Below are 66,724 nucleotides of genomic sequence, written 5' to 3' on the forward strand. Positions count from 1 at the left end.
CGGTTCCTCCTCATCTTCGTCTTCAGAAACGGGAGGCACATCAGGGGTCTCGGAAACGACTTTTGAATTCTGCAGTTAAAATGATATAAATACAGTTAAACTTTTATCGAACTTTGGCGGGGAATCGCACAGAGCAATGGGACTTTACGCATCATTAGGTCGTCAGTCAAAAAAAACAATATATATAATAATAATAATTGACCACTATTGGTCGACAGTCAAAAAGCCGACATATTAGGTCAACACAAACCAAAGGTCGTCGCGAGTACATGATTTAACCGACAAATGGATGTGAATGACTGCCAGTCACTTCATTGGTTACCTGTATTCTACACAAAATTATTTTACTTCCACACAAAGCCATAAACCAAACTACACCAACATACATCTCTTCTCTTATCTCAAAATATCATCCAACACGACCTCTACGCTCCTCCCAAGATCTGCGTCTCTCATCCACACTCATTACTCGCTCCCATTCCCGACTGCAGGACTTTCTTCGGGCTGCACCCACTCTGTGGAATGCCCTCCCAAGCACAATAAGGCTCTCCTCCAGTCTCCAAACCTATAAGCGTTCCCTAAAAACGCATCTCTTCAGGCAAGCTTATCAAATTCCAGAACCAGTCATAGAACCTTGTATTCTGGTGGAATTGATGCAATAAAGAATACAGTATCTATCCTTATGTATCAATGCCTATTTCCCTGTAGATTGTAAGCTTGCGAGCAGGGCCCTCCTACATTTTGACTGTCTGTAAATACCCTGTTTATTGTATCACTGTCTCCTTTGTAAAGCGCAACGGAATCTGCTGCGCTATATAAGACACTGTTAATAAATAAATAAAACCTTCTGATGTATTTTTAGATCTCGCCGGCTCCTTAAGCACTTCCAGATCTGTCTGTCGCTGGTTTTACTAGATCCGTTTTACAGACTAACTTGTAGTAAACATCAGCAATTATTTTGTGCACACTTGTAATTTCTTAGACACCAAGCGCTATACAGTATATTAAATTTACATTTTTTTTTTAATAAATGTAATTAGGAAGATTCCATTAACATTATTTCCTGAGTGAGAAATCCCCTAACACACACACACACACACACACACACACACACACACAGAGCGTTACAGACAGACATCACTGGGGCTGCCAAGTTCCTGTTGGAAGAGACGTGAAGCCTCTGCCAATTCCTGACACATAAAAAGAGTTAACGTGAAATGGTTTCCAAATGTGCCAATACCAGTTACCCCTCCAATTTGATAGACAATTTAGTGGTAAAATTATTTTCCGTGCTTAGAGATGGGGATTGATCGTAATAATTATGGTCACCATTAAGGCTAAGGGGCCGTGACATGTGTTACTGCCGCACAGCACAGAAGTCATTGTGGCTGCCCGGTCTAGAAAGGCTCTTGGGTCACTAGAGGTCCATCCATTCTACAGCGATAAAGGGGCCTATATCGGATGGGGTGTGAATTTGCACTCCGTCCGATGATTGAACAATGATAATGAAACTTACCAAGTTCACGGATGATCCGTAGACATCGAGCGAGTTATCTGCGGACATAGGAGTATTGTTAATGAAGGACAAGGACATGAGTCATGGTGACAGTATGATAAAAACATATATGAATTATTAAATAACGTATGACTATGTGTCTAATTGGAGGTAGCAATGTTAATAATTTGCATTTCCCATGTATACTCACTCATAAGGGACACTGGTGTAAAGGTGCCCACACACTAGAACGATTTTTTGGCCGATTTCAGATAAATCGGCCGATGTTTACAGATAATCGGATGATATCGGTCCGATGCGCGCTCCCGTGGATCTTTTGCTGAATCTTCTGATCTTACGTGCTGCACGAAAGATCAGAAGATTTAACAAAAGATCCATAGGAACGCACACGGGATCTTAAGAAAAATGGGGCAGATGTATTAAACCTTGCGAAGAGATAAACTGGAGAAAAAGTGGTAGGAGATAACGCACCAGCCAATCAACTTCCAACTGTCATATTTCAAACACTGCTGATTGGCTGGTGTGTTAACTCCTTCCACTTTTTCTCCACTTTATCTCCAGTTTATCTCTTCGCCAGGCTTAATACATCTGCCCCTATCTTTGGTAAAGATGCCTGAAATCTTTTGTCCAGGATGAACAAAAGATTTTAAGGCTAATTTATGCACACATCTTACGATCGTAGATCTTTCTAGTGTGTGGGCTCCTTAAGAGTATGAATCTTGGAGAATATCCCCATAAAGATTGTTATGTGCAAGATGATAATGCTCCAACCAATCAGCCCCAATATGTAAATTGACAGAGGAGCTGATTGGCTGGAGTATTATCTCCTTGCACATAATGTTCTATCATTCCAGATACCGGCCTTCACATCACATGGAAAGTTGAGACATAGAAGAATTATTTTTTTTTTAAGAAATTAAAAAAAGTTCCCCTTATTGTGTTATAATGGGATTTCCATGTCCCCGTCGTCTAGGCCCAGGGGGATGGGCAGGAGTCCGGCTATTACATCTGTGGCTGAGGACTGTGTGGCTGGACGGCCAGATCTCACTACACTGCACTGCTGCTGCTGAGCAATCACAGTAGCAGAGTCAGCACCAGAGCGTCTCGCCAAGCCAAACAATGCAGACGCATCTGAGGTCGGGCAGAGAGCAGCGCGGGGACAGATCCGATGCGAGGGAAAGGAGGGCGCTCATGACTCATATCGGAAACAATTACAGTCTATTGCTTGGCTTGTAGAACATCCCAGAGAGCGGGCAGCTTATCAGCAACGTCTGGCTGAGGGAGGAAAGTGCTGACAAGGATAGGGGATAGCCTGAGTGTACGTAATGGGGGAGATGGTCATTTAGATGCATTACAATGCATGCAGAGGAGGAGAACAAGCATTTATTGCAGGACTGGACACCGCACTAAATGACACCGCTGAGGTACTCTGCACCTCGTGCCTCAGTGGCATCACCTAGACAGACAGGCTGAGAAGAGCACATGGCTGTCCAGGGTACCTTAGATTGATTGCAGATGATTATCTAGCTATTACTGACGCCATTCAGGCATGAGGCACTGAGCTCCGTGCCTCAGTGAGGTCACTAGTTAACAGAGAGGCTGCACACTCGTCAATATTGGTTCATCTGCTGCCGGAAGCCCCTCCCACCCCAGGTTACCTGTGAAGCTCATGTACTTCTGACTGTTGGAGGTTTTCTTGGAGTTGTAGAACTCGAGAACGTCCAGAACAGCCTGAGGATTCTTCTTCTGCTCCGACTTGGTGATGTTGGAGGTCTGCAGCAGTCGCGCCCATTGCTCCGGCATTCCCTGCATAGATATAGAGTAGGGTGGGTTATTGGAGGAGACCCGAAACACAGGAGGTGTCCGCAATGGTCAGCGTCCACGCACACTGCCAGGCTAAACGGCCAACACTAGATGCCTCGCTATACAGGAGAGCCAAGTGTCTTCAGAACCGACCTCCCTCTCATAGGTCGGCTGTTCCACTGGCTCTTCCTTCTCGGCAGACCAGAGACTGGACGTGGGAAGGCCCCGGGACAGTCCAGAGGTTCTAGTTACCCTATTGGCTGAAGACGCACTTTGCTAAGGGCTATAAAATAAAAGCAATTCTCTTTTAAAACCGGTAACGTCCCCATCGTTTGACGGTTATGGGCCATAGGGACGACTGCATAAAAGGATGATATGCGAAAGGTCGACAGGGCTTAAGTCGGCACCTGAAATAGTTTGACATGGCTAAGGCCGACACAAGCATTATGGGAAGGTCGACAGTCAAAAGGTTGATATGAGGTGGTCACTTTTTTGTCCCATATGTCGACTTAGTCGACATGGACACAGCCTAAGCGTACCGCATCCCCTCGCATGTACTGTTGCGCTCACCATGCTGCCGGAACACTATTTTATTCTCCCACCCCCGCCGTAGTGGATGGTAGCGCATGAAATACCGCCAGTTGGCATAAAAAAAAAAAAAAACAACAACATGAAATGCGCATGTGCCTTGTGTCGACCTTCTGTTTGTCGAACTTAGCCATGTCGACATGATGACCATATCCTGTTCTGACTGCCCGGATGGGTCAGGTTTGCATTTAACATAGGGGAGAGTGAAGTTTCAGCAAGTTTGCTGCGGATAAGCCAGAGCACAGCAGTTGTCACAGATATATATAACTCCTTAATGCACAGGATTAGATGTATAGGTGGCCTCCTGCCATCCCAGAATCAGCCAGTAAGAGGACAGTAGCACAGCACCGGTGCCGCCTCCTGTCCAGGACACTTCCACTTGTAACCAGAGGCCGATTTAATGGATCAGTCCAGCACAAAGATTAAGGGATTTATAAACGTGACATCACAGTGTCCACAGCCAACATGCCCATAGTAAGCTTTCACAGTGGATTTTCCCTACTTGGAGAGGAAGATCTAGCATTATGATCATTGGACCGAGTCCATTCGGGGTTTGAACTTTCCTTTTTTAAAAAGTTTAAATAAAAACATTTATGCGACCTATAAAAATCGCTCACCACCTGCATTTTTCGATAACCATTTGCGTGGGATAAAGGTGACTGGTGTAAGGCGACTAAACTGTGATGTGCTGCAATATGGAGAAGCCATAAATGGGGTCTAATGCACCATCGTACAAGCTGCTGTATCAGAACTGAATGAAGCGGTGATTGGGGGTAGAATTTCTGCCTATGGAACCCGGATACTGCTAAAGGAGACTCATCAGCTGAGTGGGCCAATGAGCAGGGTTCCGGGAAGTTGTGGCAAGAGAGGAATACAGGGAGGTCAGAGGGGCCATAGTGCAGCATGATACATTTTCCCAGGAATGCAGTATGTAGGGATAACGGGGTTTTCATAAGTTATGGACAGAGGAATAGAAATGGTTATCTTTGGAATCACAAAAGAAGCAGAGACTAAAGCACTGTACACAGTGGGATATAGAATGGGCCAGATGTATCAAGCTTCAAAAAGTGATAAGGTGAAGAGTGACAAAGAACAGATCCCAACTGCCATTGTTCAGACACTGTGTGTAACATGACAGTTAGGAGCCAATTGGCTGGCTGTCAGATTCTGGGGGGTAGTCAATGTTTCCAGTTATTTACGATCCGTGGAAATAACGGGAAAAAAATATAAATTCGCATTCCATCTATTTAATGTTTGGCATTTTTTTTCCCGATTCTTCAGAAACAATCCGACAAAGACGTGAATCCGCAAATCCATGCCTTTTTTCCCAGCAAAAAAACGGTGGCTAATTCGCAAATTTAGCGGCCATTTACGTAAAGGCAGATTTGCCTTTTCAAAGAAACGAATCTGCAGCTGCGAAAACGGCCCGGGATTGAATGCCCAAGTCCCGTTATTTCCGCAAATCGGAATGAACAGAAAACATTGAACACTTCCCCCACGTTTGTCTTTAATTTTCTAGGATGCAATACAGAACAGATAGACAGAATCTTCATATTTAGAAGCTTTAGTACAATTACAAGTTTTGCTATTCCGGCCTGGCAGGTGGAATTATATTTAGCACTGCCCAACGATGCCCATATGAGCTGTCATGTAAACTGGTCCGATACTCGTTGCTGCCAGTGTGTTTAGCCCATCGGACAGGGCAGACCGTGACGTGCACCCAGAAGAGGATTAATGTTTGCACTCTGGAGCTGGCAGCAAATGGACCATGCTGGTAAATGGTGAGATCATGACCTTGTGAAACAGACGCGGCGTTAAATGGGGTGGACAGCGGAGCGGCAAAGGTGTCAGGGCCATTTTCAGGTTGAAAAGAGCCACAACATATGTCCTTTGTTTCCAACACAAAGGAGCGTGTTCCGTCAGGCGGAGAGGGGGCGGACGCACTGACACTGGACACAGGAGTCACCCAACCACAGCTTATTCCTCTAGAGTCTAGAACATCCTCTCCGAATCAACTACTTATTATTCCATTATCTGTGCTATAGCAAGGCCAAAGAGGGGGGGCAACTGTTCAAAAATAAAACCACAAAATTATTTAAATTGTGTTTTCTTTTTTTTTTTAAAGGTGCTATAAAAATAAAAAACGCCACATGTCCAGTAGTGACAGGTTTTCCCCGATTGGGAACATTTAACCCATTTATGTCCACCAGCTTTTCAGGGTTAATGCCGCCGCTGCTATGCTTTGCAATTTGAGCCTTTTGTATCATGTTCACTTAAGCTGGGTACACACTGGTAGATATATCTGCAGATCAATTGTCCACAGACGGATCAGTCAGGGTGTTCTTCATACACGCTGCCTGACCCGTCGGGACTGACATCAGAAATGGGCAGATGCAACTCCATGAACCCATCCATTGAGCTGTCAATCACCTAGTCTTTATTCTAGCACCCTGCTCCTTGAAAAATCCTTGCAGTTCCTCCTTCCTGCCTGGGGTGTCGCTCTATGCTGTGGTGTTTCTACAACAGTCTGGTTTGTACCTCAACTTTGAGATACAAACCAGACTGTTCTTGGATTACCACAGCAGACAGCGACACCCCAGGAACTACAAGGGTTTTACAAGGAGCAGGGTGCTAGAATGAACACTAATCTCCGGAGGCTCTGACGTGGCTGTACTGGTGGTTGGCGGATCTCCCATACACACAGAACGATGCACCGATAAATTTTTACTTATATCAGTCATCGGCTGTGTTGCACAGTCGACTAAATATATCTGTGAATATAATGCTGTTCACAAATATATCGATGGTACACACTGACCGATGGTGCATCGATATATCTGCCGTTCAATCGAACGGCTGATATAAAATTGGACAGTGTGTACACACCTTTACCGTGACCTAAAGATAAGGGACGTGGAATGGTCCAATTAAGAAATTACCTACACCAGAGGTTCCGAACGTAGCCCTTGAGCCTAATTGTCCAGGGACTGAGTGTATCCATGGATGACCATGCGTGACAATTAGTACTTCCGTCAATATTTAACCATCTGTGTTGAGCCATAATCTTAAACTCTGGACCGTAAAGGCGGGTACCCACTGGCCGATATATCGGCCATTCAACTGAATGGCCGATTTCTATTGATGCACCATCGGTCAGTGTGTACTACTGATATTTCTGTGGCTGTCGCACTGTAATAAAAGGACAGCAAAGTATGAATTGCGTCGAAGCTACAGGGCGACCATGTAACAAACATTACATATACTGAGGTCTCCCCAGGTAAGGAGAAGGCAATCAATGTACTAGTTACCGCACAGGTAAAGGGGCTGCGTCACAGATGACCCACAATTTTGTAGCAAGCTCTGGACTTACCGTGAACTCGCCGGTTCCCGCATCGAAGCCAACGTGAATGGTGTGCTCAAAGTCGGAGGGGAGGGAGATTTCCGGCCTTTCTTTCTCTTTCTTTTTGTTATCTGGAACAGAGAGCAGCGGTAAGGCATGGTACCCCACCCGATGGATGTGCTGGCATGGTGGGCAATGTTAGAGTTGCACATAATAACTTGGGTCCACGCACAGGCAACACCAGAGGAAGCAGGTGAGAGCCAAGAGAAAAGTAGGGGGCCCGCTGTAAAGACCGAGCAATGCGCCCCAGGTAACTAACTAATGGGGCCAGAAATTACTAACGATAACAAGGTGTAAGAGGGAATTATTCCAATGGGAATTTTCTTTATTGCTACACAAGTAAGTTTTTGGTGCAATAACAACATCCATTGTGTTTACATTCCACACTGCCATTTTCCTGTATCATTACTTGTGGGTGGTTGTGACACTTGGAGGTGACCACTCTCCCAAGACAAGCTACCTGCTGCGGATAAGATCATCAGTAATACATTTGTCCATATAGGTGTATATTAGATATGGAGCGGTACTATAACTGGCCAACTCATTCTGACGACGGGACTGGCCACAGATATTACAATCCCAGTCCACTTCAAAGCTGGGCACCCTAGGAATGAGCAGGAGGTGGGTACAGGACACCGTCTATTTCTACTTTCGATTCTGATGCTGCAAATTGGGATCAAATCGCGTTCAGATACAATGGGATTTTGACTATTTGCTATGTTATTTTGACTATATAGTCAAATTCGCACCATGCATACACAGCATACAAGTAAATAGAGGGGAACTAGCTTGGCCCCCGTGTAATAATGTCATATAATACTGCCAAATATTGTACAGATCATGAATAAAAAGCACTCTCTACACAGGGCTCTTGCGCAGTAGACACACGAAGACAGCTGCCAACTAATGAGTAATGTTTACTCATTCACATAAACTTACAGAGAGTTCCTGAAATCGGATCCCCAGTGCCACAATTCAGTGAGAGCACCCTGGGAGTATGAGGCAGGAGGCCAAGCCAGGATTCAGAAACAGGATCTCGTGGGATCCATGGGAGTTCTCAATGGAGGTAGCAGTGGTGATCCCAGCCCTACTTTACTATCATACAGCAAAGGGGAACATCCAAATAATTTGAGGGGGGGTTTACAAAGAATGGGAAAATCCCATTTAAATGAAACCATATTTTGATTCTCAGATTTTTCAGAGACACTAGGTTAAAATAGTAGTTGGCCCTCTAACAATAAATGAACCTTCGTGTGTACATGTGATAGGTGATATAGGGGCAGATGTATTAAGCCTGGTAAAGTCCAAAAGTGGAAGGTGATAACACACCGGCCAATAAACTCCTAACTCAATTTTTAAACACAGCTGATTGGCTGCTGCGTTATAACCTTCCATTTTACCAGACTTCATACATCTGCTCCGTAGAGTGTAAGCTCCACTGAGGCGAGAGTCTAAAAACATTCTGTACAGCGCTATGGAAGTTGTGTGCACCATATAAATAACTGGTCATAAATAAATGAAAAAAAAAAGAACAAGGTGTACTTTTTTCTCCGGTTCCAGGAATCTTAAACCTGATGGGGCGGTCGCCTTTCTTTTTCTTCTCCGGGTTTGGAGGCAGCGGTTTTGAGCCATGGTTTAAAGTGTTACCGTCCTTCGCATTAGCCCCAATTAACGTGCTGGTGTTCCTCAGGGGCGGAGCTGGGGGCCGGTCGTCGATGTCTGGGGCATTGTCCGACATCTTCAGCGGTCCCAGCTTTGCTGCTGCATCAGAGAAGAGCGGTTTCCGTAAGAAACATAATCAAGTGCAATATACAAACAAGGGGAACAGAAGTCAGGTTTAAAATTCGGTTTATATTTAGAGAGGGATAAAAAAAAAAAAAAAAGTCCAACCATTCTAAGGATAATTCTCATAAAGGACTGTAGGATAATGTTAATTTATGACCAAAGGATAATCAGAAATAAACGGTATCCGGATGGTAAACCGTACATACAGTCAAAAGGCCAACACCTGGTCGCCAAAAGGTCGATGTCGTTTTCCATGACTTATATGGCAACGCTAGTTATTTATCGGGGCAATTTAAAAATCAGGATTAATAGGAATGTTTAATATCCCTGATCCCCTGGCCATCGCACCGAGGGATCGGGGATATTAAACATTCTTAAAAATCCCAATTCCCCAATCCCAGAAGGAATCCCGGAATTGGATTTATTTTCTTTTTTTATTTTAAACATGCTTAATATCCCCGATCCCCTGACTGATCAGTGCATCCGGTGGGCAGTGCCGGTGAAATATGGGCCCTAAAATCCACTTGGAGGATGGTTATGACTAAGAAAAAAAAAAAAACACATTCTATGTTGACATTCCATACCACAAGAATAGACCGCTGTATACAACCCTTCACCAATATTCATTGCAAGTCCAGCTATGACCACCCACCACATGCAACACACAATGTTACTTCTTTACTTTCACGGCGCCAGCACGGCGCCCACGCTGCGGGCTCGGTGGCTCGCCACGCTATTTAAAATCAACTCCATGCCATCATGGATAGTGGAGGTATGAACTATCCATGTTGGCATGGCGTTAAGTTCCTTTATTTTACATAGTTTGTGGCGAGCGTAGAAGCCGGATGTAGCACGGCGCCATGCTGGCGCTGTGAAAGTAAAGAAGTACCCACACAACAAATACAGAGTCCATGTAAGCTACACACAGGGACACCAAGAGTGGGTACCGATTCCCCGGGCCCAGATTCAGTCAGGCCCTACTTGCAGTACCCCGGCCCAGTTGATCTCTCAACAGCCTGACAGATCCACAATTTAAATATTTTACCTGACAGACAGTAGTCAGGCAAGAACACGGTCAATGAATTATCACCAGGCCCCATTTCCCCAAGAATATACTAATGAGGTTTGTGAATGACTGGCACAGACCTAAGCACCTCCCGTACTGCAGCTTTCCTGGACTTCTAGTCCTTTCCAACAGCACAAGATCTGAAGAACGCGTCTCGGAGGCAGACAACTCAGGACAGTCAAGCAACAGACTTAATAAATGCAGCAGCTCTGGGTGATTTGTAGCTTATAAAATATTTAGTGCACAAATGCCCTTATTGAAGAGACCCCAGGGAATCCCCCTCACCTGCCGGCCTCTTCTTGTGCTGCAGCCCCTGGGACAGCAGATGGCAGATGCAGGGAGTTCCACACAGAAGACACCAATTTGCATCTAAAAAGGTGACCAGGTGGCAGGGCGATCACCTGCCTCATAGTCCCGGGGGAAAGAGGGAGCCTCAGCTGTCTGCACTGAGCCGCACAGGCTGATAGACCAGGCTGCAGGACTATGGAGGACTCAGCTACTGATCCCAGGATCTATGCACTTCCTTATACAGGACTGATTTATCATTAGAGGTTCTGATCATCCCTGGAATTCGGCCAACTTCTGTAGCAGTGTTACACCTGTATCCTAAACAAGAAGGGACTGTATATGCCCTGTTCTGATCCTGGTAATAGGATAGGCAGGCAGATAGTCCTCTTGGCAGTGTCTGGTACTTTATCACCGGCCAATCAGCTCCTAACTGTCCCTTTTAAACCCAGTCTGTAACTTTAGAGTCAGGAGCTGATTGGCCGGTGATAAAGTACCAGGCACTTCATCACTGCTCCATACATCGACCCCTGTGTGTTACCCTGCTAAGCTCTAAGCAGGAGGAATGTCACACATGCACGCCAGGCCTTTCATATACTGTATGCCCAGCAGCACTTTATTTACACTCTGGTAAGTCCACACTGTCAGTAGGGTTACGCGGTTTGTAGAGGAAGATACTGCCTGCATCTCTGCTGTATTTACGCAGTTTCGATATCTCCCTGTCTCCTGCCCAACAAGATCTGTGTCAACAGGTCGACGGATAAACGTCAACAGGTTAAAATGGTTGACATGACAGCTGTCGACAATTTTTCTTTTTTTTTTTTCAATGCGGTCATAAACTTCGCATCAGTTACAACGCAGGCTACGACTAGGAATAGTCTGCTCTGTAGAATTTGAAATTATGCAAATTATAGATGTTTCTTCGCTGCTGATTGGCTGCCATGTGAACCTTCTACACTGGACCACTTCTCCTCCTTTATCACTGCTTCAGACATCTGCCCCCTTTTTCGAAGCGTGGTGCGCAGTGAGCCCGCATGGGTACATGTTTTTTCATGTCGACCAGTTGAGCATGTCGATCTTATGGGAACGGTTTACCTATCTCGGATTAATCCATGCCTATATGATATAGGGGTGTGATAGTATTGGTTTTATCTGCTCATAAGTAGTATTGGTTTTATCTGCTCATAAGTAGATATAACGGAAAATGAATGTACCTTCTTTGGAGCTGTATATTAGGCAGGCATTAGAACTGAATATCTAAGCATCAGCCCAATAACGGCAGCGACATCAGATTATTGGGAACGTAACCAAAATCAGCCGGAATAGGATCACCGTCAGCCTGCGCTTGGCTTTGGTCACCTCCCAAATGCACAGATAAGTGCTCGTGACCCAGAGCCAATAGAAGGATCTCTCCAACGATGTCATACGTGTGTGAGGCGACACTGAGCAGAGGCTTCACATTTTCAGTGTTCTAAAAACAATTGCTTTTATTAAAAGGAAACGTAATTCACAAATGAACAGGAGGAGACGGAGGCTTCTCTTAGCCAAAGTGCTGAAAAGAACCCCAAATCTTGCCATGCACCCTCATCAAGTAATATGAGGTGGAGTCGGTGTCTTATCCCCACCTATGGTAGCCTTCTGCTGAGCAACAACATTCTCACAAGCGATGGCGCTGTCCTAAGTTAGCAAGACTTGGGTCAATGATATATTGTGTTCCCCCTTCTCCAGAACAATATCAGTGGTCCCCCTTCTCCAGAAAAGCTTTACACTCTATAGACCTAAAGGGCATTTTGGGGTAAACAAGGCACTTTGGGGCGATTGCCAGATTGGCGTGCCAAACAAGACATTTTCTTGTGGAGTCTCCTTCAGGTTAGATGTACTGTTAGAATATCTCCGTGATTTCGAGCGCTGAGCCGCCCTTGTGAAGGAATGGGGGCTGCGCACAAAGTCTTTGACGTGTAGGTAAAATTAATTCTAGGAAGCAGAATAAAAACACAAACACCTACAGCCCTGCTGTGACGTTACACGAGGCAGAGATCAGTCCTTCTGTGCGAGTAACCCTTCCAGCTGATACAGGGAACACAGGATCCGTACTAAGCAAATGCCAGGATTCTTATATTACAGAACCACAGACTCCTAATACATGTTCAGCAAGATGCTCCTGATTCAACCAATCAGAAATCTAGATTCCTGTTGTCTCTGTAGTTCTCAGGAGCAAAGATAATTAGAGATAAAATGATCCATTCAAGCAGTTTCATTTGAATTGTGCAGATTAGAGCTTAGATTGGGTACGGGGCGAGGAGTCAGTTTAGTGCATCATATTCAACAATCATTTAAACCAATCACCGATGCTGAGCAGGAAATGACTAGATAGAGGTAGCAGTACACACAGAACAGAAGATGTTCCTTCATAATCACCTCTGCAAAACAGGGAATTCATTATAGAGAGGTGTGTATGAAACATTGAGCCCGAACCCTACCCATAACCACAGGTTAACCCCCTCAGCAGTACAGCCAACATGTACTGGCTGTGTCAACATTCGGAATGTTGACATAATAACTACATTCCATAGAGAGGCAGATCCGTATATATATATATATATATATATATATATATATATATATATATATATATATATATATATATATATATATATATATATATATATATATATATATATATATATATATACACACACACACACACACACACACACACACACACACACAACCCTATATACACACACACAACCCTATATACAGACAACCCTATATACAGATAAAATGCCGCCGCTGTGACGCAAGCGCCCTACACCAGCGTCTGCCCACAAATACAGTCTCCGGATAAGTAACTATGACGCGCGTTCCATTTTACACAAGGGTTAAATAAAATTCAGAAATAAAACTAGGTTGTTTTCTTCCCAACAAGCCGCTGTGCTAAATATATCAGCTGTCTAACGCCGTCATTAGAAAAGGTGTTTTACATCCCGCACCAGGCAGAGCGGCGGCGGCAGCTTCTGGTTCACAGCTGAGAATATTTCTATTTCAGGGCACGGCAGATAAAAGTCACTATGCACAAATGCCCTACAAAAACCAACACGGGCACATTTATAGTGCGGGCATGGGGGCAGAGTTAGATGCACTAAGCGCCAGGAACACAGACCCGCCTGCAGCAAGGAGAGCTGGTATACGTACACACCGCCTGCTATGAAGCCACACTAGTTCAGACTTGGCCACGCCTCCTGCGGCTGAATAAGGCTGCGCATTCGCAGCCTTGCAAGTCCACCAAAGCCTGGTGAAGTCATAAAAAACGGCCGGTGATAACGTAACCGCCAATAAGCTCATAACTGCCAAGTTACAGGGTGGTTTGAAAATGACATTTAGAGGCCAGTTGACTGGTGCACTATCATCTGCCACTTTATAACTTCACCAGGCATAATAAAACTGCCTCTGCACAGTGCGCCCCAATCAGTCCTGTGCAACTCTGTAGCGACTTACGGTGGCCATACGCTAGAGCGATTTGACACTTTTCCACGCATCCGGCCGATAAATCGTGTGAAAAGTGTCACATCGTACGTCATTTACTTCTGATATCGATCGAGTGCGCGGCCCCGTGTGCCGTCTGTCGAATCCACAGATTGCGACTGCTGCAGAAAGGATTTATCGTACCTGGATCGGGGAAAGGGATCGCATCATGTGATACATCGAACACGGTCATTTCGAATACGATGTATTGCATGATGCGATCCCAGTCACCACTCCAGATACGATAAATCCTTACTGTATCGCATGCGGCACCTTGCAGTAGTGTACGGCACGGCTCAGTATCAGCCCAATGAAGGCAGGAAGATCTGGCTGAGATTTAAGAATGCAGGTATGATCACGGTAGATCGGTCACATCCTCACATCCCCAAATCCAGGCTCCAGCCATCCTCTCGCTCCCGTGGGCACATGCAGACTTGGCACTCTTCCTGCAGTCAGATGTGAGAGCGGGTGTCCAGAGAAGATGTGAAACACGGCAAGGAAAAGCAGCACTAGAACACAAGCCATGTGTGCGAGCTAGCCCTACCAGAGAGGAGAAGGAAGACTCATCTGCTGGCTGCTCTCCCTGTGGGTTACGGGTAGCTCGGCGCACAATAAAGGACGTTCTCTGGATTTGTATGTGTTTGGTTAGGGGCTAAGCACATTATCGCATGCATGTTTGGCCGTATGTCTGCAGCTTCTAAGTGGATGGGGATAAAGCAACCTGTAGCCAATCAGATCATCTGCATGTTTGTAGCAGCGTAGACTAGTTTAGATGAATGAGCTAATCTTGTGGGAGAGCGTGACCTGCGTACCTGTTATGTGCAAAGGGCAGGGCTGCATGTGACAGTGACATGATATGAGGAGAGGAATGGAGGCAGCAGGAAGCCACAGACTGAGAGTTATATAGTGGGAGGAGCATGGTCCCCAGCAGCACAGAGTATATCAGCAGATTAGTGATGTATCAGTGAGGACAGGGCTGCATGTGACAGTGACATGATATGAGGAGGGGAATGGAGGCAGCAGGAAGCCATAGACTGAGAGTTATATAGTGGGAGGAGCAGGGTCCCCAGCAGCACAGAGTATATCAGGAGATGAGTGATGTGTCAGTGAGGACAGGGCTGCATGTGACAGGGGCAGTGACACAATATGAGGGGGGGAATGGAGGCAGCAGGAAGCCACAGAAAAAGTTATATAGTGGGAGGAGCAGGGTCCCCAGCAGCACAGAGTATATCAGGAGATGAGTGAGGTGTATTGATCACAGAAAATATACAGGATCTGAAAATAAAAACAAACGCTAGGTGATCGCTTTGAGGAATGGAGATGAATCCTGCACTATATTACCAGGAAACAAACAATCTGTGTCTTCCCCTAGCTGCACCGTGTCGCTATTAGCTGCCCAATTCCCTAGAATGTATATTTCTGCTGGAATATGGCTCCATGCAATACTGTAGGTGAATACATGAAACCAATTTAACGGATAAGGTCGGCCTCGGTGTTAGGGGACTGGGTAATGGAGAGGAGTAAATTGAGGCTATGCAGACACAGCGGTTCCCAAGTCTAGGACTAACATTCACCGTCACTGTCCTTGACCCCTGGGTCACCCCCAAATCACCGCGCTGCATATGAAAATATACATGGGGATGGCAGCCTTTTACTAGCAGTGCGCCGGCTAGTGCCAGATCTAGCTAATATAAGTACATTTAATTCATTTTCATATTTTATAATGCCAATAAATAATGGGATGTTTGCTGATGGCTTCATTCATTCAGGGGGGTTAGTAAAGGTTGCCTCGTGTTTTGTTTGATAAAGTATTTGGCTAGTTGTGTACGACACACATTGCAGCCCAATCACAGTAACTGTAGCACAAGGCACCACACCTCAGCCACTTCGCGATGTTGTCATGAAACAGCCTCACCAACAGCTACCGAGCAGATTACAGAAGAGGCGCAGGTTGGGGGGTGAGGGTGAGGGGGCGGGGGGGGGGGGGGTGTATTAAAGAAAGTATGGTCAGAGATGATGGCAGACTAGACTATAGTATAATACATTTATTTATATATAGTGCTGTTCAGTGCCTAGAGTTGCTTTATGTAGAAGCATAATACAGATAATTAGAGTCGCAGTAAATACTGAAAAACACGAACATAATGCCAAACTAAGGAAACCATGCGTCGACCATTGGTCGACGCATGAAAAAAATGTTGACATTCGTTAGGTCAACATGATAAAAAAAAAAAAAAAAAAAATCGACAGAAGGAATAGGTTGACATGCGTTTTTCATGTTTTTATGTGTCAATGTCAATCATGTTGATCTTTTTCACGTGTCGACCTTCTGTCTGCCGACCAACAGTGGTCGACTTTTGACCATCGACCTAATGACCGCATAATGGGTTCATAATTTCCAAGGATTTTGCATTCTGCTCATACAGAGAAAAAAAAAAGGACGAGGTAGCCATATTGGGTGCACTACATGGGTCGCACTTGGTGGAACAAACAATGCCTGGACTAGATTACACGTAATTGATCATTAACAATGTGCGCCCCCCCCACCACCACCCCCTTCATCTGAAGACAGTCAAAATTACACTGCATGTTCAAAGACAGAATGTTCTGAGCGGGCCGGGTGATGTCACTGGACAATACGGTTAACGATTGTGTTCAGTGTGTATGCGCTAGATGGTTTGAGCAATAGCATTAATGACATCATAAAGACCTACAGTGAGCAGAACTTTGCGGATGGCGATAGTTGGAAAATGACTGTGCTCAGAACCTCGCTATAAGGCGCAGTCTCTATGCCGTCCAGAATTTGCCAATACTAAGCACTTGAAAATGTATTACGCCCAACTCTTCCAGAATGTAACGGTTGAGCGTCATGTGTCCGACATGTCCACCTGGAACGGAGTCGATGGAACAGACGAGGCTAATGAGCGCTCACTTAGGGAGAGATCAGCCTTTTACGGGATACCTAATGTTTAGGGATTTAAGTGGCCCTGAAAGCACAGAATGAATTATTGCTAAGCTAATAAATAGGTCATTTTTACTCATCCGCTCCAATGGATCCTCTCTTAAAGCATTAATTATTGATAGTCACTTTTTGGATTAGGAGAGATGACCATTGTATGGGAAGAGGAGTAATTACTATTACTATTAGAAATAAATAAATAAAATGCCATATCATCATCATCATAATAAACAATAGTAATTAAATAGTAAGTTTACAGATACAATACAGCTGGGTGCAACAGGGCAAACACATCTGTACTAAAACTCTAATAATGTAACCATGACACACTAAGGCCAATCCCATCATACACATACAAAGTCATTTTAGGTTTGGACAAAAAGACACCCATTTCTCCTGACGCTGCTCTAATATATATAACGGTCCAGGTCATTTCCAATATTACCAATCAGCCTGACAGTCCAGTGACAGGACAAACACTATTGGATAGGTGCTAGGTAAGAAGTGGTGTCCATTTGAAACTTGGATCACATTATGGGTGAAATTGATATGTTTATACGTCCCTGGCTAAGTTATCAGCGTAGGCTGCCGCCGTGAAACTACACAAGTAACTACCGTACAGTTGCCGGGAACTGCATCTCTGTCCCTGGCAAGCCTACTAAGCGCCTCTCTCACCGCAGACGCCAGCATGATCCCCTCTCTTTGGCGGAGAGGGGATCATGCTGGTGCCGGCGGAGAACCGCTCCATCTGTTTGACAAGCAGGACTATCCACATCTGCGTGGAGTTGATTTTATATAGTGTGGTGAGCGAAGCGAGCCACTGAGCCCCGCAAGGGGACGAGGATTACCTTACATGTAATCCGCATGCGCTCGCCACACTATATAAAATCAATCCCCACGCCGACGTGGATAGTGGGGGTATGAAAAGGTCATGTGGACGCGTAACGCGTGCAATCGCCACACTTCGGGCTGCCGTGGATAGTGGGGGTTTCAGAAGACTCTACAGAACCCCTAACCCTGTAGGCAGGGTTGCTGTACCCTGCCGCAATAGCTACTCAGACGCAGGAGCGTCTCATTGCTGGAGCGGCTGAGACGCTCCCTTGTCAAACAGATGGAGCGCCTCTCCGCCGGCACCAGCATGATCCCCTCTCCACCAAAAAGAGAGGGGATCATGCTGGCGCCGGTGGTGTGAGAGAGGCGATGACTAGGTTGCCAGGGACGGCAGGGACAGAGCTGCAGTTCCCAGCAACAGTACGGTAGTTTCACAACACAAGTACCCACTTTTTTTTTTTTAAGAGGTGGGCATGAAAAAAATTTGTGTCTGGTTTCCTTTCGCTCCAATGCATTCAATAAAAATCTTAGTGTATTGAACATAGTGACAGCATAATATTAGGACGGCTTGTATTCAAGCAATATTGAACGCTTCGGATCATCTACGTCAGCGATGGGCAACCTTTGGCCCTTCAGCTGTTGTTAAACTACACATCCCAGCATGCCCTGCTACAGATTTGCTATTTGGTCATGCTAAAACTGATGCAGGGCATTTTGGGATGCATAGTTTAACAACAGCTGGAGGGCCATAGGTTCCCCATCCCTGACCTACGTGAACGTCTGCGTAACCCTCAGGATGTCCAGAGAAATGGTATTCAATGATGCCGGCACTGGCGAATATCTAGTTTGCTAGCCGCAGACTAGTCACAAAAGAAGAACGCAGATGACAGCAAATATCTAAAAACAGACGGACAAAGGTATAGAAGCAGCGATGTATGGAGCCGGCAGCTTGGCCAGAGAGCTAACATCTCACTGTGCAAATTTCACAGGTCCCTCAGAAATGATCAGTCATCAAGTCGGCATTAAATGCTGGTTCTAGGAGGAGGGAGAGCGGTGTCCGTGTGAAAGACAAACATTCCAGCCTGAAACGGGAGGACCTGAGCAGCTTCCACCACCCAGGGCCCAAGAACATAGGAGATAGATATATTCTATAACAGAAGAACATCTTCCCAAACCAACTACTGCTCACATGCAACACATCAGTCATCCCACGAAGAGGGATCCCCTGGGAATGATTCAGGCTCCTCCCTAATTATAGATCTCTATTGCTCAGACACCTGGACAGGTGCTGACGTCAGCCTGAAACATAGCTGAAGGAAGTACATGAGAACCAAGATAGCGGCCAGCAAACCTGGGGCTCTGTGCCAATGTTAGAGAAGAGGCACGGCCGGGACAAGGGGCAGAGTTTCACTCCCTACATGCCGAAAATACCAGCTCTTCCAATACAGCCCTACACGTGTTGAAAAAGGCGATATTTATCCCCTACGTTGAGACTACGAAACTTTTACAGAAATTACCCGAGTCTGACATAATAGGGACAGGACTGATAACAATTTGTGTAAACATCGAAAGGTATCCACTGAAGCTGGGCACAAACTAGTGCGACCCAGTGATGTACTGTAACTGACATCTTCCATGCTGTACAACCGACACAATGTATCGACGCATGCTGACACAGCCGTGGGATTGGGAATACACACAATACAATGAATGTATCACATGATATGCTGTATAGTGTGTATCCAGCTTTAGGGAATGACAAATACAGTATTAGAGACACTTTATTCAGTATCCACAGGAGAAGAGTACAGCGAGCCCCCCCTCCTGCCCCCGCTCCTGCCCCCAGTCTTTGCACAGCAAGCCCCCACTCCCCAGTCTTTGCACAGCAAGCCCCCGCTCCAGCCCCCCAGTCTTTGCACAGCAAGCCCCCGCTCCAGCCCCCCAGTCTTTGCACAGCAAGCCCCCGCTCCAGCCCCCCAGTCTTTGCACAGCAAGCCCCCGCTCCAGCCCCCCAGTCTTTGCACAGCAAGCCCCCGCTCCAGCCCCCCAGTCCTTGCACAGTCAGCTCATGTCTAGGTCAGCATTGTGTTTGCACTGACCTGTGAGGCTGACACACCTGCTCGCCACCTACTGAGACACGTACAGTCATGGGAACCGCAATGGTGCAAGGTCCACTCACACTCACCTATGGCACACCTATACCCACATACACATCACCAGGTTACTCAGGGCCCACACTGGGGGTGGCAATCCTGGGCCTCTCCCTCCAATATCAGGGTCATATTGATACAATATATAGTGCATATGAGGCAGGTAAGACAGAAAGACGTATGAGTAGGCACCGTCGCAGGGGGCACACGCATAAGTAGGCACACGCACAAGGCGGCACCGTCACAGGGAACATGTGAAGGTACAGTCATAGGGAACACGTGAGGTGGGCAGTACATGTATGAGGCGTCACAGTCATAGAGAACATGTATGTGGAAGTACAGTGACAGGGAACACATGAGGCGGGTAGTACATGTATGAGGCGGTACAGTCACAGAGAACACATATGTGGTGCATGTATGAGGCGGCACAGTCACAGAGAACACATATGTGGTACATGTATGCGGAGGCACAGTCACAGAGAACACATATGTGGTACATGTATGTGGAGGCACAGTCACAGAGAACACATATGTGGTACATGTATGTGTAGGCACAGTCACAGGAAACACATGAGGCAGATAGTACATGTATGTGGAGGTACAGTCACAGGGAACACATTTGGTACATGTATGAGGCAGCACAGTAACAGAGAAACATATGTGGTACATGTATGAGGCGACAATCACAGAGAACACATATGTGGTACATGTATGAGGCGGCACAGTAACAGAGAAACATATGTGGTACATGTATGAGGCGACAATCACAGAGAACACATATGTGGTACATGTATGAGGTGGTACAGTCACAGGGAACACATGTGGTACATGTATGAGGCAGCACAGTAACATAGAACACATATGTGGTACATGTATGAGGTGGTACAGTCACAGTGAACACATATGTGGTACATGTATGAGGCGGCACAGTCACAGAGAACATGTATGAGGGGTAACCATGCCTATCCTATTCCATAGAACACATGATCATCCCATGTGTCACGCATGTAGCTGCCCAGCACCCCGGTCTCACCTCACACTGGGATCCAGCAGGTGTCACCGGTGCCCGGGCTCTGGCGCTGCTCACACTCCGGTCCCCGGCTCTGCTCACACACCCACCCCGCTCCCGGCTCTCCCCACACTGCCTGCTAGGGATGGGTAATCATATGATGTTTCATCGGTAACATCGGATTTGTGGTTCCAATGTTCGATGTTTAACCCTGCAATGTTGAGGATCCAATGTTTCATCTACATCGCTAGATTTCTCCCCCGATGTTTTTCTCAATCTTCCAATGTTTTTTCTTTTGTGTGTCAATGTGTGCTGCTTTCAATGCTTTGCAGCCAGCTCACTCTCTCCTTGATTTATATTCATTAAAAACTTAAGAGACTGATAAAAAAAACATTAACAAACATGGCAGTATCACTGCTGGCTGGGCTTTCATATGTGTGTGTGGCTGTGTGCTGCTGCTGCTGTGGGTGGTAGCTGACAGTGAAAGACAGTCTGGCCAGCCATTCAGCAGCAGCACACAGGACAGCCCCACCCCTGCCTCACTGCAACTGGTGCTGTTAGAGAGTCACTGCGCACAGGTCTGGTTTGCATATCAGTGCTGATATACAGACCACACTGTGCTAGAAGCACTACAGCAGACAGCGACACTCCAGGCAGGGAAGAGGAACTGCATGGGTTTTCAAAGATAGCGGGTGCTAGAATGAACAGTATAATACGATAGTCACTAGTAGCATACCCTCCAACTGTACCGATTTAGCCGGTACAGTACCGTTTTTTAACAGTCTGTACCGGCTAAATCAGAATGTACCGATTGTACCGTTTTTTTAAAATTCAGACGGCTCCTCTTCTCCAGGAAAAGCCCGAAAGGTCATTCTGTGCGCGGTGCACTTTGGGGGCTGTAGTTCAGTAGAGGCAAGCAGCAGGGACTGGGAGCGGACCAGTGAGAAAACTAGCGCGGCCAGGGTCTCGCTCGCAGGTATGTGGCGGCAGGGTGAGGCTGTGATTGGCGAAAGCTCCCCGCCGTGGGAGAGGCGCAGCAGCACATGCTCCCTGTGTGCAGTTAGTTGTGTACCAGCAGCAGGAGGCGGAACAGCTTGGGCAGCGCGGCGGGCTGGCATGGGGCATTCGGCACTGATCACTCTCCTGCTGGCATATCACACCGGCCGCCCAGCACTGCGCTGCCGCCTTCCATCTGTGGACAATGACTTCACCCTCACCATCCCGGCCGGGCAGCGCTTCTTCCAGCCCATGAGGAAGGGGGCCAGCCGGGAGATAGAGTACCAAGTATGTGTTACCCCCTGCCATGCTATAGGTGGGTACGTGCCGGACACAGAGATAGATAGATTATATATATATATATATATATATATATATATATATATATATAATTGCCCAGTGCGCATTCGGAAAGGGGGGTACCAACAGACACGCCCCTTTATTATTAGCATAGTCACGCCTCTTTATTACTGGCCACGCCCCTTTCCGAATGTGTACCGATTTCAAACTTTCATATGTTGGAGGGTATGTAGTAGTGACATTGTGGTGAACTCCCTTCATATTTATTTATTTATTAATAGTTTCTTATATAGCGCAGCATATTCACTTGCGCTTTACTATAGGAGACAGTGATACAACAAACTGGGTATTTACAGTCAGTCAAAGGTATGAGGGCCCTGCTCGCAAGCTTACAATCTATCAATTGATTTATTATTATTCAGCAAGCATATCACAGCACCTTACAAAGGGCCTGATTCAGTTGTGGATGCAGACATTTGCACAGTTTATTTCTTTGAAATGCAATGTCAGTCACACTGCACATGTGCAGTGATTTATTAGTAACAGCGGACGCAGATACTGAGTGACAGGTACAGTAGTTTCTATTTGAGGGAGGGGATGGGGGCTGGTTTGTCAAATGCAGACATGTTTCAAACCTTAATTTGCAGTTGCACTGGCTCCAGCGTCTTTGTTCTGATGGTTATTCTAAGCAACAATGTAGTATGTTCTATGTTGCACTGTGTGTACAGTTTTTTGCTATTTTCTATGATCAACATAAGTTATTAGCCTGTTGCTACAGTTAAAAATCTAGGTAAAAATAGCAGATTGTGAGTTCTTGCAATAAAGGTTTGATAGTTAATGCTTCATGTTTTTTTCCTTCCGTAACAAATTTGATTTACCACAAAACATGAACCATATATCCATTGTGTGTGTAAGCCTCCAACAAGATAAACTTAATAGAGGGATTATTTATCATTTCAGAAGCTTATTAGTGTATTATATGCTTTGATAACCAAATTATTTTTAAAAATATCGAAACATCGGTTAACATCGGGTTCACAGTACCAATGTTTAGGTCTAAATGATGTTTTGCAACCAATGTTGAAAAACATCATTTGACCGATGTTTTCTTTCGATGTCCCATCCCTACTGCCTGCTGCTCTCACCGCCCAGCCACGCCCTCTCCACCCGGTAACCAATCACACCCACCTATCCCCTCGGCCCCGCCCTCGTCCTATGGGCACTGAGCTCACCACCACGTGGGTGGCAGGTAACCCCTTCTTGCCCAGCAGGTACCTATATACCAGGCTATAGGATATGTATGTGTAGTGTGTGTAATGTATGCTGATGTTTATGTATCTATCAGCCCGTCGTCGATAGATAGATAGATAGATAGATAGATAGATAGATAGATAGATAGATAATTAGATAGATAGATAGATAGATAGAGAGAGAGAGAGAGAGAGAGAGAGAGAGATAGATAGATAGATAGATAGATAGATAGATAATTAAAAAGATAGATAAATAGATCGATCGATCGATCGTTCGACACACAAAAAAGTTCAACATGTAAATGGTTGACATGAGAAAGGGTGTTTTTGTGGGTGTCTATGTTGATATGGGCACTGAATAATAAGTGTGCTGTGCTCGCAATGCTTCAGGCACGGTGCCCCGCTGCGCTAGGCACACTATTATGTTCTCCCTCTGTGCCCACTGGGATGGTAATTCAGTAAAAAAAAAAAAAACATAAAAAATGTACGTCAGCCTTTTTCCATGTCGACCTTATGTGAATGTCAACCTAAACTTAAGTAGGTTGACATTTTAATGTGTCAACCAGTAGTGGTCAAACTATTGAGTGTCACCACTGGCTCAGCTATAGGGTCACTGGCTCAGCTATAGGGTCACTGGCTCAGTTATAGGGTCACGGGCTCAGCTGTAGAGTCACAGACTCCGCTATAGGGTCTTTGGCTCAGTTATAGGGTCACAGGCTCAGCTATAGGGTCACTGGCTCAGTTATAGGGCCACTGGCTCAGCTATAGGGTCACAGACTCCGCTATAGGGTCTTCGGCTCAGTTATAGGGTCACAGACTCAGCTATAGGGTCACTGGCTCAGCTATAGGGTCGCTGTCTCAGCTATAGGGTCACAGGCTCCGCTATAGGGTCTGTGGCTCAGCTATAGGGTCACAGGCTCAGCTATAGGGTCACTGGCTCAGCTATAGGGTCACTGACTCAGTTATAGGGTCACTGACACAGTTATAGGGTCGCAGACTCAGCTATAGGGTCACTGACTCAGTTAAAGGGTCACAGGCTCAGCTATAGGGTAACTGGCTCAGCTATATGTTTACAGGCTCAGCTATAGTTTCACATGTTCGGATATAGGATCACAGGCTCAGCTATAGGGTCACAGGCTCAGCTATAGGGTCACAGGCTCAGCTATAGGGTCACTGGCTCAGCTATAGATTCACAGGATCAGCTATAGGTTCAGTGGCTCAGCTATAGGGTCACAGGCTCAGCTATGGGGTCACTGGCTCAGCTATAGGGTCACAGGCTCAGCTATAGGGTCACAGGCTCAGCTATAGGGTCACTGGCTCAGCTGTAGGGTCACAGGTTCAGCTGTAGGGTCACAGGCTCAGCTCTAGGGTCACAGGCTCGGCTATAGGGTCACAGACTCAGATATAGGGTATTTGGCTCAGTTATAGAGTCACAGGCTCCGCTATAGGGTCACTGGCTCAGCTATAGGGCCGGTGTCTCAGCTATAGGGTCTTTGGCTCAGTTATAGGGTCACAGGCTCAGCTATAGTGTCACTGACTCAGCTATAGGGCCACAGGCTCAGCTATAGGGTCTGTGTCTCAGCTATAGGGTCACAGGCTCAGCTATAGGGTCGTAGACTCAGCTATAGGGTCACTGGCTCAGCTATAGGGTCACTGACTCAGTTATAGGGTCACAGGCTCAGCTATAGGGCCACTGGCTCAGCTATAGGGTCACTGACTCAGTTATAGGGTCACAGGCTCAGCTATAGGGTCACTGGCTCAGCTATAGGGTCACTGACTCAGTTATAGGGTCACAGGCTCAGCTATAGTGTCACTGGCTCAGCTATAGGGTCGCATGTTTGGATATAGGATCACAGGCTCAGCTATAGGGTCACAGGCTCAGCTATAGGGTCACTGGCTCAGCTATAGGGTCACTGGCTCAGCTATAGGTTCGGTGGCTCAGCTATAGGGTCGCAGACTCAGCTATAGGGTCACTGGCTCAGCTATAGGGTCACTGACTCAGTTAAAGGGTCACAGGCTCAGCTATAGGGCCACTGGTTCAGCTATAGGGCCGGTGGCTCAGCTATAGGGTAACTGGCTCAGCTATAGGGTCACAGGTTCAGCTATAGGGTCACTGGCTCAGCTATAGGGTCACAGGTTTAGCTATAGGGTCGCTGGCTCAGCTATAGGGTCGCTGGCTCAGCTATAGGGTCGCTGGCTCAGCTATAGGGTCGCTGGCTCAGCTGTTGGGTCGCTGGCTCAGCTATAGGGTCACAGGCTCAGTTGGTGGGTTGCTGTCTCTGGTTCAGCTATGGGGTTGCTGGCTCAGCTATGGGATAGATAGCTCAGCTATAGTGTCCCGTATAATAACGCAGGCGTTTCCTGGACGTTGGGAGGGAGGACCAGTGATGTCACCAGTGGCCTCATTCTCCCCACGGCCATCGCAACGTTGAGTAAGTCAAGCCTTACTAGTCGCTGCAACGAGAGGGGAAGACCATTCCACGGCGAGTGGATTTGAATGCTTTCCCCCTCATGTGCACGGATTGTGGATGCAGCGGCGGCAGGGCAGCGTTTGTCTGACCGCTGAGCTCCGAATTCTCACAGCCTGGTGATCAGGTCTGAATTACCCCCTTTGTACTGCACTGTAAGATTTCTTCTACGGGACTTCGAGCCGTTATTGAATCTTTTTCTTTTTTTTAATACTATTACATTTTCCTAATTTCCTTTGAAATCATTGTTCCAGCTGCTCGCTGATAATCCAGCCATATCCGGGGGCCCCGTTCCACATCGCCCCACGCTGAGTGCCTACATTCCCAGCAGCAATATGCCAGCTGCCTCATTGTTTGGGGTTTCTCTGTGTGTCCCCCATGAGACCTGTGATGCAGCGAGAGGGGATCATTCAGAGCTTAGAGCTGTGGACGACTTGTGATATATTACAGAACTACACTTTCTTACATAGATCCATATGCAAAGATCTCTATCCCTCAGTCCTGCAGCCATGTGACCACTTCCTAGCAAATTGAAAGGCTGCGTTCTCATTTCCTGGCTCCGCCTGCAACATGGCTTCTGTGTATATGGTCAATGCACTGCTAGTAGCATAGCTAACTGCATGGGTGTAACTATAGTGGAGCGAGGGGAGCCATTACTATGGGGCCCAGAGGCTTTTGGGGCCTGGACCTAGCATATATATATACTCCTTCTCCATGGGGAGAAGGAGGCCACTGTGATGACATCAGTGTCCCTCCCTCCCAATGGCCTGGGAACACCTGCTTTTGGGGAACACCCAGAAAACGCTGCGTTTCTAAACGCCCACAGGCTGTCAATCACCCTGTAAGCAGTGAGCTGCCTTCGGACGGATGCTTATCTTTTGCATGCACAGTCATTTGATAATCGCTCTGGCTATGAATTTGCAGCCTGGCTATGAATTTGCAGCCCAGCTGAATCTGTGTGGCATAATGTGAATTGGGGGTTCTGTGTGGCATAATGTGAATTGGGGGTTCTGTTTGGCATAATGTGAATTGGGGGTTCTGTGTGGCATAATGTGAAGTGGGGGGTTCTGTTTGGCATAATGTGAATTGGGGGTTCTGTGTGGCATAATGTGAACTGAGGGTTCTGTGTGGCATAATGTGAACTGTAATGTGAACTGAGGGTTCTGTGTGGCATAATGTGAACTGGGGGTTCTGTTTGGCATAATGTGAATTGGGGGTTCTGTGTGGCATAATGTGAACTGAGGGTTCTGTGTGGCATAATGTGAACTGTAATGTGAACTGAGGGTTCTGTGTGGCATAATGTGAACTGGGGGTTCTGTGTGGCATAATGTGAACTGGGGGTTCTGTGTGGCATAATGTGAACTGAGGGTTCTGTGTGGCATAATGTGAACTGGGGGTTCTGTGTGGCATAATGTGAAGTGGGGGGTTCTGTTTGGCATAATGTGAAGTAGGGGGTTCTGTGTGGCATAATGTGAATTGGGGGTTCTGTGTGGCATAATGTGAATTGGGGGTTCTGTGTGGCATAATGTGAAGTAGGGGGTTCTGTGTGGCATAATGTGAATTGGGGGTTCTGTGTGGCATAATGTGAAGTAGGGGGTTCTGTGTGGCATAATGTGAATTGGGGGTTCTGTGTTGCATTATGTATACTGCCAGACCTACACTGGGACATCATGTAAACTAGAGAACTACAATGGTTCATAAAATACACTCGGACACTACTTGGGGCATAACAATAGCAACTGCTGCGGAGAGGTCCCTCAAAGGTTCGACAGTGTCTATGTCGACTGTGAATAGGTCGACCGCACATGGTCCACTTGGACACAAACAAAGGGTCAGCAGAAAAAAGGTAGAGGGTTTCTATCAGGACGAGTGTGTGCGGGGCGTTAAACTGGGAAATAAATAAGCGAATGCCGCTCGCGCTGGTTTCTAACCTCACATTATACAGGTTTCTTCCCAGGGAGATGTCAGCTCTTCATGATGAATCCCGGCCCGATGCCAGGAGAGTGAAGGTCAGATAGGCCGGCTCTGACGATGGTAATGTATTCGCAGTTACTGACAAGCTGCTGCGCTGCTCAGTATATTACTTGTGTCAGCACATTTCTGGCAGGACACGATATTGGGATTCGCGGGTGGATAGCGATAATATGCAAATTCTAGTTTCACCCTTCCCCCTGTACTCTGGAACTGAGCCCCCCCATGTCTGCGCACTCACATGCAGAAGCACCACCGATGGTGGATTGTCTGGATCCATCGATGGTACTTCCGCGTGCAGCATCGTGTCCAGCATCGACACTGACAGGTTGACTGGCTCCGTCTGTAACTGACCCCTGTGGAAGCGCCTATGCATCTGAGAACAAAATAATCGTTTAACTGAGCAAACATCACCCTCAGATTCCTACTTCCTGTCAATCATCTTGCGCACGGCGTGCGTATAGAAATAATAGCAGGATTTAATCGCAGGACAGCCTCGTGCATGCGTAGTATGGGCCATACGCATGCACAGTGTACCGATAATTGTCCTCTGTGTAAATCTGCTGCTGTGCCAACAGGTCTGAATTACCCCATCAACACGGCAATACACAATGCGCGTGCATCGGTATAAAAGGGCGCATGGCCATCTCTGTTGTGGCGCACAGCAGACTGTGGTCTATTCAGGCGTGGGGTGCGGGACTAGCGGACTTGTTGTCACGGACTTTAGTCCACGCCCCCTCCCCCTCCGTTAGGAACAAAAGCCCCAAAACCATCACTGACAGACAGCCATCGATGGCAACGGATCACCACAAAAATCAGTAATGGCTATCCTTTACCGCAGAGAAATCACTGATCATGTCATTTCACACAGCACTGCGTCACCATAGTCTGTCAGCGCATAAAAACACATCAAAATAATGAACACATAGACCTGTGTGTGTTATATTGAAATGTATTTATATATTTCTATACAACAACATCGGCAGCAGTGCTGCGGAAATGACTGAGAAATGACTGCCGCCATTTTTCCAGAGATCTGTGCATGAGCATCTGATCCCTCTAGTGTTCAGACTCTATAGCAATGTGCTGAGGGGATGCGGTCATTTGGTCTACAGCATGATGGTCGACAGTCATTAGGTCAACACCATTAGGTTGACATGGGAAAAATGTCGACATGTGTCTAGGTCAACATAGGAAAAGGTTGACATGTTTCTAGGTCGAAAGGTCATTAGTTCGACAGGTCGTTAGTTCGACAGGTCATTAGTTCGACAATGTCTAGGTCGACACTCAAAAGGTCGACATTGTTTTTTTTTACAGTTTTTTGAGCCGACATGCGCTGACAGGCGGTATTTCATGCCCTACCATCCACTAGGGCGTGGTGGGAAAATAAAATAGTGCCAGCAAGCGATGCGAGGGGGTGCGGTGCACTTGAAACTGTGTCCATGTCGACTGTGTTGACATTCAGGTAAAAAAACAGTGAAAAACCCCATGTCGACCTTTTGACTGTCGACATAGACATTGTCGAACTAACGACCTGTCGAACTAATGACCTTTCGCCCTAGACCCATGTCGACCTAATGGTGTCGACCTAATGACTGTCGACCATCAGACTGTATACCAAATGATCCTAACCCGGCAGAGAGGAGGGGGCCGGGGTGGAGGAGGTTGCACATGTACTTTCTCCTTCCTTAAAATGCCCCTTTTTCTATGGACCTTATACAGGTCCGTTCGCAGCAGCCGTTCATTCGCAGCGGGGTCTGATGTTGTGTCACTGCGCACGTGCATTTCTGTGCAAATCAACCAGAATAACCCCCTTTCTGTGTACTTACCAGCCGCACGTGCACATCGGTGCACACCTACACCTGCTTTGTGGTGAGCGCTCCCATGGAAACGCTCTGTGAGCAGGAATGAGCAGTATCACCACTGTAGAGCCCTGACTACTATAATTAAGGACATCTCCTTTAATCTCTTCCACTTTCACATCGTTCTGCTGCTGTACTGCTCGTTAAAGCCTCATTTATGTTTTACAAGACAGAGGGAGTCCGGGCGGTTTTATTGCAGGTCTCACATTTGTGTCAGATGTACGCACATTTAAAAAAAGCACTTTCCCACATAAAGGGCCCTGAAAGGTGCAGAATTTTAGGACAACGGGTCCGAATTCAGCCCCTCCAGCGATGGTGGGCCACTGCACAGGGCCGGTCTGCGGGCGCCTTCGTTGGTAATTTAGCATTTTTCTGGGAGTGCTCCAGAAAACATCTCTGGGAGGGAGGGCCGCTGATGTCATCAACAGCCTTCTTCTCTCCACCGCCTTCCCAGCGCTGAGTGAGTCCACAATTTCCCATGACCCACTGCACATGCGCACATGATTGAGTTGGATTGAGTGGAAGCGCTGGCCTGAACAGAGCATTGGGTTTGTTAGATTAGGGTCAGATCCCCTACACTCACCACAGTCCCATAACACGCCCACTGAGCAGACCATGTATGTGTGCGCTAGGGATGGCCATCGACTATCGATTTTTCCAAAACATCAATGTTTGGGACCTAGTGCTCGATATTTTGGACATCGATAGGTGAGGGTCAAATAGTTTTATGCCATCAATGGACAGCATCCGATTTAGCTGGTACAGTACCGTTTTTAAACGGTCTGTACCGGCAAAATTCAAGAGTACCGAATGTACCGCTTTTTTGGCTGCCAAGCACCCGTTCCCAAGGGTGCATTGCGGTTCCCGGGCCAGCGTCATGCGTCATGTGCCGGCACCGCGGACCCGCCTCACTGCACTCAGGGAACAGGTCTCTGTGTCGGCTAGCCCTCTCTAGCATGTGCAGTGGTGTTTTCTGGACACCAAGCGCTGCAGAGAGAGGAGAGCTAGCACAGAATGGGGATGCAGCGGCTGCGGGAGTGACATGGGGGGAATGACTACAGCGGTGCACCCAAGGTAAGGGACGGCATCCTGCGGTGCACCCAAGCCTGACTGAAATCGCCCCCCCCCCCCTCTTTCCCTAACACCGGACACGTCCTCCCATCACTTGCAGTAGTCACCACTTCACAGATGTGTGTACATATATCAGGGTTGCCGACCCTCCCGGAATTTCCTGGAGTCTCCCGAAAATTGGGTCCTCCTCCCGGCCCCCCGGAAGGGTGGGCAACCCTCCCGGATTCAGGGGGGACCCCCGCTGTCCCCGGGGCGGGGCTAAAATGACACAATCGTGTCATTTTAGCCCCGCCCCCTCCTCGGAGATCCCTGAATTTGCTGATTTACCAGCATGGGGGCGGGGCTTAGTGATGTCATGCTTAAGCCCCGCCCCCTGAGAGGCTACTGAAACTCTCCTCTCCGGGCTTCTCCCGGAGAGGAGAAAAGGAAAGTCGACAACCCTGATATACATACTGTATATATATATATATATATATATATATATATATATATATACTAGGTGATTCATCACGCCCTACGGGCGCTCTTCACACCGTCGTAAGGGGCTGCGCCCCCTTAATTTGTGAACATTTGTATATGAGAAAGATAGTTAGAATTGTATGAAAGATGGCCTGTATTGCAACTTGAGTTATAGGTGAAATGTGTTAAATAGAGAGCATATGATTTGGAAGGGGTGTGTATTGTTTTGTTTAATTAAAAAGCGGTTACAGAGTAAGATGTACATTTATAGTGTGGATGGTACAGTGACATTTGTGGGTGTGGGGCTGTGTGTGCATGTTGTTTAGGTGTGTGTGTGTGCAATAGTATAGTAGGGTGTTTTTGAGTCAGCGATTCCCCACTGGCGGAGGTCACGACACAGGAAAACAGGAGGCTGGGTAGTGATAGGGGTGTGTGGACATAAGGGGGACTAAAGAGGAGGGTGGGAGATACTGTGCAGCTTCTGCCAGTGGGTGAGGGTCCAGTGTAGCAGTACAGGAGTACAGGATGGTGGCCCTGAGTCAGTGTCTCCTCCTACTGGGTGGGAGTTAGGGTACATGAGAGCAGGAGGCTGGGCTATGAGGCATGATAGGGGCATGTGGGCAAAACAGCGTCAGCGACTCCCCAGTGGTGGAAGTTACGGTTCAGGAGAGCAGGAAGCTGGGTAGTGATAGGGGTGTGTGAGTATACGGGGGACTAAATAGGAGCTTAGGGGTGCCGTGAATTGTGGGAGGGGCGTGGGGGGTGCCGTGAATCAAGGGAGGGAGGGGGCGCAGGTGTCCGCGAATCGCGGGAGAGGGCGGGGGTCCGCAAAGCGTGGGAGGGGGCGTGAATTGCGGGAGGGGGGGGGTTGCGAATTGCGGGAGGGGGGGTGTGCGGGGGGTAACGTGAATCGTGGTAGGGGGCGTGAATCGTGGGAGGGGGGTGCGCGGGGGGTCCGTGAATTGCGGGAGGGGGGGGCGCGGGGCGCGATAAATCACCTAGTTGGTTATATATTCTTGTAGAAGGATGGTAGGATGTTGCTGTCATTCAGAATGCATTTACATAAACAGTAATAGTAGCAGTAAAAGATCTGACTTAAAACACCTACAGTAAAACAGAACAGGTGTTATATATTATACAAAGAATTGGTTGATGATGTGTAGGTTGACGTGCACATAGTTGTCACTGTAAAAAAATTGCTACAAGAAAAAATCAACACAGAAAGGTCAACACATGTAAATGTTGACAGAAGTGTGGCACTTCATTGGTGTCCATGTCGACATATGAGAATGAATATGAAAACATTCAAAAAAGAAAAATAAATCTTCAAAAACTCATGTCAACCTTTTTCATTGTCGACCAAAGCCGTGTCAGTGTTTTGCATGTGCCATTTAATCCTGGGGTTGCCGTGAATCGCGAGCAGGGGTGGGGGGGGGTGGGGAGGAGGTGAGGTGTGTCCGCGAATCACGGGAGGAGGGGTCGTGGGTGGATGCCGTGAATTGCGGGAGGGGGGTCGCAGGGGGGGTGTGGGTGCCGCGAATCGTGGGAGAGGGGGACGCGGGGGGTTGCAGTGAATCGTGGGAGGGTGGGTCGCAGGGGCGGGGGGTTGCCGCAATGACAGGGGGTGGAATCGCGGTAGGGGGGGTCGCGGGGGTGGGGGGTACCGCGAGGAAGGGGGGGCCTGGGGGGTTGGCACAAATAGTGGGAGGGGGGGTCGCAGGGTGCCACGAATCGCAGGAGGGGGTGTGTCACGGGGTGGGGCCGCAAATCGCGGGAGTCGCCGCGAATTGGGGGGGGGTGCTGTGAATCGCAGGAGGGGGGTCGCCGGGGGGTGCCGCGAATCGCCACAAGAAAAAATCAACACAGAAAGGTCAACACATGTAAATGTTGACATAAGTGTGGCACTTCATTGGTGTCCATGTCGACACATGAGAATGAATATGAAAACATTGAAAAAGTGAAAAATAAATCTTCAAAAACTCATGTCAACCTTTTTCATTGTCGACCATAGCCATGCCAGTGTTTTGCATGTGCCATTTAATCGTGGGGTTGCCGTGAATGGGGGGGGGGGGGGAGGGACACATTGCTTTGTTTCTGGACTTTCTTCTTAATTTATGGATTACCATCACCTGTGCTTAAACACCTTTCTTATCAATTACCCTGTTTAAAATGACAGGTGATGACAATCATAAATTAAGATGGAAGTCCACAAACAGAGCATTCTGTCCCTCCTGGAGAGGGTCATGTTGAGAGTTATGGAGGTATGGAGGTGTGGGGCGCTCACCTGGTGTGTCTGGTGAGTAGCTGTGTCTTTGCTGTGTAACATGGAGAGGCAGAGGGTGTCTGGCACTGTGGGCTCACTGGGCTGGTTCTCTGTCGTGTGAGTCAGTCATGTGAGTCAGAGGCTCCACCCAGCGTTACAGCTTCAGACACACTTTGAGTGACAGATGTAGCCAAATATATAAGAGATATATAGATTAGCGCTCACTTTTTATTGTATTTTAAATACACATTCGGAAAGGGGTGGGCACGCCCACTCTACCAGTAACCATGCCCACTTTACCGATAGCCACGCCCCTTTCTAGATGTGTACCGAATTCTGACTTGCAGATGTTGGAGGGTATGCCTCTGTTCACATCCGTCTGCCCCCCACGCCCCGCTGAAGCACTTCCCCTTCCCCAATTGTACATACTGCTCCGTGTGTATTGCAGAATAACGTGACACAACTTGCTGGGAAGCTCGAGCTTCCAGTGCAGCGGCAGCCACTGCTGAGGGGACGCAGTCAAAATCCCGACGGTCAAAATCCCGACGGTCAAAATCCCGACAGGGTCAAAATCCCGAATGGGTCATAATACCGACAAGGACAACATCCCGACAAGGTCAAAATCCTGACATTTAATCCTGACAAGGACAAATCCCGATATTTAAAATCCCGACAAGGTCAAAATACCAATATATATAGAATGTACAGGTGAAACAGTCAACATGACTTTGTGTCATCAGGTCGCGAGGTTGACATGGTTTTTTTCACTGTTTTTTGACCCGACATGTGCCGACAGGCGGTATTTCATGCCCTACCATCCACTAGGGCGTGGCGGGAGAATAAAATAGTGTGCCGAGCGCAGCGAGGCACCGTGCCCGAAGCATCGCGAGTGGCTGCGGTTCACTTCCAACTGTGTCCATGTCAACCGTGTCGACATTCTTGTAAAAAAACAGTGAAAAAACCTTGCGACCTGATGACACAAAGTCATGTTGACTGTTTCACCTGTACATTCTAAATGTCGGTATTTTGACCTTGTCGGGATATTAAATGTCGGGATTTTGACCTTGTCGGGATTTTAAATGTCGGGATTTTGACCTTGTCGGGATTTTGACCTTGTCGGGATTTTGTCCTTGTCGGTATTGTGACTCATTCGGGATTTTGACCGTCGGGATTTCATACCGAATCCCTGCTGAGGACGGCTGATCCTGGCTGAACTACGTACACGGTACTGTACAACTACGGTTGGTCCGGCGGCCCGGGTGGGTGCGATCTAGGTAAAGTCTCTACCGCGCATGCGAACACCTCCCAGCGGGACAGCTCTCCCCATTCTTCTGCGCATGGCGGGATCCATCGATGGCTGGTGATAGAATGTTTTATAGCCATCGATGGTTCCTGTCTTAAATGCCACCGATGGCAACCATCGATGGGGTAGGTGTCGATGGCCATCCCTAGTCTGTGCTACTAGCCATCAACCAATCGCTGCCCAGTACTCTCCCATCACTTCTGATTCCATCTGTTCTTAGCGCAACAGTGCCTTTGTGTGGACACTCTGGGCACTGCATGCACCGTGGGAAAGTCTCAGTAATCGCCACTCATGTGCAATCAGTGAAGTATGTGAACATCGGTATTTCATGCAGATTGCGCACAGCTCTGAAGCCGGCCCTATGTATGGAAACATAATCACTTACTCAGAGAGAGGCAGCTGTTCATACATCGGAGGATCTCCAGGGTTCTGCTTGTCCCCGGCGGACACGAAGCACATTAATAACCATGGCCAGTCCTGATGCACCGAGATGTTATTCACTGTGTTCTCATGTAAATTAGAAATGAGTAATGATAAGCTCACCTGGGGGCGTGTCCATGATAATAAGACGACACACAGGTAACTATGGCAATGTGACCAGTTACATTGCCATAGTTACCTGTGTGTGACAGGGCAATTATGATAGCTGGAGGTAGACTCAAGGCATACTGCCTGCTCCTGAATGTCCGGGAGACTCCTGAATCTCTTGTGGGTATCCCGGACGCCTGGAGAAGGCCTGTGAGGTTTCATGTCTCAACCTAAGATCTGTTGACCTTTAGTTGTCGACCTTATGTCAGGCTTGCCTACTCTCCCAGAATGGTCGGGAGGCTCCTGAAAATCAGGTCCGCCTCCCGGCCCCCCAGGAAGGTGGACAAGTCCCCCGCTTGCTGGCCAAAGCCCCCACACCCACTTCCCCGCTGATTCAAATCCCGCAAATCCTGGGTCCGCGGAGAGGGGGCGGAGCTAAAATGACGCAGTAGCGACATTTAAGTGATGTCCCCACCCCCCTGACGTGTTGCCTCTTGGGCTTCTCCCGGAGAGGTGAAGATAAAAGTAGGCAAGTATGCCTAATATATGTCAACCTTAATAGTGTCGACCAAGCGGGTATCCGGACTATTTGTCTACAGCAAAAAGATAGACAACCATTAGGTCGACACCAATAGTTCGACAAGCAAATAGGTCGACATGCAAAAAGGTCGAGATGCCAAAAGGTCGACATGCCAAAATGTCGACATGCAAAAAGGTCGACACTGCCATTAGGTAGACAGTGTCTAGGTCGACAGTCAAAAGGTTAACATAGGGTTTTCCACTGTCTTTTTTAGCCTACAGGCGGTATTTCATGCCCTACCATCCACTAGGGCGAGGTGTGAGAAAAAAATAGTGTGTTGAGCGCAGCGAGGCACCGTGCCCGAAGCATTGCGAGCAAAGGGAGCAATGCGAGGGTCTGCGGTTCACTTCAAACTGTGTCCATGTCGACTGTGTCGACATTTGGGGGTAAAAAAACTGTGAAAAACCCCATGTCAACATGTTGACCTAGACACTGTCGACATAATGGCAGTGTCGACCTTTTTGCATGTCGACATTTTGCCATGGCAACATTTTTTGCATGTCGACCTTTTGGTATGTCAACCTTTTTGCATGTCGACCTATTTGCTTGTCGAACTAATGGTGTCGACCTAATGGTTGTCTATCTTTTTGCTGTAGACAAATGGTCCCGCTTCCGAGCTAGCGACCTTATCCCCTTGCGTATGTCTAGCGACCAGAAAATTAGCTGGATTTTGTCGCTGTTTGGCCTCGCGCATGCCCGCTATAATCCGTATGCATGTACCATCCTTCGATAATCAGCCGCCTGGCAGAGTCCCACAGAAGCGATCGGGTCTGAATCACCCCAGTAGTTTGCTGAGAGCGGAGAGTCAACGCTTCCTTGCACAATGCTACCTGCACCGTCCTTTGCAATCCTAAGTGTTCTACCGTGCGAGTCCGCAACCTGACTGTAGTGAGTCACAGAATGCTGCTCTACCAGCACAGACAAGACGTTCACTGTCCTCCACAAGGAAGCTGAATCATAGGGTGATAGCGCGCTGACCCCCAGACACAACAGGTTATGTGACGGAACCCTGCTGAGTCACCTCCAGTCTGTACACAGCTAGTGAGGCGTCTGAGTCACCCCGGGCCTGGTTACTGTACCATGTGCTGAGCAGCGCTGCTCCTGTTCCGGCATCTGTGTGGGGCCTCCTGTGTATGACAGTCATTGCCCGAGTAACACTTTCACTGCTGGAGTCTGCAGACTTCGTACACCTGTATATGACCCAGGTGGCATCAGATACCCTGTATATATATATCTGCGCGGGTCACTACCGAGAAACTAAACGTACCCAGGCAGTAAATTCTACTTATCCAAGCTTGTGAGAGATAAAGTAGCAATCAGCCAGCTTCTGTCATTTTTGGGGCGAAGATCATTGCTTCGACAATAATTAAGTCGACGGTGTATTGGTCGATCCCAAAAAAATCGACATGCACAAGGTAGACATGGGAAAAAGGTCAACACTTGAAAAGGACGACATGAGTTTTTCACATTTTTTTTTTGGTGTCATTTTGTACATTTGTGCACGCAGACCCCCAATTAGTGAACCACGTACCCCTGCGTGTCTTGCTCTGCTTGCCTTGCTTTATTCCCAATTGTAGTCGATGTGGATGGTAAAGTATGAAAAGTTCCAAAAATGTTAATAACAATCACGAAAAACTCATGTTGACAGTTTGATGTGTCAACCATTCCCATATCAACCTTTTTCTTGTGTTGTCCTATAGTCCATGTTGATCCGATGCAGGGCAACCAATAGTGGTCGACCCAGGCCCTTATTCTGGTTGACTCACAAGGTTGCGATTACGCCGCCCGCATGGCCGCTCCCCCACCCTGAATGATTTCTATTCTGTTCGCTAATAAAAGTCAGTAAAGACTTACTTTTATTGTAGTCTGAGACGTCCGAATTCGTAGGTGTTTGACAGCAAATCAGACACGATGCGTGTTCCCGTGCACATCGGATCTGGGCCCTTATTCTGGTTCACTAGCAAAGGCAAATTCTTTCTCAAATAAACAAAACCATGTGCACTGCAGAGGGGGCAGATGTAACTGGTGCAGAGAGAGTTAGATTAGCTGAGAATGTTGCAATAGCTTCGGTGGGAGTCTGTGGACCAGAGAGGTGTCTAAGATCTGCGAGCGATGTAGAAATCGGCAACCATCGAATGATTACGCCCCCGGGCCACGCACACAAGGCAGCAAATGGTTTATGCTAAGCATCCATTTGCATGCATGCGGGTTGGGGGGGGGGAGGCGGCGTTTGGGCAAGTGGCGTTTAAATGACAACCAGAATAAGGTCCTATATTCGCTTGTGGATGACACTGGCGTTACCTCGCGGTTCCGTCAGTGAAAGGGATCACTGCTGTGTCGGCATTGCAGCTGTATCTGAATCGTGCCAAATGCCCAATGCACAGAGAAGGTAACTTCTATATAAGACCGATAATAGTCACAAATCGCGCGTGCGTCTCAGTCTGAATAAGCCCCCTGTGGATAACAGCAGGCGATCTCAACATGAGGGAGATATGCTAAGCCTTGGAGAGTGATAAAGTAGACAAAGATAAACAACCACATAATTGGCTCCTAACTGTCATGTTACAGGCTGTGTTTGAATGATGACAATTTGAAGCTGATTGGTTGTACTTTATCTCTCGCCACTTTCTCATTTTCAAGGCTTAACACATAGGAGAGTTTAGAACTGTCCCTCGGGGTGAGATCTCCAGACGCTGAATATGAATCACCCCACAGCGAGTGTTGTCCATAATCCCATAACACCAGCGCACAGCGCTGAGTACCGAGGCTCACCATGTACTCTGTGCACAGCCCAAGGCTGTGGATTCCACCAACAGATGGGGTAACAATGCTTAGAGACAGGATTATCATCATATAAATCCCCAATTATCAGATAATCTGAGCGTAGCTGAGCCCGCACAGGGCTATAAAGCAGACAATACATAGGTAATAACACCACCACTGCCATTTGCATTCTAAATAGCTTCCAGAACAAAGACTGTGACCAATGCAGCTGCGGCGGCTCTATAAATCCTGGGGTTCATGAGAACATTTCATTGAAAGAGACACTGAGGGGCCGCGCGCAGCCACAACGTGGGCACAGCCAGCCCTGGGGCACAAGTGTCGCTCTGCTTAATGTGAGAATGTAGATGTGAGATCTGAGCCTGGGGGATGGGGGGAGGGGAGTGGGGGGGGGGGGGGGGGAATAACTGGGGGACTATATACCTCACTATGGTACAACATCTGAGTCTGTAATGTGTAATACACTCAGCAACATCAGACAGGTAGGGGTCATAGGGTCAGCTCAATTGATGTCAACATACATTGGGTCGACTACTGAAGGCCGTCAAGGCTTACTGTAGGTTGACACCTGAAATAGGTTGACATTGCTATGATCGACAGGGTTGAATGGTCAACACAAGCATTAGGTCGACAATGGGTAGGTTTTTCACTTTTTTTTTGGCCTGAATGTCGACATAGTCGACACGGACAACGTCTGTGTGTACTGCGGCCCCTTGCATGGCTCGCCATGCTTTGGGCACGGTGCCTCCCTGCGCTCGGCACACTATTTTGTTCTCCCACCACGCCGTAGGGTATGAAATACCGCCTGTCGGCACATGTCGGCTCCAAAAAAAAAAAAGTGAAAAGCTCATGTCGACCTATTGACCTTCCCATTGTTGACCTGATGCTTGAGTCGACCTTCCAACCGTGTTGACATTAGCCATGTCAACCTATTTCAGGTGTACCAGAAAACGCTAGGTCACCTCCCCCAAACAGTCGCAGGCTGTCAATCACTCTGCTTATGGCTAGCCTAATGTACACATGCGCGGTCTGAATCAGGCTCTATGTATCATTCAGCCATCAGTGATTGGAGACTGAAACTGGCCTATCCCGGCCTACACTAATTGCACAAATGAATATAAATATTGGAATCAGTGTATTCTCTGCTGGACCAGATAACGGCAGGAAATTGTATTCCAGGCAGATATCGGGCCTCATTTAGCAGGGATCGCTAATCAGAGGATTCACAGCAGACTGGAGTAGGTAGCCACTGCCCAGTCTGAAACAGAAAACGCCTGCGCAAATCTGCAATTTAAATGCAAGTGGATCGCAGATCGCTATCCATTCGCAAATCCCAGAACATCGAAGAGTCTTTTGTCGTCTATGCAAATGTGAGCAGCTCTGAGGCCGCCACTAATCTGCATCAGACAGGCTGAGCGATGCCGGTGCTGGCGTCTGAGACCCTCCCCTGAAAACATCTGGGCACGCCTACATTTTTTCTGACACTCACAGAAAATGGGCGGGTTTAACCACCAAGCGCCGGCTTCCTGTCAGTCAACCTCCGGCCACATTTGCGTTTACGATCGGTACACATTTTCTGTCACCACTTCCCCTCGCGCATGCGCAATATGTACAGTATCAGATAACTGAGCCTCCATTTGCAAATTCTTTCATCAGTGATCGATGCTGAATTAGACCCATTGCGTGGTGTGTACGCAGCGCCACATATAAAGGAAAACGGAACTATTCTGATTCCTCTGCATCCGGGGGACCGATGTTGGGTGCATGCGCAGGCGCATTTCTTTGCATGTGCATGTGCAGGGTATGTGCGGCCACGGCGAACAGACTGGTCGGCGGATGCACGCACCCAAGACTGTGGGTGTGGGGCGTGGGTGGGGGAAGCGGTCATCTATTAGAATGAACTTAGGTCTACAGTCATTAGGTCGACCCCACTAGGTCGACTGGCAGGAAGGTCGACCTGACTTAAGGTCGACATGGGCCAAGGTCGACATGACTTAAGGTCGAATTTGCATAAAGGTCGACATGAGGAAGGTCGACTGGTCATAATGTCGACATGGGTTTTTCACTGTTTTTTTAGCCGACATGTGCCGACAGGCGGTATTTCATGCCCTACCATCCACTAGGGCGTGGAGGAGGTTATTAAAGCTGTGGCGAGCGAAGCGAGGGTCCGATTCTCATTGCCAACTGTGTCCATGTCGACTGTGTCGACATTCGGGTAAAAAAACTGTGAAAAACCCATGTCGACCTTATGACCAGCCGACCTTCCTCATGTCGACCTTTATGCAAATTCGACCTTAAGTCATGTCGACCTTGGCCCATGTCGACCTTAAGTCAGGTCGACCTTCCTGCCAGTCGACCTAGTGGGGTCGCCCTAATGACTGTAGACCTAAGTGTGGTCTGACAGATGTACCGATTCCGTGGGCGGATATTTGCACCAATGGGAACACCCAGCATTTCAGGGGTGTTCCCATGGTCATTGGCCAGTGATGTGGGTGGCGGGGGCGGGCAGCTGACATCACTGGATGTCACATGTCGACCTAAATGCATGTCGACCTAATGACTGTCTTACAACTTGCTGGTGACCAACTGATCCACACCCGTTTAAGAGAGGAAGGGGTCCCCTACTCTCTCTCCGGACCAATTGCAGATGTGCAGGTATTCAGGAAAATGGCGCACACACAATTCTCCTGGTATTTTCTCCGCAGCACGTGTGCAAATTGTCAGAGAAATGACTGCCAAACCTGTTCTGCCCACATTAAGCCATACCTGCCTGTGGCCGCCCACTTCTCGCAGAGTCATGTTATCGCAACCCCACTACACAATACGGTGGGCCAACTGCTCCCTTGTTTCGCCTTTGTTTGATTTGCTCCTGTCATTGGACCCTATTTGTGCAGAAGATGATCGGAGTTAAAACAATTAATAATGGAAATAACTGTACATGGGCAAATAGCTCCCTCTTGTGGTAAGTAAGCATTGCCACATTCAGTCCTGCATAGTGCTGTGTACTCTACTATATTGTAGCCTTGTATTAAATTGTTTACATGTCAAACTTTAAAACATTGCTGCCATTATTTGGATAATTGTATTTAGGGGTTAATTCCCGCTGGATCCATTCTAAGCATGCAGATGAGCCATTCTGCACTCAAACGCCTCCTCCTGATTGACAGGGAGTGGCCAGACCAAGGACTGCGCCACAAGGTGCAGGTTCCTTGGCCACACAAGCTGGCCTGCGACAGGCAGTCTGAGTATGTTTACACCGATAGTCACGATGTTCCTATAAACGGTGATCGCATTGCAGTTTGATGTGATCACAAATGCAGGCCGGGGTGATATGCAGACAGGAGGTGGCATGCAGGCAGGGGGTGCTTTGCAGACAGGAGGTGGTGTGCAGGCAGGGGGTGGTGTGCAGGCAGGGGGTGGTGTGAAGGCAGGGGTTAGTGTGCAGGCAGGGGGTGGTGTGCATGCAGGGGGTGGTGTGCATGCAGGGGGTGGTTTGCAGGCAGGGGGTGGTTTGCATGCAGGCATACCTCCCAACTTGTGTCCGGATGAAATAGGGACCCGAAAAGGGGGCGGGGCGTATGTAAATGAGGGTGCGGCTTATGCTAATTAGCCGCGACCTCATTTTCATACGAGAATAGACGCTGTGCGCATGCGCACAGCGTCTATTCTATTAGATTGGGGGGTCTCCCAACTGCCACCCCCCGCAGCGGGACAATGCCTGCCGCGGGTGGGACGTCGGGACAGGACCCGAAAATCGGGACTGTCCCGACGGAATCGTGACAGTTGGGAGGTATGTGCAGGGGGTGGTTTGCAGGCAGGGGGTGGTTTGCAGGCAGGGGGTGGTATGCAGGCAGGGGGTGGTTTGCAGGCAGGGGGTGGTATGCAGGCAGGGGGTGGTATGCAGGCAGGGGGGGGTGTGAAGGCAGGGGTTAGTGTGCAGGCAGGGGGTGGTGTGCATGCAGGGGGTGGTATGCAGGCAGGGGGGTGGTATGCAGGTAGGAGGTGGTATGCAGGTAGGAGGTGGTATGCAGGCGGGGGATGGTGTGCAGGCGGGGGATGGTGTGCAGGCAGGGGGTGGTGTGCAGGCAGGGGGTGGTATACAGGCAGGAGGTGGTATGCAGGCGGGGGATGGTGTGCAGGCAGGGGATGGTGTGCAGGCAGGGGGTGGTGTGCAGGCAGGGGTCGTATGCAGGCAGGTGGTGGTATGCAGGCAGGGGATGGTGTGCAGGCAGGGGGTGGTGTGCAGGCAGGAGGTGGTGTGCAGGTAGGAGGTGGTATGCAGGCAGGTGGTGGTATGCAGGCAGGGGGTGGTATGCAGGCAGTGGGTGGTATGCAGGCAGGGGGTGGTATGCAGGCAGGGGGTGTTATGCAGGTAGGGGAAGGTATGCAGGTAAGGGGTGGTATGCAGGCAGGGGGTGGTATGCAGGTAGGAGGTGGTATGCAGGTAGGAGGTGGTATGCAGGCAGGGGGTGGTATGCAGACAGGAGGTGATATGCAGGCAGGGGGTGGTGTGCAGGCAGGAGGTGGTGTGCAGGCAGGAGGTGGTATGCAGGCAGGGGGTGGTATGCAGACAGGAGGTGGTATGCAGGCAGGATGTGGTATGCAGGTAGGAGGTGGTATGCAGGTAGGGGGGTGGTATGCAGGCTGGAGGTGGTATGCAGGCAGGGGGTGGTATGCAGGCAGGGGGTGGTATGCAGACAGGAGGTGGTATGCAGGCAGGGGGGTGGTGTGCAGACAGGAGGTGGTATGCAGGCAGGGGGTGGTATGCAGGCAGGGGGTGGTATGCAGGCAGGGGGTGGTATGCAGGTAGGAGGTGGTATGCAGGCAGGGGGTGGTATGCAGGCAGGGGGTGGTATGCAGGTAGGAGGTGGTATGCAGGTAGGGGGTGGTATGCAGGTAGGAGGTGGTATGCAGGCAGGGGGTGGTATGCAGGCAGGAGGTGGTATGCAGGCAGGGGGTGGTATGCAGGTAGGAGGTGGTATGCAGGCTGGAGGTGGTATGCAGGCAGGGGGTGGTATGCAGGCAGGGGGTGGTATGCAGGTAGGAGGTGGTATGCAGGCAGGAGGTGGTATGCAGGCTGGAGGTGGTATGCAGGCAGGGGATGGTATGCAGGCAGGGGGTGGTATGCAGGCAGGAGGTGGTATGCAGGCAGGAGGTGGTATGCAGGCAGGAGGTGGTATGCAGGCAGGAGGTGGTATGCAGGCAGGGGGTGGTATGCAGGCAGGAGGTGGTATGCAGGCAGGGGGTGGTATGCAGGCAGGAGGTGGTATGCAGGCAGGGGGTGGTATGCAGGCAGGGGGTGGTATGCAGGCAGGGGGTGGTATGCAGGCAGGAGGTGGTATGCAGGCTGGAGGTGGTATGCAGGCAGGGGGTGGTATGCAGGCAGGAGGTGGTATGCAGGCAGGAGGTGGTATGCAGGCAGGGGGTGGTATGCAGGCAGGGGGGTGGTATGCAGGCAGGGGGTGGTGTGCAGGCAGGGGGTAGTATGCAGGCAGGAGGTGGTATGCAGGCAGGAGGTGGTATGCAGGCAGGGGTCGGTATGCAGGCAGGAGGTGGTATGCAGGCAGGAGGTGGTATGCAGGCAGGAGGTGGTATGCAGGCAGGGGGTGGTATGCAGGCAGGAGGTGGTATGCAGGCAGGGGGTGGTATGCAGGCAGGAGGTGGTATGCAGGCAGGGGGTGGTATGCAGGCAGGAGGTGGTATGCAGGCAGGGGGTGGTATGCAGGCAGGAGGTGGTATGCAGGCAGGGGGTGGTATGCAGGCAGGGGTGGTATGCAGGCAGGGGGTGGTATGCAGGCAGGGGGTGGTATGCAGGCAGGGGGTGGTATGCAGGCAGGGGGTGGTATGCAGGTAGGAGGTGGTATGCAGGCAGGAGGTGGTATGCAGGCTGGAGGTGGTATGCAGGCAGGGGATGGTATGCAGGCAGGGGGTGGTATGCAGGCAGGAGGTGGTATGCAGGCAGGAGGTGGTATGCAGGCAGGAGGTGGTATGCAGGCAGGAGGTGGTATGCAGGCAGGGGGTGGTATGCAGGCAGGAGGTGGTATGCAGGCAGGGGGTGGTATGCAGGCAGGAGGTGGTATGCAGGCAGGGGGTGGTATGCAGGCAGGGGGTGGTATGCAGGCAGGGGGTGGTATGCAGGCAGGAGGTGGTATGCAGGCTGGAGGTGGTATGCAGGCAGGGGGTGGTATGCAGACAGGAGGTGGTATGCAGGCAGGGGGGTGGTGTGCAGACAGGAGGTGGTATGCAGGCAGGGGGTGGTATGCAGGCAGGGGGTGGTATGCAGGCAGGGGGTGGTATGCAGGTAGGAGGTGGTATGCAGGCAGGGGGTGGTATGCAGGCAGGGGGTGGTATGCAGGTAGGAGGTGGTATGCAGGTAGGGGGTGGTATGCAGGTAGGAGGTGGTATGCAGGCAGGGGGTGGTATGCAGGCAGGAGGTGGTATGCAGGCAGGGGGTGGTATGCAGGTAGGAGGTGGTATGCAGGCTGGAGGTGGTATGCAGGCAGGGGGTGGTATGCAGGCAGGGGGTGGTATGCAGGTAGGAGGTGGTATGCAGGCAGGAGGTGGTATGCAGGCTGGAGGTGGTATGCAGGCAGGGGATGGTATGCAGGCAGGGGGTGGTATGCAGGCAGGAGGTGGTATGCAGGCAGGAGGTGGTATGCAGGCAGGAGGTGGTATGCAGGCAGGAGGTGGTATGCAGGCAGGGGGTGGTATGCAGGCAGGAGGTGGTATGCAGGCAGGGGGTGGTATGCAGGCAGGAGGTGGTATGCAGGCAGGGGGTGGTATGCAGGCAGGGGGTGGTATGCAGGCAGGGGGTGGTATGCAGGCAGGAGGTGGTATGCAGGCTGGAGGTGGTATGCAGGCAGGGGGTGGTATGCAGGCAGGAGGTGGTATGCAGGCAGGAGGTGGTATGCAGGCAGGGGGTGGTATGCAGGCAGGGGGGTGGTATGCAGGCAGGGGGTGGTGTGCAGGCAGGGGGTAGTATGCAGGCAGGAGGTGGTATGCAGGCAGGAGGTGGTATGCAGGCAGGGGTCGGTATGCAGGCAGGAGGTGGTATGCAGGCAGGAGGTGGTATGCAGGCAGGAGGTGGTATGCAGGCAGGGGGTGGTATGCAGGCAGGAGGTGGTATGCAGGCAGGGGGTGGTATGCAGGCAGGAGGTGGTATGCAGGCAGGGGGTGGTATGCAGGCAGGAGGTGGTATGCAGGCAGGGGGTGGTATGCAGGCAGGAGGTGGTATGCAGGCAGGGGGTGGTATGCAGGCAGGGGTGGTATGCAGGCAGGGGGTGGTATGCAGGCAGGGGGTGGTATGCAGGCAGGGGGTGGTATGCAGGCAGGGGGTGGTATGCAGGTAGGAGGTGGTATGCAGGCAGGAGGTGGTATGCAGGCTGGAGGTGGTATGCAGGCAGGGGATGGTATGCAGGCAGGGGGTGGTATGCAGGCAGGAGGTGGTATGCAGGCAGGAGGTGGTATGCAGGCAGGAGGTGGTATGCAGGCAGGAGGTGGTATGCAGGCAGGGGGTGGTATGCAGGCAGGAGGTGGTATGCAGGCAGGGGGTGGTATGCAGGCAGGAGGTGGTATGCAGGCAGGGGGTGGTATGCAGGCAGGGGGTGGTATGCAGGCAGGGGGTGGTATGCAGGCAGGAGGTGGTATGCAGGCTGGAGGTGGTATGCAGGCAGGGGGTGGTATGCAGGCAGGAGGTGGTATGCAGGCAGGAGGTGGTATGCAGGCAGGGGGTGGTATGCAGGCAGGGGGGTGGTATGCAGGCAGGGGGTGGTGTGCAGGCAGGGGGTAGTATGCAGGCAGGAGGTGGTATGCAGGCAGGAGGTGGTATGCAGGCAGGGGTCGGTATGCAGGCAGGAGGTGGTATGCAGGCAGGAGGTGGTATGCAGGCAGGGGGTGGTATGCAGGCAGGAGGTGGTATGCAGGCAGGGGGTGGTATGCAGGCAGGAGGTGGTATGCAGGCAGGGGGTGGTATGCAGGCAGGAGGTGGTATGCAGGCAGGGGGTGGTATGCAGGCAGGAGGTGGTATGCAGGCTGGAGGTGGTATGCAGGCAGGAGGTGGTATGCAGGCAGGGGGTGGTATGCAGGCAGGAGGTGGTATGCAGGCAGGGGGTGGTATGCAGGCAGGGGGTGGTATGCAGGTAGCGGGTGGTATGCAGGCAGGGGGTGGTATGCAGGCAGGGGATGGTATGCAGGTAAGGGGTGGTATGCAGGCAGGGGGTGGTATGCAGGCAGGAGGTGGTATGCAGGCAGGGGGTGGTATGCAGGCAGGAGGTGGTATGCAGGCAGGGGGTGGTATGCAGGCAGGAGGTGGTATGCAGGCTGGAGGTGGTATGCAGGCAGGAGGTGGTATGCAGGCAGGGGGTGGTATGCAGGCAGGAGGTGGTATGCAGGCAGGGGGTGGTATGCAGGCAGGGGGTGGTATGCAGGTAGCGGGTGGTATGCAGGCAGGGGGTGGTATGCAGGCAGGGGATGGTATGCAGGTAAGGGGTGGTATGCAGGCAGGGGGTGGTATGCAGGCAGGGGGTGGTATGCAGGCAGGGGGTGGTATGCAGGCAGGGGGTGGTATGCAGGCAGGAGGTGGTATGCAGGCAGGGGGTGGTATGCAGGTAGGGGGTGGTATGCAGGCTGGAGGTGGTATGCAGGCAGGAGGTGGTATGCAGGCAGGGGGTGGTATGCAGGCAGGAGGTGGTATGCAGGCAGGGGGTGGTATGCAGGCAGGGGGTGGTATGCAGGTAGCGGGTGGTATGCAGGCAGGGGGTGGTATGCAGGCAGGGGATGGTATGCAGGTAAGGGGTGGTATGCAGGCAGGGGGTGGTAACATCCCCACAGAGGGATACTGTCATTGGGTCACCAGCATGTTGGTCAACATACATTTAGGTCCACATGGGTTAGGTTGACAGGGTAATTAGGTCGACAGGGTCACTAGGTCAACATGGGTTCGGTCGACAGTCAAAAGGTTGACATGGGGTTTTTCACATTTTTTTGGAGCTGACAGGCGGTATTTCATGCCCCACCATCCACTAGTATAGTAGGAGAATAAAATAGTGTGCCGAGCCTGTCGTGAGGGGACGCGGTGCTACATTTCAGTGTCCATGTCGACTGTGTCGACATTCTGGACAACAAATGTGAAAAACCCCACATCGACCTTTTGACCCTGTCAACCTAACCCATGTCGACCTTTTGACCCTGTCAACCTAATTACCCTGTCGACCTAGACTCATGTCGGCCTTCCTGCGTATCAACCTAGACTCATGTCGACCTAATGACTGTCGACCAACCAGCATGGTGACCTAATGATCCACACCCCCGGCAGATTAGAGTTAAGGCCCATACACACTGGGCGACTTTGAGATGAAAGCCGCTCAAAACAGCAGGTGTCAGCGGCTTTCAGCTCAAAGCCGCCCAGTGTGTATGCCCCGGCGATGAGCGGTGAGAGCTGCTGCGCCCTCCCGCATCATCGCCAGGAAAGCCGCTCATCTGGTAATACCAGCAGATGAGTGGCTTTGAAAATGGCTTTCCATAGCTCTGCGCTATTCAAAGCCGTCCTCTCCCCGTCGTCGGCGCCAGGCAGGGGGAAAGCCACTCAGTGTGTATGCACTGAGCGGCTTTCCCCCCAGCGATGATACCGATCATAGTTGTCCATACACACTGGGCACAATCAGCCAGTGTGTATGGACCTTAAGGGATATAGCAGGGGGTTAGGTTTAGACTGATCCAAGGTAATGTTACATTTGTAGCATGGAATGCTGTAATTTGTAGTTCTTCATGATGGCACCCTTAGCTAGTCTCTTAAATAAATCTCCTTTTCTAGGATATTATATATGCTCCAAGTATTATTATTATTTTTTTGTCAATGAAGTTTTATTGATTTTATAAGACACAACTTTGTATTATTATTTTTGTGTCAATAAAGTTTTATTGATTTTATAAAACACAACTTTGTATGATTTTTTCTTGTTGTCAATAAAGTTTTATTGATTGTATAAGACACAACTGTGTATTAGTATAATTTCCTTTTATTTATAAGGCACAGGGGTTCCGCAGTGTTGTGCAAGGGGACAATACAGGCGCCTTTCAATGTTCTCCTGACCCCAAATAAAAGCGCTTTAGTTAAATCATCCTCTCACAACGTTTAACTTAACAAGCAAATTTGTTCCCTATAATAAACTCACTGAACAACTCGTATATCTTAAAAAACATATACGTCTGATTCCGGACGGCAGAGTGGTTAGCATTGCAGCTCGCAAGAACAAGGTCCATGGCTTCTGTTCCGTGGAATCTGTGTGGAGTTTGTATGCTCTCTCTGGGGTTCCTACCTGGTGCATGTTAGGTTAATGATCTCATTACACAAAATAACCCTAGTTTGTGTATATTTGGACTGTAAGCTCCACTGGCGCTGGGACGCATGTCATTAAATCATTCTCTGCCAAGTGCTGCGTAACACAATGATGTTCTATAAATTCAGAATAATAAGATTATAACTAGGGAACCCATCCTAAGTACGTTACATGGGAGCAGGGTCGCCTTATAATGTCAATAATTTATCAGTGCAGTATCATTGTTTCAGCATGTGACTTATTACAGTCCAATAAGGCAACTAGGACTTGGGACCCCGAGGACCTCTTAGTCCCTCTTTAGAAGTCTCGGAGACTTTCCAGCCAGATCCAGTCTCGGAATGCCGCGTTCCAGCACCAAGATGGAGAGAACCATTCCTGCAAATAAAACCAGTGTAAGAATTATTTCATTGGTGGGGAGAGATGTGTGGTAAATCCTAGCAACCAATTGGATGTTAACTTTCATTTTCATAATTGCATAAAAAAAAAACTTGCATCCAAATCAAGATTTGGCAAGTCTAAAGCTGGCCATACACCACTGCGATCTCCACTGTATTCTCTTCAAGGCTTAGCACATCGCCCCAGGGCCACTGGGCTGGGTGGACTACTACCCAGGGGGGCCCCACAAGCATAGGGCCCCCAGAGCAAATCGGCTTGACATAATCACACCCGACGTGACCAGTAAGGAGCGGCGAGGGAGGAGCCACTGCCGCAATGGACAAGACAGAAGAGAAGAAATCAGATTAAAGAAGGCAATAGAAAGGTAAGTAACGGGCAGCAAAAGCTTCACAATGGAGGCACAGAGGGGGTTATTTTAATTCACTCTTTCTGACAAAATCCTTCTTAGATGGACAAAACCATGGTAGAGACTAGTTCCCATGCAGTATAGGTTACAGGAAGTGACGTTCAGTGAGGGCGGAAGTTGTTAGATGCCCTCACAACGTTTTTAAATTTATGTGTAATTCATGTAGGTGTCGTTTATTTTGTTTTATTTTTGCAGCATTGTACCCTCGCGGGCTCGCTACGCTCGCACGCTTCGGGCACGGTGGCTCGCTTCGCTCGCCACAGATTTATATTCCCCCTCCAGGTATACGTGGACCCAGGGCATGATGGGAAAATTACCTAAACTGCATGGGATCTAGACACTACCACAAAACAAAACCATGTGCACTGCAGGTGGGGCAGATTTTACTTGTGCAGAGAGAATTAAATTTGGGTGGGGTTTTACTTCAAAGTGAGATCTATATTGCAGTGTAAAAATAAAGCAGCCAGTATTTACCCTGCACAGAAACAAAATAACTCACCCAAATCTAATTCTCTCTGCACATGTTACATCTGCCCCCCTGCAGTGCACATGGTTTTGTCTATCTAAGAAGGATTTCGTCAGAAAGAGTGAACCAGAATAATCCCCAGAGTGACAAAGGGGAACATTTCCGTGTTGAATCTCTTGTTATATGGTCCAAATGTGAATGCGGATTCATCTCTGCTGTACGGAATGTTTTTGTTTGTTTTTTAAACACAGATTTTGGTTCAGATACCGAATTGTTTAGATCATTTACATTTTTATTCCTGTGAGTGATCTTGTAGGAAGGGGCCCCACTGCACTGCTTTGACTCCCCCTCCCCGGTAGAGGAGTTACACAATTTTCTATCGGGGCTTATTCACATGCTAGGACTTCAGTGAGTTTAATTTGCGGACAGATGGTGTGTGGAATGTGTGCGACTCAGTCTTTGGACACTCACCCGGGTCTGGTTTTTACCCATACCCCTGGAAAAGGCAGTAGCATAAGGATACCGTCACGACTGCGTCCTTCACCAAATTAAGGCTAAAAAATCAATTGGCTATGTCCTCTACCTTCCTTCATCAATAATAGTACTTTGGTGGGGCACTCTCCCCTAGGACCCCCATCATTTACTGCATTCATCAGGGTCCCAGTAATTACATATAGTACAAGGCACCTGGTAAGGAGACAGGGGAGCAGCACCATGCGCGGTGGTCCCAGCTACATGTAAGCTCCTGGGGTTCTTCCCCTCCTCTCGTGGATCACCGTCTTCATGTGAAATATATATAGCATTATAGCCGTACCCCATACACAGCGCTCTGGCTACACGACTCACCAATCAGGGGTCCGACACAGTACACGGACAGATACTGGGAGAGGGTGCTTCCTTGGCACATAAACATGGTGGCAAAGGCCAGCGCTGGGTTAAAGACAGCTCCCGTCAAGTGTGCACCTGCAACAACAAATAACAGTGGTGGCTTCACTGAAAGTGTCATGGATCGTTTGCTAATCCTGTACCTAGGATGCCTAGTGGCAAAGCTGTACTTACTGAGGATGCCGGAGGATGAAGGAGCGAAAAGTGTCCTATGTACAGACAGGTCCCCATTTCAGGGATGTTGGTAAAGTGACCAGAATTCAGCCTATCAATCTGCTAGAGTTTAGTGACCTCACCAATGACATCACTGACACGGACTAATAATTATGAGGCATGAGTGTAACGCTTGCTATATTAATAAGTGATCTAGAGTCGATTTACTCAACTTTTTCTAATTGTATCATTGAGGGGTATACAATGCTGCCTGCGAGGGGGTTTGTACGGCCAGGATGGCTTTTCCTCACCGGAAACAAGCCGTCCCCACACCGTGCGAGGACGACGAGGATCCCCTTAAACGGTGAGGTTCACCGCAAATGCAGCGAGTCCGCCACATTTTGTGGTGAGTCCCGCTGTTTTAATGGCCACACTCACCTTTCACCTTTCTACCTCACCTCAGAGAACAAACAAGGTGGAAAACAGCGAGTGAAGGGGAGTGAGTTGAATACACTGACGGCGAGCTATCAACAATTCTTGCCGCCGATGGCTCACATTGAATATCCCCCCCCCCCCACCACACACACACAATGAGATTGAATCTGATTCTCAGCTATTGAGAACAGAGAAGTAAGATTATGTGAGTGTAAAAAGAACTACTGATAGATAACAGATTTCATCATCCATGTAACTAAAACTAAAGGTGGTCATACACTAGAGCGATTTCACCCTATTCTGAGTCAAATCTGTCCGAGAAGATGGGTGAAATCGGGCAAATCGAATGTGCTTTAGATCTGCCCTGATCCGATTCTCATGGTAGTGCATGTGACTTTGCAGAATCGGTCCATCAAACAAACTCTGTGCTCTGCTCACAAGAAAATAAACCTGTTATTAACATTCCTGCACCCGGCTGCCTGGGGTGAAAGATCCATGTTCTGCAGACTTTGAGCTCAATTAACTTGTAGTCTCTGCACTGTGCGAACCAGGACTTAAATCGCTGAATATCTTTGACTTCCAAGTCATTTCATCGGCTTACTTTTCTACTACAGTATTTAGTAAGGAATATTTGCTGAAAATATTATGAATCCCCAGGATACAACTGCGCTGGGGTCCTGAAAGATAAGTGAAGTGAGCATATACAGAATCACTTCACTTCAAAAGCCCATATTTAGATCTGATTGCAGTACAAATTTGTTCTCAAAATGGGCAAAACCATGTGCACTGCAGGTGGGGCAGATGTAACATGTGCAGAGTGAGTTAGATTTGGGTGGTGTGTGTTGAAACTGAAATTTAAATTGCAGTGTAAAAATAATGCAGCCAGTATTTACCCTGCACAGAAACAAAATAACTCCACCAAATCTATCTCTCTCTATACATGTTACATCTGCCCCACCTGCAGTGCACATGGTTTTGCCCATTTTGAGAACAAATTTGTACTGCGATCAGATCTTAATAAGGGCCTAGACGCGGGGACTTGTTTACTGTGTATGGGGCCTAACGCTTTCTTAGTACTCCTGTCCCTGCATGTGTTTTTATTTATTGAATTCAGAAAATCTTTCATTTATAATTGCCGCAATCAAAGTTTATGTTTATAAGAAATTCTAATAATCAGATCTAAAAGCGATAATTAATAAATATTTCCTTAATCTATATTTTGAATTCATTCCAAATGTCCATAAGTGTGGAATCTGCTACTGTATTTACTTTGTAAGCAACACAGGTTCAGTTGCTTTTTGCCAGAGCGTCTCATATTAGTAACAGCGGCTAAATATAACTTGTAACTGTGCTGCTATTAGCCGCCCATGCCCCTGTGCAGGGCTGAATCGGCCCCAATGTGTAACGTCAGCACTTGCAGCCTTGTGTTGTATCAGCATATGTCACACATGCTGTGCAGTTTGTTCTAGGGCAGGAGTGGACAAACCTGTCCTCAAGATCTGCCAATAGTTCATGTGGTCTCAGGTAACCTGTGGATCTATAGTAGGAATGAATGCAGCAGGTTTGAAAATGTGACAGTTAGTAAGGACTACACCTGTGTTCCAGCTAGGGAGTCTGGGAAATGTGACAGTTAGTAATGACTACTTATTTGTATGAATGCACAAATCTAAGTACCACTAACTAGCATAGGCAAATCTAAGGGGTGGTCCAGGGGTGCACCGGACCACCCATTAGACATACCGCCTATCTTATTGCCAGACGCTGGAGTCGTGGAGGACAGGTCGGGTCCTCGTCTGTGAAATCGGTGACAGCCGGGCAGAGAACTGTGCGGTGCCCGTCTGTCAGACTCAGAGCAAGACAGATCCTCGCCTCGGCAATTTTGAAATTTTGTGCTGCCTCGCGAGCCAATCAAAGCTTGCGGCCCTGCAGTCAATCAGGAGCCACCTCTGCCAGTGGCGTAACTATTATTTGCGCGCCTCCCCGCCTGAAATTTTGCCCCCCCCTAAAATAAAGCCCACCTCCCACCCGGCGCTACTTACCGCTGGGACCCGAAGGTCTACTTGTCTCTTATCTGTGGTCCCGGCTCTCCTCCTGGTATGCTTAATGAAAATGACCAACAAAAAATGACAGCCCCCTAACAGCAGGGGGCTGTAATTTTTTGAGGAGGCAGACGCCTCATCTAGCATCCTCAAAAAAAGTGTCTGCTGTAAGGGGGCGGCCATTTTTTGAGGGTCATTTTCATTAACAAGCCTGCCAAGAGGAGAGCCGCCCAGGGCCGCAGACAAGAGATAAGTATATCTGCGGGTCCCGGCGGCAGCAACGGCGAACAGAGGAGCCCCAGCAGCAGTGTAGCGCATAATAGCCCCGCAGACCTCCAGAGCCCACACTTAATCAGCACCTCCCCACGACCGTGGGGTCTGCAGGGCTATTGTTACGCCACTGATTGGCTGCCGGACCTCTGCCGCTCCTGATTGGCTGCCGGACCACGAGGTCCTATTGGCTAATGAGCCAGTGGGAGATTTTATTATAGATGCAGACTTGCACTCTGTCTAGAGCCAGACAGCACACAGCTCTCTTCCCGGCTGTCACCGAGCAGCAGCATTTCAGTCCCCCTTGGCAACGAGCATTTCAGTCCCCCTTGGCAAGGAGCATTTCAGTCCCCCTTGGCAACGAACATGTAATCCCCCTTGGCAATGAGCATGAAACCCCCCTGGCATGAAACATGAAGCCCCTGGCATCAAGCATGTAACCCCTGGCATTGAACATGTAGGTAATATGTAATGGGCACCACGATGTGTGGTATCATGTGTAAGGGGCATCACAGTGTGTGGCCCAATGTGTAATGGGCATTACCTTGTGTGGCCTTATGTGTAATTTGCATTAAGGCGTGTGGTCTTATGTGTAATGGGCATTACAGTGCGTGACATAACATGTAATAGGCATTACAGCTTGTGGAATAATGTGTAACATTCATTACAGCTTGTGGAATAATGTGTAATGGGCATTACGGCATTTTCTATAATGTGTAATGGGCATTAAGGTGTGTGGTTTAATGTGTGAGGCCACGCCTCCTTTTCACTGCAGTCCCTGTTTATTAGTTAAATCTGGGACTACCATTATCATATTTCTAGCTTCACCAGTGCTATAAGGTGCAGGTAGTTCTCAGTAACTGTATTATTATAATACTATTACTACTACTACTACTACTACTAGTATTAATCATTATCATTATATGTAACATCCTCCCACTCCTGTGCCCCTCCTCACCTGCATAGACGATGCCAGTGATGGTCATTGCCACCACCTGGGGCTGATATTGGGGTTTCACATGATGTAGGAAATGCAGCATAATATAAAGGCACAGAGCGCAGGACATCTCCACCAGGGCCCCTGGCACAAGGGCCACATGCATGGGGTTACTGCATTCCCCACCCACCTCATGCAGAGGAGACAGGCCCAGCAGCCAGAGCCGGGGAATCAGCACCAAGGACAGGGCAGAGCCCGCAAACTGCGCCCCAACACACATGGCAGTCTTCCCCCCGGGGGCCTGGCCACACAGCCACTGTTGGGCACTACCACACGGGTTACAGGTGGCCCCCTGGGAGGTCATGCAGTGCAGCACCACCTGCAGGTAGGTGAGGGTAAGGGCCAGCCAGCTCTCCAGGCCCCCCAGAGTGCAGAGCAGGATCATCTCCCTGGTGCAGCAGCTCATCTGCAATGTGCCCACCACTTCCAGGGCCAGCTCCTGCCACTGCCCGGTGGGTAGGGACCGCCGGGACAGCCACCGCAGCAGCTCACACAGCAGCAGGGTGCAGCCAACAAGGGACACCGAGCCTAGAACCAGAAGCATGATGTCCCTCTCCTGCAGGGGCACAGTCACCAGTTCTCTCCTGCTGGGGCACAGTCACCAGTCCTCTCCTACTGGGGCACAGTCACCAGTCCTCCCCTGCTGGGGCACAGTCACCAGTCCTCTCCTGCTGGGGCACAGTCACCAGTCCCTACTTTTGTGTTGGCTGCAGGGTTCAGTCTCCACTACTGCTGGATACAGGGACACAGTTCTTTCTCCTGTTCTGGGTACAGGGGCACAGTCACTGCCACCTTTGCCCCCTGGTGCCAGTATGGCTGCAGTTCCAGCATCGGGTCATTCTGTGTCCCCCGCCGGCTGGGACAGGAGCTGTTGCCCCTTGTACTCCTGCAGCAGCCGGGTTCTTATCACTGCACACCGCTCTGTGCTGAGTGCTGACAAGGCAAGGGGGCGTGACAGTGACATCACAGGGAGGTGGCAGATGGGCGGGACCTGGCTTCCCCCCTCATGCTTCATACATGCTGTTGCTGTGAGACAGAAGAACAACTGGGGGTTATTCAGACCTGATCTCTGGGCTGCTAATTTGCAGAGCCCTGCGATGAGGTATACGCCACACTGTCAGGTTTCTGCCCTGTGCAAGACTGCAAATTGCTGTGCAATAGATATATATTTTTAACACAATAATGATGTGCTCTCCACTGGTCGTTAACCATCCCCGCACTGTTGTCTGTATATGTATTCAAATTTTGACTTCAGGGAGTATTCAATGCTGCATAGCTCCCAACTTTCATTGGATGCGTACAATAGGCCTTATTCAGATCTGACGCAGTACAAATTTGTTCTCAAAAATGGGAAAAAACCATATGAACTGCAGGTGGGGCAGATCGAGTTAAATTTCGGTGGGGTGTGTTGAAACTGAAATCTAAATTGCAGTGTAAAAATAAAGCAGCCAGTATTTACCCTGCAAAGAAACAAAATAACTCACACAAATCTAATGGGCCCTACACACATAGTGATGTGTGCAGGGCTACCTAGCTATGCTAGGTCGGGCTGTGCTGCGCCGCTATCGCATAGCACACAGAGCTGACAGCCCACACACAGAGCGAGCTGTCAGCTCTGTGTGCTAAGCGAGCAGACAGCGCCAGTGTTCTCCGGTGGGAGAACCCTGTCGATGCCGAGATTGATGGACACTGTCCATCAATCTCGGCCAGCGATAAAGACGCGCAGGGACGCACACTGCTGCCGATATAGCCCCCACACATACACCGATGTGAGGGCATTTGCTAAGCGACTTTGCCAAACTAAGCAAAATCGCTTAGAAAATGCCTTAATATCGGCATGTGTGTAGGCCGTATAACTCTTTCTGCACATGGTTTTTCCCATTTTGAGAACAAATTTGTACTGCGATCAGATCTGAATATGTCTATTCCCCACTGAAAAGCTGGTCGCAGCAGGCACTCCCCATCACACACCCCCTGCCTCAGCCACCGCACTCTATGCCCCCTGCTCCCCATCACACACCCCCTGCCTCAGCCACCCCACTCTAGGCCCCCTGCTCCCCATCACACACCCCCTGCCTCAGCCACCCCACTCTATGCCCCCCTGCTCCCCTCAAATACCCGCTGACTCTGCCACCGCACTCTATGCCCCCTGCCTCAGCCACCCCACTCTATGCCCCCTGCTCCCCATCACACACCCCCTGCCTCAGCCACCCCACTCTATGCCCCTGCTACCCATCACACCCCCCCTGCCTCAGCCACCCCACTCTATGCCCCCTGCTCCCCATCACACACCCCCTGCCTCAGCCACCCCTCTGATAAACTCATTGTGCTCAGCTCCCATACAGGATAGGGCGATGGTGACAGGATGTAGCGCTGACACTGCAGAAATTACTTAGTATACTCATGCTGGCCGCTACGGCTGATGTAGGTGTGCAGTGTATCCTTACATAGCATAAAGCAAAGTCCCTGTCTGTCTGAACACGCGAATCTTGAAAACCGCTGGACGGATTCTTCTGCAGTTTGCACTATGATTTAGTGCAGTTATCCCGGAAGGTTTATGTATAGTCACCATCGCCCTATCCCGTATGGAGGCCGAGCACAATGAGTTTACCATAATCACCCAATCAGCATGCACTATGCAAATGGAGTGACTGGAAACATCACAGCTGGGCTGCATACCAATTTATACAGCAAACACAGGGCCACAGAGATGCCCAGAGGAGCGAATCCTCTCCCCATCTCCAGCTGCACCGGGGCCAAGTGGCTGCAACAATGACAGCAATCATGTGCACCGCACTGAGGGCCACATGCCCCATCAGCACACCCGCACACAGATCCTGTCACACACCCAGGAGGCAGTACCTCACACCACACGTACTGCTGTCTGGCAAACAGTATCCCCGGCAGAGGTGGAACTACCATTGGTGCAGCAGGTGCATTGCATCGGGGACCCTGAGGACTAAGGGGCCCACTACTGCTTAGACCAGCAGCTTGTACCTCTGTCACCCACTGTTGTGGGGCCCAAATTGTACTTTTGCACCTGGGCCCACCACTCACAAGTTCCGCCACTGATCCCCGGATAGGTAAGGAGTATAGCGTTGCTCTCAGTGCAAGCAGGAAGCTGCCCGCCATGTATCAAGCACCAGCCGAAGAGGGAGCGGCCAGGTAGCAGTGGAAGCGTGTATTTATGGATGACTATGTGTGCAAGCAACTGGGGTAATATGGAAGGGCAGAGGGGGCAGGTATATACAGGTATGTAGCAGCAGTCACTCAGAGGCAAACAGGATGGCGGCAGCTCAAAGGGGTCTCGCAGCCTAGCCATCAGCTGCTTTTGTCCCTCCGTCCTTCTGTATTGCCCCTGTTAGTAGTGCACACAGCCACCTGCAAATACACACTGCCGGGCTCCATCCAAGACCTCTCTAGGAGTTGGCGCTGGTGAGTGATGCGGGTGGGCAGCTTTCCGTGTGCACTGCGAGCAGCTCAAGACCCCTAATTAGGGATACGGTCTGCCAGTGACCGGGGGATGCTGCCTGCTCCTGGAGGATCTGTATGCGTGCGTGCTGCTTTGTGCATGGGGCATCTGGCTCTCTGTGCAGTGCCCATATTTGCTGTCATTGTTGCAGCCACCAAGCAGTTGCCCCATGTGCAGTGGGTGATGGGGAGAGTTTCCCTACTCTGGACATCTCTACGTCCCTATGTTTGCTGGCATGCCCTCTGATAGTATCCGCCCCCCTCCCTAATTACCCAAGCCCGGTCCTGATGGAGGGGTCCGGCGGGGACCCTGTTCTGCCCCTCCCCCTACCGGGCCACTGAGACCGAGATGACCCTGACAGAGAGGCTCCCTGGCTCCCCCTGCTCCAAAACTTTTTTTTTTGTTGAACGCAATACTTCACTAAGGGGGTATGGCCACACCTCCCACAATTAGGCCACTCCCTTAAAATGTTCCCAAGGCCCAGCCAGCCTCTCCGTAGCACTGCTTGCTGTGTAAATGGGTATGCAGCCCAGCTGTGATGCTTCCAGTCACTTCATTTGCATAGTGCATGCTGATTGGTTGATTATGATAAACTCATTGTGCTCAAACCGCCATACGGGATAGGGCGATGGTGAATATACGCACAAAAATTTGTCCAGCGGTTTTCAAGATGTTCAGACGGATGCGCTTCAGGGACTTTGCTTTATACCATGTAAGGATAGAGGTGCCATATACCTCCCACCTCAAGAGAAAGTGGCAACTGAGAAAATGCCAAATGTAAGTGAAGACTGCAAGCTCCGAGAAAGGTTACTCGTGTTACCATATCTTGAAATACTCTGCGGTGCAAACGTATGTGGTGCCTGTTACTGTGACCCGTAACTTGAGTTTTGCTTACGCCTTCCTCCTTGTTTCTGAGTGCGGTGTCCCAGATCCTGCCTGGTGCCGTCTATCACTAACTGTAATAAAATAGTCACAAAACCATACAAACTATCATTAGGTTCCAAACCCCGTGCCTTTATCACAGATGTGCAGTGGCGTCATTTACCCCTTCCACACCTGGTGCAGTGGGGACTAAAAAGGGAGCGTGGCTTCATGGGAGGGGGCGCGGATAAGAATCCCTTTCCCAGTTTGCAACACTGATTGCAGATGTGTCCTGCTATGGCTTTGCAGTGCTTGCTCCTGTGATGCACTATGCAGCATCAGGCTGCTATCTATTTGCAGCTGCGGCTTTACCATAGAAGTGAATCTCAGGCGCCGCCAGTCACGTTGTCGTCCGCACTCAACACGAGTTGTAATGTTGCATAAATTCGAAAAATGACAACTCCTGACAGCAGGCTACAGGTGGCCATCCAGCACAGGCCAATACCGCCCCCTCAAGCCGGGTGGATCGCTATTGTGCGAGTGTTACGCTACAGACATTGCCAGGTACACACATTGGGCCTTATTCGAGTTCACTCTTTCTGACAAAATCCTTCTTAGATGGACAAAACCATGTGCACTGCAGGGGGGGCAGATGTAACATGTGCAGATAGAAATAGATTTGGTGATTTTTTTGGTGATTCTTTGCAGGGTAAATACTGGCTGCTTTATTTTAACACTGCAATATAGATCTCACTTTGAAGTAAAACCCCACCCAAATCTAATTAGATCTGCACAAGTTACATCTGCCCCCCTGCAGTGCACATGGTTTTGTCCATCTAAGAAGGATTTTGTCTGAAAGAGTGAACTCGAATAAGGCCCATTGTGTAGTATGTACCCAACTTCACCTCGTCTTTCTGATGAGTCACCATGACTATCTAGTTCAATCAGCTCTAGAGTCCACACACTGTCTGAGCACAGCAGCACCACCTGTGGTAGACTAGAGGTACTGACTCATGAGTATTGCATAAGGCAGCTGAAAAGTAGTGCCGTGGCCGTAGCACCTACAAAGTAAACCCAATGGAATATTTACACTGCAGCCCTGTTCAGGACCCAGTACCAGCAGCAAGACATCTGGACAGTGATTTTACCACAAAAAAAAGGTGAACACACACATTCTCTGTCACACAAGCTTTGGCTAGGCCAGGCATGTCCAAACGATGGCCTGCCAGCTGTTGTGAAACTACACATCCCAGCATGCCTTGCCATAGTTTAAGCATTCCCTAATAGCAAAACTGTGGCAAGGCATGATGGGACTTGTAGTTTCACAACAGGTGGCAGTCCATAGTTTTGACCTGCATGGGCTAGGCGGTATCCGGTCCCTGGGTCGGCAGTCACTCGGTCAACAGTGACTAGGTTGACACATGAAAATGGTCAACATACCATAGGACAGCTTTGACAGAAGGTTGACACAAGCTTAAAGTTGACAGGGACATGGTTGACACTCAAAAAAGTGGGCACAGAGTGAGAATATCATAGTGTGCCGAGTGTGTAACAGTAGGACACCTGAGCAGCTCATCACCTAGATCCACGCGACTCCTCTTCTCTGAATCAGATTCATGTCCTGTGCAGTCTCCGGGCAGCTTCTTAAGCAACGAGCCCTTGAACGGGGGACACCGAGTCTGTCACTGACACATCCATGTGAGAGGGAGCAACTGCAGGTGTCGCCAACCAATGAGGATTAGCGGATGGCCAGAGGAGAAGAGGCCAATAGCCAGATCTGGACCCACTGATGTTAGAAAGAGGCAGTCTCATATGCCCAGGATACAGAGACAGGACTGGAGAAGGAAGAGACCAGTGAACAACATTTGAACTGGGTGGCGGCTGTAAACTGGTGTGGACATCTCTATTTCTGGGGGCACACTCGAGAACAGCTCAAGATACACTAGTGTGCCACAGAACAGTAGTAAGGTTCCATTCAACAGTCCTAGAATCCAATCCCATGCTTTCCAGTGTATTTAGTAGTGTCCTATTTGGTACAGCATCAAAAGCCTTACTAAAGTCTCCATATACTACATCTATGGCTCCCATTGGTCTATTGCTTTTGTAACCAAGTAAAAAAAAAAAAAAAAAAAATGAAGCAACACCCCTTTTGGAGAGCCTGGTCATGTGTCAGACCATTCTCGTCTGCTCAGCGCTCCGGCATCTAGAGGACAGCCCCAAACTTCTCCAACAGTGTAGATGCTTGACAACACCAAAAGAGCAGAGTAGCTCTGCTATTTTGGGGGTCACCATTTCTGGGGTATTGTTTGCTAACAGGAATTGTTATATTAGCAATTTATGGTGTCACTAGTGCCGCAAACCTGTATACGTGTGAAGGAAACCCAACCGTACATTTGTTTGGATTGCCACCCAATGGACACCTGTTTTATCGTTAATGTACCTGCTCCAGGGCATAATGTAATGAAGAGGTCTGTATAGACTGATAGACCGCTACAGAGGGACTTTGCCAACCATTAGAGTAAATGAACAGGGCACCGTATTGCCAACCAAAACAGGACAACCAGTTTCGTTACTTGTGTATTTGCACGGCGCGCCCAGTACACTCTTAGCGTACTGGGCTATTCTGCGAAGAAAAATCGAATTGCATGGAATTTGTGGTGCGGTGCGATTTCCTTAGTTAATTTTTAGCTTACCCTTGCCCGCGCATTGCATCGCATGCAATTTGCGGTGCAATTTTTCATTTTCTAAGCACCCATGCGACGAGATATGATCCTAGTTCATTTTAAAAGCACCCATGCGATGTTATTCGAAGCGATTTTGCACACCCCCACTATCCACGTCACCCCGAAGCTAATTGGGCGCTGTGAAACTACACAAGTACCCCAGTTTCTTCTTGCAAAATGGCTAATCGTTATGCAGTTTCCATAGAAACAAACCAAGCATCCAAGCTCATGGTCCACCAAATTACTTACCCTCAGGAGACGTTCCCATCAGGGATTTCCCCTGTAGACCTGTTGGCCAGTCCGACCATGACAGTTGCCCGTAGCAAGTCTTGTTGGACTGGTCCTGCACCCCGACAGGTCATTTAACTCCATACAACAAACATAACATTCTCCAGTGTAGATCCCGTACAGGTCATAAATGCATACCCTCCAACATGACCCATTCCATTAGGTACAAAATTGTCTGTTCCTGGACTTCCTTACCAGTGGCAGTTACACAGGTGGGGCTCCAGCTCAGTCCAAAATTCAAAGAGGGGAGTCAAATCAACAGTCAGTGAGTCCAGGACAGTGATGTTTGGGGTGGCAGTAGGTCTGGCTCCCCTTTTTGAACATTGGACTGTGCTGCAGCCTCACATCTGCCACTGGCAGGGAAGTCCAGCAACAGACCATTTTGTACCTAATGGAATGGGTCATGTTGGAGGGTATGTAAATGTGATCGAACATAAGGACTTAATCACATAACGCAGTATGATACAAAAACCTAGATTTTATTAAACAAAAAGGAGCTTATACAAATATATATTATCCAGTTCTACCGTGAAGTGCTGGAGGTTTCCCAATCCATATTATTCCCCTATTAAACACACACAAACAGCAATTGTGTTACTGTAGAAGCTCCACCAAGACAAATGACAGTTGGATTGTTGGCTAAATAAACTAGATGACCTAGAGCAACAGGTGAAGCGAAGCTACTGTCAACGGAACATTCTAGTATAATCTAGAAATTCTAATCGGATGAAGATTGAGGACAGAGATGCAGACCGCCATCGCCAAAGACTTAATACCGCACCAGTATAGGGTCACCAAGAAATGGCGGCTGTCAGAACAGTTCTTAGCCGGGCTATAAAAAAAAAAACCTAAATACTTTCTCCCGGGCCGTTTCCACGACGCACGATTCTCCCGGGAAGGAGGAGCAGGAATGTTTTGGATAAGACAGGTCTAATGCAAATATTATACCGGAAGAGACCCACTGAAACGCGTCGCTGTGTAACGGCTGCACCTGAGGAGAGAGAGAAGATGGTAGTTAAACAATATAATGGCAATCACTAATGATCTGTCGGAGCAGCGGCTAGGAGCTTGTAGAGGCATTTTGCCGGGCGGTGGGGCGGGATGCGGCTGTTTAATATTTTGAAATCACTGGCCGGACACTGATTGGCTGAGATAATTCTCTCAGCCAATCATTTCAAAATATTTAGCAGCCACATCCTGCCAAATTGCCACTGCAAGCTCCCAGCCGCAGCTCGGACGGACCCCGCCACTACGGGCTGCCCGCCCCCCAAATGTCGGCAGGTTTCATGGAACATAGATCGTACGCTCCAATGAAATGGGGATGGATGTGAAAGAGTAAATATTCTTTGTAATGTGCTGCATGGTATGTAGGTACTATATGATTAATAAATAGGTTACGCTGTATATCTTTACCCTATATGTAGGAGCAATTCTTTGTAATTGAATTTACATTTTCTGCTGCTACTTTTATATGTAGAGTAATAGAACAGAAAGGCATATAAATGGGAAATATACATATACACATAATGACTTCTTTCTTCCCAAACACCGCAAAGAGAAAAACGGGATCTGCAATGTGGTCCGGAAAATTGAAGCAGCCAAACTTACTGGTTCTGTATCAGGCATCAGTGGTCAACATCTGCATCCTCAAACTGCCCGGTCACCGCGGGTACAGCTTCCACGTCCATGCCATCTGGAAAACATATTGGGAAACTCTTAAGTATACTAAGATGGGCGTTCTATTGAAGATGGCTCATGACAACCAAATTCTCTCTCTCATCTTTTTAGCAGGTGCTAAATAAGTAAGTAGGATCCGGTTGGTTGCTATGGGCAACATTCGACCTTCAATAGCATTCCTATCTTAGTAAATGTACCCTTTAGTCTGTATCTGTACAAGTCTAAATGCCGATTGTACCCAAAGCATTGGTGCAACTATTCTAAAGTATTTAAGTGATGGACACCACATCACAGAGAAAATACATTTTACTTGGAACTGTGGAATGATTACTAATATAGGATAAACACCAGGCAACCTCAGTGGCTAGCTCAGCTACAGCAAAAGGATATCTACGTTATTAGACCAGGGGAGGGATTACCAGCTGACCCCACAGCTTGCTGGATAGACTAATAAGCAAACAGAAAAGGCATCTGCTCCACAAAGGTGTATTCAAATTCGGAGGTCTATTAAAGGACAGTGGGTCCCCCATCTAGACTGGGAAAAGTGCGTAAAAAGGACTAAGACCCTTAATCTGGTTCACTCGCAAAGGCAAATTCCTTCTCAAATGGACAAAACCATGTTCGCTGCAGGGGGGCAGATATAACATGTGCAGAGAGAATTAGATTTGGGTGGGGTGTTACTTCAAAGTGAGATCTTTATGGCAGTGTAAAAATAAAGCAGTCAGTATTTTCCCTGCACAGAAACAAAATAACTCACCCAAATCTAATTCTTCTCTCTGCACAAATTATATCTGCCCACCTGCAGTGCACATGGTTTTGTCCATTTGAGAAGGAATTTGCCTTTGCGAGTGAACCAGAATAAGGGCCTTATTGTGTAAACTGCAGGAATATCCATTCATTGCCAGCAGGGGACAGCAGAGAATTTGAGACCTTTAAAATATAAACATAATGAGTTTGATAGTTTAGACTTATTTGTCATTGCGTGCCGAACTATATTCCTAGCCTTACATGCAATTGTCGGTGGTCTGGATCGGTTATAATTAGGTACGTTTAAATTGGACCCATTCCTTTGAGGATTAATGACCACAGTGTGGTCTTCTTAGAAAGTATTATTTACAGTGCACACATACCTCGGCAGCGCTGTACAGAGAGTATTTGAACATTCACATCAGTCCCTGCCCCAGTAGAGCTTGCACTATATTCCCTACCACATGTACACGCGCGCGCGTACACACGGTTAATTTTGTTAGGAACCAATTAATCTACCAGTATATTTTGGGATTGTGGGAGAAAACCGTAGTACCCAGAGGAAACCCACGCAAGCACAGGGAGATTATAGAAACTCCGCACAGTTAGGGCCATAACCTTGGTGCAGTGAGGCAGTAATGCTAACCATTACACATCCGTGCTGCACACAGAACTTCATGCCTGGCACATAGCAAATATTAGTAGAATGGGTGGAATAGTACTTTGCGTTACGCTCTCACAGCCATAAGATCTATCCAAGCAGAGTTTGTATGTTCTTCCCATGCCTGTGTGGGTTACCTCTGGGTACTCCGGTTTCCTCCCATAATTCAAGATTATGCTGGTAAATTAACTTGGTTATGATAATTGAATTAACATTTTTTTTTATTAAGCTAATGTATGTGTTCATGTGATAGGAAACCGATCATAAGCCGCTATGTAGCAGGAATTCATGGGAATGAAAGGGGGATTAACCCCTTGAGTGGTATGCCTGGAAATTTTCCGGGCTCAGCTGCGCTGCAAAAGCATACCATGAATATAGAATAGGCGCGCGCCAGTGGTGTCCAGGTGTGCACCACTAGAGCCCAGTCACATCCTTTCAGTCCCCCCCCCCCCCCCCCATCACCTTTTCTCCGGCGATCGGTGTGCCAGAGCTCCCCTGCCCTGACCCGCCCGCCGTCACTTTTTTTTACAGGGAAGTTGGCAGCAGGCTCACGTATGGTCGGGGGGACTTGGAAGCGTTCAGGCACCCCAGCCGCCGCGAACATCCCCCAGCCTGCCACCGACGTCACTGCTGAATGTGACAGCCAGGCGGCTAAGGCAGCGGCTGCAGGGAAGCTCCGGCGTACTAACGCCAGAGGTGAGGGGGCTTCCAACTTCATGTGGTGGGTTTTGCTGAGGCTGCCCTGGTAGGTTTGTCCTGCCCCAGCAAAACCCACCGCCCAAGGGGTTAATTTACCAAGGTAAAAAAGAAACCGGGCGCTGGTATGAGGTGCCTCCAATTTGAATATGGTTAGCAGCTGCCAATACGTGGTTATAGTGGACCACTAAGACTATGTACAACTACAGAAATTAAGCAGCACTGTATATAGTGATTTTAACACATATGAAGGGATTGCCTGTTAATAATACATTTATTAACACAATATTAGTACAATAGACACAATATATAAAAAAACATAAAAAAAAAATATACATAGATATAAGAATTAATAACCCTTTTCTGGTCAGTAGGGGGATTTACTTGTAATGGTTTGTCTTCCTTTTAGATAAACAGGTTGTGGCAGTTGGCTTTTGGCATGTGTAAAGTCTCACCACTTTGGATA

General features: G+C 48.9%; 3 protein-coding genes across 3 annotated transcripts in view; all 3 read right to left on the reverse strand.

Annotated features, from left to right (window-relative positions):
- Positions 1 to 21,055, reverse strand: part of PAK1 (p21 (RAC1) activated kinase 1) — a 48,413-nt gene extending 27,358 nt beyond the window's left edge. Inside the window, exons 1-6 of the mRNA XM_083170200.1 lie at positions 20,942 to 21,055; positions 8,850 to 9,068; positions 7,278 to 7,378; positions 3,175 to 3,322; positions 1,517 to 1,554; positions 1 to 69 (exon numbers count right to left, since the gene is read on the reverse strand). The exon at positions 1 to 69 is cut by the window's left edge and continues 45 nt beyond it. Of these exons, the coding sequence (XP_083026326.1) occupies positions 1 to 69; positions 1,517 to 1,554; positions 3,175 to 3,322; positions 7,278 to 7,378; positions 8,850 to 9,045 (552 nt within the window). The 5' untranslated portion in view covers positions 9,046 to 9,068; positions 20,942 to 21,055. The remainder of the gene's footprint in view (positions 70 to 1,516; positions 1,555 to 3,174; positions 3,323 to 7,277; positions 7,379 to 8,849; positions 9,069 to 20,941) is intronic.
- A 27,604-nt stretch (positions 21,056 to 48,659) lies between these two features.
- Positions 48,660 to 56,067, reverse strand: AQP11 (aquaporin 11). The gene is made up of 3 exons (XM_083170202.1): positions 55,095 to 56,067; positions 51,201 to 51,317; positions 48,660 to 49,461 (listed from the first exon to the last, which is right to left on the reverse strand). Exons 1-3 carry the CDS (start codon positions 55,675 to 55,677, stop codon positions 49,373 to 49,375), a joined length of 789 nt encoding a protein of 262 aa, XP_083026328.1. The 5' UTR covers positions 55,678 to 56,067; the 3' UTR covers positions 48,660 to 49,372.
- Positions 56,068 to 62,935: 6,868 nt separating this feature from the next.
- The window catches only part of CLNS1A (chloride nucleotide-sensitive channel 1A), a 12,924-nt gene continuing 9,135 nt past the window's right edge, over positions 62,936 to 66,724 (reverse strand). Inside the window, exons 6-7 of the mRNA XM_083170203.1 lie at positions 64,086 to 64,170; positions 62,936 to 63,468 (exon numbers count right to left, since the gene is read on the reverse strand). Of these exons, the coding sequence (XP_083026329.1) occupies positions 64,103 to 64,170 (68 nt within the window). The 3' untranslated portion in view covers positions 62,936 to 63,468; positions 64,086 to 64,102. The remainder of the gene's footprint in view (positions 63,469 to 64,085; positions 64,171 to 66,724) is intronic.

Source organism: Crinia signifera, chromosome 2, assembly GCF_055691185.1.
Source record: "Crinia signifera chromosome 2, ASM5569118v1, whole genome shotgun sequence".
NCBI lineage: Eukaryota > Metazoa > Chordata > Amphibia > Anura > Myobatrachidae > Crinia > Crinia signifera.

Excerpts from the sequence above, each read along its gene's own strand:
- AQP11 (XM_083170202.1), bottom strand. The coding sequence starts at position 55,677 with ATGCTTCTGGTTCTAGGCTCGGTGTCCCTTGTTGGCTGCACCCTGCTG. Across the intron at positions 51,318-55,094 it reads CACTGGCATCGTCTATGCAG|GTGCACACTTGACGGGAGCT; the intron begins GTGAGGAGGGGC and ends TTGTTGTTGCAG. Across the intron at positions 49,462-51,200 it reads CTGTGTCGGACCCCTGATTG|GAATGGTTCTCTCCATCTTG; the intron begins GTGAGTCGTGTA and ends TTTTATTTGCAG.